General features: G+C 39.4%; 1 protein-coding gene across 1 annotated transcript; it reads left to right on the top strand.

The window, feature by feature from the left end:
• Positions 1 to 16,430: 16,430 nt before the first annotated feature.
• LOC135467550 (uncharacterized) lies at positions 16,431 to 69,909 on the top strand. The gene is made up of 22 exons (XM_064745322.1): positions 16,431 to 16,551; positions 18,456 to 18,705; positions 19,161 to 19,391; positions 19,896 to 20,066; positions 20,915 to 21,064; positions 21,459 to 21,606; positions 22,023 to 22,159; positions 22,851 to 22,949; positions 23,272 to 23,418; positions 23,916 to 24,008; positions 25,429 to 25,545; positions 25,998 to 26,171; positions 37,662 to 38,019; positions 49,926 to 50,008; positions 59,176 to 59,369; positions 63,282 to 63,468; positions 63,876 to 64,214; positions 64,636 to 64,800; positions 64,935 to 65,041; positions 65,234 to 65,318; positions 65,618 to 65,845; positions 66,783 to 69,909. Exons 1-22 carry the CDS (start codon positions 16,532 to 16,534, stop codon positions 66,846 to 66,848), a joined length of 3,549 nt encoding a protein of 1,182 aa, XP_064601392.1. The 5' UTR covers positions 16,431 to 16,531; the 3' UTR covers positions 66,849 to 69,909.
• Positions 69,910 to 72,089: the final 2,180 nt, after the last annotated feature.

Here is a 72,089-nt window from a genome sequence, read left to right as displayed (position 1 = left end):
GTTTACGTGCATATAGTGTTGGCCACAGCATTTAAAGGTCGACAGAAGGTTTACGTGTATATTTTGTTGGCAACGGCGCTTAAGGTTGACAGAACCTTTACATGTATGTGGTGTTGACCACGGCACGTAAAAATTGACAGAAGGTTTACGTGTATATGATGTTGGCCACGGCGCAAACAGGTTGACAGAGCGTTTACGCCTATATGGCGTTTAAAGTAGATCCCTAGCGCTGGACCTTCCAAACTGCATATAGTTTCATGTTCTCTGAATCCATTGCAATCGTTTAAAGCGTCGAAAACGGAAGAAAAAGGGTAGAATTTGGGGATCACACATTAGAAAATCTACTCCACTACGATCGAACCACCGTTGACGTCACGGCGGTACATTTCCTGCAGGCATGTGGGGCTTCTCTAACAACACAGACCACAGGAGACAATCGCTGTTCTTTTACACCTAATTTCGAGATTATTCCATGCCCAAGTGTGGCTGTGCGTCTGCAGTAACACAACACAGGTGTTTTAAAGTTGCATACGTGGCCACTGATTGAGAAAATATGGACCAGATCTCATTAAAAGACCCTTTGATTACGGAGGACTTGCTAATTCAGCCATGCCTACTAAAATAAAAAGCCGATGGACGAAGCATATATCCCCCCTCCCCCCACAAAAAAGCCACTCCCGGAATGCAGAAGATGTAGTTACTGTTTAGTTACTTGCTTGTTTGAAACTGCAGGCTGTGACGCGAATTCTAGGGAGCCGCTCGCCTTTGCCTTACAACGGACACGAGGCTCAATTCACACCTCGCCTTCAGGCTGTTGTGCGCGCGTGATACATCCCGGCATGCCGTACCTTGGAGCCAGTGGTTGGGGGCTAAGACAAAACTTTAATTGGCATTTCTATGTGTTACCAGTCGCTGTTTCCATTCAGTATAATTCAAGAATTATTTATTTTTGGCGGTGATGCTTTTTTAAAACATAAAAGATTAGCTCGATTGTTACTTTCACCTGTGTTGAGCGACTGTTAATCTCGTCACTGCAACTCACGATTAGCTGGCCAAATTGCAGGGATCATCGTGTCGCAAACCGGTTGGCCTATCGCTCGGCAATAAAAAAAATTATAATCTGTGGACCGCGAAATAGCCCGAAATTCTTCATGTCTATTACCATAATTCCATCGATATCCAATTCGTGCCAGAAAACCAGACTAAACGCGTTTGCGTCATCTACGGTGGCCGGTATGTGAGCAAAAATCGGTCATCGTATCGCCTAAGCGCTATGCTGTACACGTTTTTCCAGGATCTAGTACAGCTCCGGTATCTTTCAAAATATTTGTTGTGAAACTGTTTTACTTATATGGCTTCCAGGATGCTAATTAAGTGGTGTACAAGCACGGGTATTTACAGATTTAGTCGTACGATGGCTTCAGGAAAAGCACACAGTGGTCAGGTCTAATGCATGGATTTGTCAATGCTTTGCAGGGCTTTTCAATGTATACTTCGACATATTCTCCTGTTTACACCTTCTTTTCAGCAGCTTATTCAATTACTTATTCTGTAAACAGGGCTTATATAACGTGAAATCTTAAAGAGTGAAAATATAATGTAGCTCTTCATTAACCAAACTAGAACGTTCATTGGCAGATTATATGGTTTGTCCCCACAAAGCCGCGGTAAATATCGACGTTTTCTTCTGTCGATGGGGTTTTCCCGTGAGCATCGTCTATGTGTAAAAGTCAAGTGCTAAATCGATTTACACGTATGGCTCTCAGCCTTCAGATAAAGAAACGTCAAGTTAGAAACACAGCATCGTTATGAACTCTGATTGATGACTTTTTTTACAGAGTAATTCACAAATATGAAGACCTGTATGGATTTGCAAGGACTATTGACATAAATTGACTTTTGCGCGGAGTCATTTGAATTGGAATTGCAGATCCTGCTGAACAAGCTGTTGTAGAGAAAATTTTGTGTTACAAACCATCAGCTTTGTACGTTTCCTTATTGATATCGACTTTTAGACAGATTCCCTGATTAAATGATTGACTGCTTGAATGACTGAAAGTAATCGTGAAAAGACTGAAACTTGATTGAACCTGTGCTTGTGAAATGTGACTGAGACGAAGTAAGTAGTAACCATTTAATGTAATGCCACGGTAATAAAGAACACAAGATTCTTCAAGTGAAGATGGTCCCCTAATGCGAGTGCACCATTGATCAGATTAACCCCTTGATGTGATGGATGTCCCTCAATGTACAACATCCCATCTATAAATTGTAATTGGGAGAGATGCTACCATTATAACAACACAGCTACATTCGATGCCGGCCGTCTAACGTGCACATGGCCACTTAGCAGCCAATAAGTGATGATAAAGTGCATGAGGGTGCGCATAACAGAAACATGCCACCTCATTTGGGCATTAACGTCTCACCCTGAAGAAGACCGGCTGTGTAACTACGCTCCGAGGAAAGCAAGCTATTCTGGCAAAACCCTATGAGAGAAAAAAAATCCATTAAAACTTTAATTAATATACTTTTTCCCATAACTTTGTTAGGTTTAATACCAATATTCCATTAGAATTCACTTACGTCCTAGTTTTAAAGGCCTGTTGTGTTGTTGATAAATTTTGGTTCTGGTACCACAGTCCACTGAAGATCAGGTAACGTTAGACAAACTAACGACACTTCAACTTTGAAATAAGTCTTTTTTCCCTGTAATAAGCCATATCCACAAACACATCATGTGTATGATTTACCTGGTGGCGTCCGGAGGTCTTCAGATGACCTGCAAAAGTACTGATGTAACACGCTAGAATACAAAAGCTACACCAGATATGACTCCTCACAAGAAAGTCAGACGGAATACACCAGATCTGACTCATTACCAGAAAGTCAGACGGAATACACCAGACCTGTCACATCACCAGGAAGTCAGATTCAATACACCAGATCTGACTCATCACCAGATCTGACTCATTACCAGAAATCAGACTCAATACGCCAGATCTGACCCATCACCAGATCTGACTCATTACCAGAAAGTCAGACTCAATACACCAGATCTGACTCATCACCAGATCTGACTCATTACCAGAAAGTCAGACTCAATACACCAGGCCTGGCGCATCACCAGAAAGTCAGATTCAATACATCTGGCCTGGCACATCACCAGACAGTCAGACCCAATACACTTCGCCTGGTGCATCACCAGAAAGTCAGGCTCAGTACACCAGTCCTGGCGCATCACTAGAAGAAGCCAGGCCATGTGTACTATACCATTATACGACGCGTAATACCCAGATTGCCAGTTTATATCTTAAGCATGGCTCCAATATAAGAAATGAACATGGTGTAAAGCTTTTGAGGACAAAGTTCAGCCATCAGAGAGATCCTGTAATAGTCTTCCAAACCACCAAAGAGTAAAATATGACATGTCTGTTCCTGAATATTTCTTTTTCACCTTCATTTACCAGCATCGTTCTAAAAGTGCACTCTCAGTGCAACATTCAACAATATTTTGGTTACACTCCCTCTGTTTTTGGATGAAAAACAGGATTATTGCATTTTTATTTGATGGTCACGTGGACACGTCACGATTTATTTCCCGCCACGTGTGTTATACAAGTATAGAAAAGGTTTCAACTCCTTACCCTTCTATAACTCAATTCTTGTTACTATCCTTCTGAAAAACTGGACAACACAGAATTGTTGGATCAGCGAGATATATTTCTTTATAGCAGTCAGTTTTAATATGACGTACTGTTTCGACTTCGGGTTTATATCTACTGTCCAACAATGCATTGCAGTCCAGGTGGTCTAGGTTAAGCTGGTTGACAACTACAGGTAGTTCCTCTCGTGTAACCAGAACCGGTCCTACTAGATGCGAGTGCCAGGTGTACTCCGTAGGTGGTTCACACATCAATAGGCCTGTCTGCAGCTGCCAGCCAACCAAGCTGTTACCCTTGCGCAATAATTAAGCGTCATACTGAGCAATTTAAACAATAGTGTCAGATGCCATAACTTGATTGAATATATCAACTCTACAAATGGACAAAGATATAGATAAAAGAGACAAGAAGGTTATTTAATATAATTCATAATACTAAGTTAAGCTATATGTACACGATATTATAAAAACAAAACAAAACAGTTACTTTATCCATCTGTGCTGTTTATACTTTATAGAAGGATCACTACCATCCTTAATACAAGTAACATCGGGCTACCGCAAAAGAATTTAATATTTAACTCCATACTTGTATCTCGTATGTAGGAACGTATTCAGCGATGCAAGACATACAATATTGTTGGTGTGTTTATTATTATTATTATTATTATTATTATTATTATTGTGATTATTATTATTATTATTATTATTATTATTATTATTATTATTTAAAGCTATCTACTTAACTTAAAGTAGGTCTGTCTGCGAACACAGTCCATCATGAGCACTTTCCAAAAGTTTCAACTTTAAAATTCTTTAAAGGATTTGATACAAGAACTCCTGCCCTTGGCTGGACTCTCAATGTCGCTTTCAAATTTGGTTGACCGCAAGGAATCGGTCAGCTCTTGACTGTTCTGTAAAGGTTATGAGTATATATCTCATTTCCACAATAATTTCTACAATAAATCCTTCAGTTATAATTTCTCCCCCTTGAAGACCTCGAGATTTAGCAGCCAACGGCTAGTAAAATAGGCTTCTGATGCCTTCTTGAAATCAGAAATAATAAAGTTTTCGGTTTGTTCCCTGGGGCGATTAATCCCTATCCAATGAAATATTCACGACCTCTGACATCCGCTGTAGCTCAAATCCACTTTGACTTTGTGACACCGGCCAATGTTTTCGTACTTATTCTTCCAAACGAGCTGTCTCCACACAACTTCAGCAGTGTTTCTTTTGTAATTCTTCACCAATATACTTCGCCCCCTGGCATCAGCCCACAATTTGTTTCAGATCCATTGTTCAAGAGCGTAGGGCTTTCTCGGACTTTCGTTCCATCGTTTTGATTTGCTCTGACAAAAGATAGCATTAGAAAGGATTGGACAAGCAGCGATTAGAATCAAAACGCTATTCAGCGCTCTGCGCTGACAGATAAAAACTACGTGAAGAAAGATTTATGAATTTATTCTACACCCACACGACACTGGACAAAGTTTTTTCTGATATGCCGTATGAAGTCCTCTTAATAATGGTGAATTTATTGGGAAAACTTCTTATTTCTGGCATGCAAGAGCAAAACACTTTAGTTTGTAAAGCGTAGGCTTAAATACCATATTCTGTACAACCTTCAGTTTTTATCCAAAGTTTTGTTTTAGTTAGCCAGAATGAGCGTAGACATTAAACAGTCTTTGCACTTGACTGCTTACTGGAATGGGCTAATGCCATTGGAGATTTTCCAGTAGCGCCTTATGTCTATGAGAACTCACAGACATGCTCCCCAGGCCCCGTAGATTTGCATTTTGACTATTACCACGTCATTAGGCAGACGATAAAGGGACCATGGTACATTAATAATTCTTAGAGACCGACATGAAAGTGAATTTAAGATAGTTATAGATTCGATGCTTTCCCTGCGGCTACAAAGTTCCATGAATTCTACATTAGAATTTCTTCATACTGAGTCCTGATGTGGCCTGTATACCTGGGCGTTGGAGGACTCCTTAGTGGCTTTCATCGAATTTATCAGTTAGCATTCTCTACCCCACACTCAAAGGCGACGGGTTACACTAGCTGATTTAGGCAACGTAGTGAGAAATATCCTGATCTGCGATATGATTTCGAGCTGTCACTGCCGAGTTAATGAATTTATTTTGCTAATGTGTTTTTGGTTTCATGTCGCACTAAACTGAGCTGTCCGGCGCGGTTTACCCTGTTCTTCGTTGCGTGATTCTTTAGACTGATCCACCTTACTGTCGCAGGAAGGTAACTTGGCTGCAACCATGACGTAATATAAATAGACGTAATATCGTAGTATTCGCTGATAAATGAGACCTACCGCCTAAGGCATTCATCGAAGACTACACGATTTGAATACGGATTCCACTCATTCCTTGTGTCTTTCCAACATTATTGAAAACTGCTGTTCGCTTCATTTTGCATCACTCCGTCTTAATTTCGTACCTTATGTATGTGGTTTGTGTTAGATGTTGGCACTGCGATTATTGACATAAAACGTCTATTTTGGTTGGTGGCTGGTAAACGGGTGTTTGCATAGATTGTTGATGTTTAGACGGTAGCCTCCTTGGCAGAGTGGTTGCCGTGCTAGTGCAGTGCAAAGAATCATACAGGAGCCTCTCACCAATAGGGTCGGTGTGAGCTCATGCTGGCTTCCTCTCCTGTCTCACGTGAGAAGCTCTGTCAGTAACCTGGGGATGGCCATGAGTTTCCTCCGGACTTGCGCTTTCCTGCCCGCTTTCCTCCTGGGTGCCGTCGCATAAGTAAAATATTCTTGAGTACGGGATAAAACACCAATAAAACAAGTAAATATTGTTCAGACCAGACAATATCAAGAATATACTAAAATTTCAACTGCTGTCATCAAAAACGATAATATCGAAGAGATTCTCAGTGTTTTACTGAGTGTTTAGAGTTAAAAGTTATAGTTAGTTCTTAGTTAAAATTGTCGACAAACTTCGTTTAAGATTGTTCAATAAGCGAACGATTTGAATTGGTCCTTGAATATGTGATGTAGAATCTAATAAGTCTTGGGGTAGAATGAACTTGTCTTATTAATACTTGACTGGTCAGGGTTCTGAAGATACCACATTGCCTGGAAAACTGTCCCAGATAAGTTAATTACACAAGAAGGCTAATCTAATAAGACATGGAAGCCCCGACTCCTCCGGGATATTAGTGTTAAGATAACGGTATTCCAAGCAGAGCCAGCCTACCGGAGAGATGACAAAAAACATTGATGCATCACAATAACAATCTACATATGACTATCAAGAGTGATCTGTGGTATTTACGAGAAGTCAGAGAAAGTTAAAATTTGCTTTGTGTCCTTCTCCAACGTATGGACAAGACATTCTCAGTAAAAGAGTCTTCATCTTACAACTGACCCTAATAGCACCCAGCTAAACCCAATTTCATATTATTCCGTGTTTAACAAATGGTCCTTTGCAGGTAATTATGACTTCCTTCAGACACATTCCAGAAAGTTCCATTACATTAGCTGACGCTTTCCGCTTCATTCCAAGTCGTCTGGGGATAAGTGTCCAAATTGGTCCCTGGTTTGAAGGCACCAGACACGCACCCTCAACACTAACTTTGCTCTCTTCTGTTCTGCATGTAATCGCTCGACCATGTAGGCATCCCATACGCTTAGCCATCTCCAAATGTTTGTGAATGTACTTATTCCCCAATGACCTTTCTCGTGCATACCTTGATATACTCTGATGGTTAGGGTCAACAAAACTAGGTTCTTTTTTACGAAACGTATAACAGATATTACGTTAGAATTAAGTTTTTAAACACTGGTCTGGAAAATATTTTCCTTCCCAAAATGGATGACCAATCGATGAGCGTAACTGGTAGTTTTGTCTTGGTCAACGTGGAATGTTAGTCCACATGCACGCAAGGCATGCATGTGGAAAACCAAATCACTTAGCGTGATAACATTTCAGAATGTGATGGGTCAAATATGAATCATGTCTATAAAATGTTATATTCGTTACACGATATAGAAACATGTCCTTCTGTTCTTTTTAGCAGACAAACTGTACCATTACCTGGATATGGGAAGACTACATCAGCCTTGACAACTGGATGACTTTTACTGATTCCATGCAGTGTGGCAAAACACCCTTGAGATTTGGTTATGTCTCAAAATGCCTCTGGTCAAAGACTCCATTAGACATGCACTCACACCTCCATGCTGAGTTTGCATTTATATTCACCAACTACTGGACATGATATTGGGATAGTCAGCGAACCCATGTATTTGCGGGTACCAATTGCCTTTACTGAGAGCTTGACACTTCGGCGTACGTAAAAGCCGTAACACACAAGGGCAATGTTGTCGCCTTTGTGTGAGTTCCATGACGGTTTTATCGTCCAGCGACAAAATCTTGACCTACACCCGTAATCCTAACTCCCGTTATATCAGTGACGTATTCTACAGTACCAGATAACACCTCAGTCAAAAGATAATTAAAGGTGTAACCAAGTGAGTTGTTAAAGTTAAGTTTTTGGGAAATGTGTGATGTGAACTTTCCTTTCCAAGAACCACCTTGGTATAGTCATGTATTATGTGACATTACAAAGGACGTTATCCAACATATCTAATCGTTGTGATAGAATTCATATTTACGTATTTTATTTATTTATTTATTCATCTACATATTTATATAACTGGTGTTTAACGCCGTTTTTTTTTAACTTTTCACCTATGTGGCCAAATTGACCGTACTGCATTATATGACAATAGTACTTATACGTCACCTACCAGAAATGGCTGTACTAATCGTTTATGGACACAACAGAAGGAACGCGTCTATATATATAGAGTAACCAGTGCGACTCTGTATACAGTAACCAGTGCGTCTGTATATTCAGTAACCATTGCGTCTCTATATATAGTAATCAGTGCGTCTGTGTATACAGTAACCAGTGCGTCTGTATATACAGTAACCAGTGCGTCTTTATATTCAGTAACCAGTGCGTCTGTGTATACAGTATTCTGTGGGTCTGCATATACAGTGAACAGTGCGTCTGTGTATACAGTAACCAGTGCGTCTGTATATACAGTAACCAGTGCGTCCGTGTATACAGTGACCAGTGCGCCTGTGTATACAGTAATCAGTGCGTCTGCATATACAGTAACCAGAGCATCTATGTATACAGTAAATAGTGTGTCTGTATATACAATAACCAGCGCGTCTGTGTATACAGTAACCAGTGCGTCAGTATATACAGTATACAGAGCCTCAGTGCATATAGTAATCAGTGCATCTGTGTATACAGTAACCAGTTCGTCTGTGTATACGGTAATCAGTGCGTCTGTGTATACGGTAATCAGTGCCTAAATAAATAACTAATCAACAGGAACCCTTCATTGCAGTGTCGTTACTACCTGTCTCCACTGATTGACGCAGTCTACATATACATCAAATATTAGCAGGCTCTGGTGACACTGTAACTGTGAAGTTACTTTCTGCTACATTTATTAATTGTTTCACGGTCTCGACGTCTTGGGAGTCATGCATAGCAAACATAGCGGTTTATCTCAACTGTTTATCAACGATAAAAGTGATCAAATTATTTCGTTTCATTAAAACAAGCACAATGGATTTCGCGAGATGTCCGTGTAACGCGACGTAGTTGTTGTGGAATATAATCCTGATTTCTACATGAAATATTGACGTGTAACCAGAAGTCAATAGGCTCAAACAGGGAATATCTCGGCCAAACACTATAAATCTGTCACGCTTGACCACAAGGAAAATATTCTGAAAGCCCAGAGTATCACTGTGCCCTAAATATATATTGTATAGCCTTATTCCACAGTGCACGTAAATGTTTCTTTGGTCGGTAAGCTTATACGCAGACTTAAGCAAAGTTATTGTATTGTTACTCTCTTTTCCACTATCTCTTAATCATTTGAAACATTAAAAAGGTGATGCCAGCTTACATGCCGAAACAACGCCTATAGTACATGAATGATGAGGGGATTATAGTACACGGTACGAATTGTCTATCCTCTTGAAAAATGTAAGAGTGATCAAGCAAACTGAATCTGAGATGAGAAGGTCCTAAAATAATGCGTCCTATGACGTTGTATGGACAAAGCATAAGCCAAACAAATAAAGCTATGGAAAATATTTTAATCATTTCTTGACAGTGAAGGATTGTCGGTTAGGATGCACTAATACCATCTGTACAGACGGTAGAGAATCACTGGACTAAGACGCATCACTGTGGAGTAAAATCACTAGACACGTAGGCGGTGATGGTGTTGACCACATGGCCTTAAGGTTGGTCCGCGCACAATGTTTGACCCTCCCCACAGACCGGCCTACAGGCTGGGGTCAGAGTTCATATGCAGCTGTAAACAATGGCACATATTACAATTACACTAAAAAATGTATAACATGGCCGGACTAATATATAAGCTCATATAAATAACACATAAGCAAAACCTATAGACATTTCAGCTAGCAAATCTGCCAGCAGCCTGCGGATGGTTGTGGGTTTCCCCTGGGCTATTTTCGGTTTCCTCCCGTCGTCGTATAAGTGAAATATTCTTGGGTACGGCGTAAAGCAAAAATCAAATAAATAAATAAATTTTAGCTAGCAAATCACCCTAAGGAAGACTGGTCAGAAAACAAATTGATAAAATAAAGTTTTCTCAGCTTCGTCAGATGACATATGCATGGACTAGAGTTTTGGTGACATCAAGCATTGTTTTATTTATATGCCTACAGGGAGAGAAGTATTGTCATATTTTTGATAAGATGATGGTTTATGAAGGTGTCCATCTTCAGAGGTTTTATTATAGATTAAATTCAACTCAGATATAATACGACAGGAAAAACGGTTGCTCTGGTAAATGCCTCTCAGCACTAAAACTGAAATTCATTACATTTTTGTAAGAATGTGTCCTTTACAGTTTGTTAGCAGCATGAATCAATATTTCCCTGTTGTTTCCTTTCTTGTATTCTTAATTTCTATTATTTAAACAAATAGGAAATCGTGACAAAAAATCCAATAAGCCTGAACAACCAGATAAAAAAACGTCGGTAAACATTTGCCTTTGCCTTAGAGTATTAAACCCAAAGCTTCAAGATTCCGGGGAAAACGCGTTAACAGATTACTTTGAATGTGGATTGAAACACATAAAGTTCTGTGAACAATGTCGGAGCTTGTCACGAGAGAGTTACACAATCGCCTTCTTATATTTGGCCTTTGGGAATTTAGAGTATTATTACACGGTGAACATGTTAATGGATGAAAAGCCTATTGTGTGGAACCAACATTGTGAGCCAGCGCCTAGAGTTAGATCTAATCCTGGAATATTGCAACTGTTTTACATGGTCTGATGACACTCAAACTGCATAAATTTAGACCAAGTGTTGGGGCTTTAATCACAATGAACTAAAGCTCTGCACAACATTCAGATGGAGTTCATTTGTCTACTTGTTTACTTGCTTCCTGTCATTATTTCAGTCATATCGACGATTTCTCCTGAAGTGCTGATAAATGTGCTGTCTCACTCAAACTTCTTCCTAAAGACACCCGACATCAGACTTATACAGCATCTCCAGCATGCGATACATACTTTTTTAGTTCTTTGATGGTTTATGTGATACATCGGCTTGGGAATTGGCCTTGCGATTATTGACCTGGAACGTCCTTATTGGATGACGGGTGGTACATGAATGTCTGTTTCGACGCATGCATGTATATTCACCTTCTATGAGATCATTGACACTTCCTCCAGCATTTTATATGTTACGTCACATGTCAACCAGGGGCCTCCGTGGCTCAGTTGGTTAGCGCGCTAGCACAGCGTAATGACCCAGAAGCCTCTCACCAATGCGGTCGTTGTGAGTTCTAGCCCAACTCATGCCGGCTTCCTGTCCGGTCGTCTGCCAGAAACCTGCTGATGGTCGTGGGTTTCCGATTCTTGAGTACGGCGTGAAACACCAAATAAATAAATAAATCTCAAGCCAACCTCATTTAATTCAAAACGCAAATCCCCTCTCCACCAAGTTTTCCTGTTGGTTCCTTCAAAGACCAGCTTTATACAAACTTACCCACTTATATGTGTAAAAATCTTGATCTCTTCAAAACTCAATCATACATAGGCACACATCTTCGAAAAAAGACTGGTTACTTCGTAAAGAGATTCACAGGCTGGAGTCAGTACGATGGTGCGATGTACAAAAATAGAGTCATCCAGCTCTCTATAAGGTGCATATAATCTTGAACATAAAAAAGACTATTAAGTTTTGTGTTTTCATTTTTTACCGTAAGTTATGGAACAGGCGGCTCACACGACGAGCACATCGAATTAATCAGACTAAAACTATGACTTTTTGTTGTTTTAAGGTTGAATGTTGTTTGTGTTCATCAACATATGTCGCCATCAACTTATGTCTTACTCAAGCGTAAATGTCAAACGGGAAAAATCTATTAAAGCGATTGAATTTCTTGAAAGTTTATCACCACGTGAAACGAAAAAAATCAAAGCTTTTGTTTTGTTAGATGTAAGAAAAGCCACTGGAAAACCTGCTTGAATTTTGCTTTGGGAAAAAAAGAGCTGTACCCTTCTAGAAACGGCTTTTGGAAGTTTGTAAAATTTATGAGGTAGTTGTAGAAATTTAACTTGCTTTTTCGTTTATTCGTTTATAGCAAGACCCCCATGAGATAAAACAAATCACGGCATTATTTAAATAAGCACGTGTAATAATAATAATAAAAAACAAAGAACAAAAAAAATAAAGACAACAGGTTTGCGAGGATCTGCATACCGCCTCTACAGCAGGTTCTCTCCACATGTTTATGGAGATGGATACTGACCATTTGTCAATAATGCAGAAGTTGGTGATAAAAGGTCATTTACTTCCGACGCCAATACATCGATTTATACGTAGCTTCTGGATGTTTATTTATTTATTTTTTTTTTGGCTCGTATCATTTGTGTGTCAGCGTTCTGCTTTCCGTACAGTTTGCCCTTTGTTAATCACGCTGAGGCTGGTTTTTCGCATTTGTTGCATGATATGCCCTATAGGTGCATGCATTGATAAAAACTTTCACACTAGAATGGACTCAAATTTGCGGATTATGCAAACGGGTGGAAGCGGCCGGGAGCTCGTCAATTTATAGGTAATTGTCTCACAATTTGTCAAGCTATTCCTGTATAGTGTAAATCAAATTGATCGTTAAGCGTTCTGCTATATAGTCACCCTGAGAATAACTGCAATCGATTACAATCCGGTGCCCATGTCATTAATCAACGGAAGAAAATGGATAGTGTTTGCTCTTGAAGGCCACAAATCACTAGAGATGACGAACGAAATGATGATAGCACATTTGTCTGTTCACCCAACATCCTGGGTCAGTTTGAATTGTGCCTTCATATGCCAGCACGAAAATGCTTAAATCACCTTATGTGTTATATTGCATTGTCATCGCTACTTAGTGTAAGTAATAATAACATATAAGTTTCATCTATCCTTAGATGCATGTAAGCCGTACACAAATAGGTCATTTCACCGAAAACTGTCCACAAAATAAATCCGTTATTGATTTTTCTTTGATACAATCCAGTGGTCAGATGAAATTTATTTAAAAATTATAATTTAGGATGTATATCAAACATATGTATATATGTATGTATTTATTTATTTTTTTCATGGCGTTTTACGCCGTACTCAAGAATATTTCACTTATACGACGGCGGCCAGCTATGTGGTAGGAAGAAACCGGGCAAAGTCCGGGAGAAAACCACGACCATCCGCAGGTTGTCGGAAGACCTTCTCACGTACGACCGGAGAAAAGCCAGCATCTATATATGTGTATGTTTGGGATTTAAAGTCGTACTCAACAACTGGATATAGGTCTCATACCGGCATAATTACGTTAAGTTGTATAGGCCTACCTATACTTCATCTAGCTTAGTTATGGCTGGTCCCAGATTATGGTGATCACCGTTACTTACAAGTAGAAAAGTCCGATTTAAAGCTGCATACAAAATTTTATATAAATTTATTTCACAATCACACAAAGTCACTAAAAGGTTAAAATCTCACCTGTATTGCACACGTGTATCTCAGAATCAATAGTTCCGGTGCCCAGGGGTTCGACAGCCCTTTGCTAAATTGGAAACCGAAAGAATGAGGTAGACATAACATCAAACAGGTTTTGGACAACTTTCCAAAGTAGACCACATATACAGACTTTGTTATTGTAATTAAATACAGACCAATAGATGGCAGGGGGATTAAATCAGTGGGTGGTTACTTATGATAGAGGTCTGTAATTCCGGTACATTTTGATCTTACCTAACAACAGAAACAGTACAGAATAGTCCACCTGCCATAAATGCCGTAGAGTAAAACTTAACAAAGAAAGTGACTACCAGTACAAAAAAAGAACAAAACAGAATCCCCATGTGGTTCGCTTAAGCCGTATGTACACATTTAGTTTGGGGAGTCGTCCTCAGCCACGTAGGCCTAGAATTTCAGGATTCGGAAGACAAGACTCGATCAACGAGCTCGGACTCAAAGATTTTGAACAGCCTGTCAAAATTCAAAACGTATTCATATAAAACAGTTCTGTCTGGATGCAAATCTGATGCACCCATAAAGTGACCATTCACGTTTGTGACAAATTTGATAAATTTAGCGTTATATAGTTGAAGAATAATACCACACCTCAGTTATAATTAAAGGAGAAGAAAACTTAAATATCAAACCGATACCATTAAAAAGAGTATGCATTTTCTCGCAGGTGCATTCCTTAAAAATAATTCTAAAATGTACCTCAAGTTGATAAATTATAAATAAAGACAGCGACAAAATCGGCTGTGGGCGACTCCATTTTGCTTAAGGACTAGTCCTGAAGTCTTTTGTGTTAGGTGGAAAATTGCAGTCGGAAACCGCCGAAGTGCAATTTGTACATTTCCGGTAGAACTATTCTTTCCCAGAAGCTAGCGAACAGTACAGTTTATTTTCCGCTTGACGATCGGGAAGCCGGAATGTTGGTCTTAGGTTCCGAGTTTACATGAACAAGTCGGCAGTTTTAACCACTCTCACTGACTGAGAGGCAACACACCCCAGTATAAATTACCTAGTGTTAAAGATAGAAGACGCGATGGACTGGGCGATTTATGCCAGCTTTGTCGTTTTCAGGCTTTACGTGTATGGCGAGGAAAAATCACAAAATTATGCAGCAGGCACCACCGGACAGAAAAAAAATGTGCTCTTTTCAGCCATAGTATCATAATTTTAAGTTTTCTTCTCTTTAACTCTGTAACACACCACGTGATCCCGAGCACTCAACTACATCATCTTGACCAGTAATTGAACTATATGTATATATCAACATAGCCTGTTCTAGCGAATTTATGTCGAGATCAGTGCTGCATCACTTTAACATTGCCCAGTCGAACACCAGACATCACACCTCATCCAGTCACACTACACGGACACCGAATGAATACCATACATGGCACCTCTTCCAGTCACAGTACATAGACACCGACTGGACACCAGATACCGCACCCCATCCAGTCACAGTACACGGACATCCATTTAACACCATACATGGCACCCATTCCTGTAACAGTACACGGACACCGACTTTACACCAGATATTGCACCCCATCTAGTCACAGTACATGGACACCAAATTGGACATCAGACAGGACACCCCGTCCAGTCACAGTACACGGACACCGATTTGACGCCACACAGGGCACCCCATCCAGTCATAGTACACGGACACCGCTTGAACAACAGACATGGCAACTCATCTAGTCACAATACACGGACACCCATTGAAAAACTGTTTGGCATATCCGCTTATAAATGCTCACCCACTAGCCAGGAAGTACAAAGATAGTATAAATTCTATAGGCCTGCACCAATTCTTCAATATAACACGGGTTTAACAGTTTATGCTGATTCGTGCCTTAGTGATGGATCCGTACTGATATGTTACGCACATACCTATTCGGACACGCGTATGTGTAAGAGTATTCGTGTAGACCAGTTACAATGACGAGAGGATAGGAAACCGACGCTAGGCTATATATGAGCAGGATAATTGTGGGAGGAAACTAATCGACCCATGACTGTTTGTCTCTACAAATATCATCCAGACGGTCTACAAACCAGACCAAACTATCGGAAGACAAACTGATGTGGCCATCAATCCAGATAATACCCGGACAAACACGATTACAGAAAACATATCAAACATGATCTAAAGCTTAGTCTCTGGAGATACAGTGGTTAATTTGTAAACGCTTTTGAGATTACAAAGAATTTATCAGCCCACCGTCCAAATTTCTCGAAGAGATTTTATCTGGGTTTAACATCTGAGGACCTGAGATGATTAGATTAGTTTATTTATTTATTTTATATTTTTGATATTTTGTTTGTTGATTTATCAGTTCATTTGTTTTTGGCCTTATTTTTATTTTATATATTGACTAGCGTAAAACTTCTAAGCCTGTGGAAAGTTGATAACCTTGAAGACATTTTTAACTACATAATTCATGGTCAGTTTCTGTGCTTTCCCAGGCACACACATTTCAGCTTGCTTACGAGTTGGGCGGAGTGATGCTCTAGGGGAGATAACCTTGTAATTTTAAACCCGTGAGGTTGATGCTATATGCTTACCTCCCCAGCTACAGGAAATAGAGGGCGTAAAAGGACACTTTTAAATCAGCCAATCAATGATGAGCAGACTTGGCTCATTTTTCAAATGTGGTTAGAACGTCTGAGATGAGGTGAAATCGATTGTAAAGTTTTTGTTGTTTTCTTTACATTTTTCTTCAACAAAGGATACCAGAACTGAAATATGGCATCATCAACACCAAAGTAAGTAGGGCTAAATCTTTCTGGTATGTTAAACTCTTTTGAAATCCTTAAGTAATCTCATTTTGAGGTTATGTCAGTCGTTTTAACAGTGATCCTTATTTTTTTTCGATGTCCCCAGCTGGCCAACTGAATGTGTAAGTTCAACACTACGGATACAGTAGAAGTAATTAGCACGTATTTTGTGAAGACAATCACAGTGAACGGTTTATATGGTGTGCAACGAAGCTGGATTTGGCGAAAGACGTTTTCCCTACATTACGAGAAATGAGGAACTGCAACAACAGCACCCCATAGAATCATCAATATGACTAGTCCAACTGATTTACATGTATCTTATCACAATCCAATGGATTCTGAATATAAATTAGGTCTAGGTAACAGTTTCACACATACCAGGCACGTCTGTCTGTTTCATGTGACTTTAAATGATATAATAAATTTGAATAAGAATGGCCACTCTGCACCCTGATGACGTTGCATTGAGTAGCCTAGATGGGCCTAGTCTCCTACATAGTCTTTCAAACTGAAAGAAGCCTGCAGTCACGTCATGTAACTGAAGGTCAGCCTGTTTCAAATTTAAGATGTATATTGAATCCGAGAGTGCTCTGAGGTCTGGTTTGGCAAAATTTTGTTCGTTCAAGGAAGGCGCAATTCGTATAAAAACCTGATTTAGCACCAGTTTATTACAGTGTCTGAGATAAAAATTACCCATGAAATACGTCTCTACAGCTTGGCGTTTGCAGACACTTATCTTTTTGCTTGTCAATTAATTTATTTTGTTGATCACTGTTGCCTAGACCGTGTGGGCCAGGAGATCAGTTGGTGATGCTCAAAGTAACATGCTGCCCTGACAGCCTTGACCCGTTTGACGAGGGCAGATGACTGTATCAGATGTTTAAATGGAATGCTCTCTGATGTTGGGTTTGGGGCCAACCTTAGGTGAACAAATTTTTGGCCAAACCTAGTGTCAGAACTATATCAGACTGCTGTATATAGTTGTAGAACCGGTTTCAAGGAGATACATGTATAATGCGTGCACATGTAGTCGAAAGAGTGGATACGTATATGTAGTCGCTTGCTGTTTTACAAGCACCTACAAACTTTACTTGCGCAGGCATGGTGGTAAATATATAGTTCGTATGAAACTGTGCGGTGACATAACACAAAACCTTCACTTTGTTGATGTTTATGTTTGGTGTGAAGAATGTTCTGTTGTTTAACATATTATAATAGGCACAATCGTCCCCACATCGTCTGCCAGCTAATGCCCCAAGCGAGTGAAACACCTTGAAGTGCGCGATCTCAAATAGTCTATGCCACAGCATGAACAGTATCAGGTCAACCCCAGCAATGTGTCATTCCAGATTAGTGCCATATTGCCACAGCAAAGTATAATAACAAACAAGACAACCATTATGGGTTTTGCCAGGTGATGCCTCGGTGTCTAGTAGAACAAAATTGACATGGAGAGATAGAAAAAAAACTGGAAGAAATTTGGAAATGAGAAACTTGGTTTTGAATTCTGGCTAAATCTGTGAGAACAATTGCCATTAGATGTATTTTATCTGTATTCTTCAGTGATGCAAAGTTATTAACATTATATCATGCCTTCCTAACCCCTTCAGTGCAGATACCTTGTTGTCAGGATCATTATTGTGTTACGTGTAGTGGTTCTGTGTATCAATCATACTCCTGGTTTTTCTATGATTGGATCTTGCTTGTACATGTAGCTCAAGAATTGGAAACACTGGATATGTAAATCCAAGTTAAGATAATGTAGGTCATACACTTGTATTTGGGCAACTGAGAACTCTACAGAGCTGATATATTTGGGGTATGTCTTCACACGAGTATTGTGCTTTAAGACATGATGGCTGTAATTTGTTTTCCTTGTGTGTTGACAGTAGCGCAGAAGAGCTGTATGACGGTATCAGACGGTACATCAGCAAACTGGAGAAGCTGTGGACAGAGATCGGTATAGATGAGCAGCAGCAGAGTGACCGTCGCTCGACAGTGTATTACCACCTGCAGAACCTCATGATGAACATGTTAGAGGAGGAGGAGTGCATGAAGGCCAAACTGCAGGAGAATATAGAGAGCTTTGGAGAGGAGCTCATCAAGCTCTACAAGGAGCTTGGTCTGCCTCTATACCAGGTAAGCCAGTTTTGTTGAATGTTATCGCTTCATACAAATACCATGATGAGGTAGATGTAGGTAAGATAATGAGGACTTGTAATATGCAATAATATTTTCTTTGTGATTTTCAGTATAGCTAAGTATGTCTTTTGGCAGTATTCTTTTCTGGCTTATCTGCAGGATTGGATAAACTATGTACCCTGATATTGTGAAAAATTTACAAAACTTCGTTCATTGTAGTTGTACACATAGTGAGCTTGGCATTCAACCAGTGCTGTTAAATAATGTTTTATTGTTGTGACAGATGTGATAAAGTATTTGAACTAAGCTGCTATGAGTTTGTGTCCTTTGACAGGTGTGGAGAACCATATTTATAATTAGAATGCCCTCAGCTTTTAGTGCTCCTGATCCTGCTCTGTCAGAGGTGCACTGCTGGCACCTTGTACTGTATTTGTACACTTACATGTCCACAGCCTGAGAAGATGAGCATGATACAGCTAGAGAAAGTGCTAAGGACAAAACTGACCTCAGTAAAGAAGGAGAAGCTGGAGAGAATGAAGTTGCTGAAGGAGTTACGCTCAGAGGACCAGACCCTGTGTGATAAGCTGTGCTCCACCCCGTACTACATCCCTACAGGGGTCGTCCCCACCCAGGAGCAGATCCAGGCCTTGCAGGACCACATTGCCGCTCTCACAGCAGAGGAGGTGAGGGGATAAATTGATCAAAAGTGGGAGAAGACTAGGGGGAGGGCGGGCAATACAGAGTTAAAATTGTTTGTCCATATACAATTTCTGACAGATCTGTTCTGACAGTTAACAGATCTGCTTTTCGCACCATGATCTAAAGATGACTTAAAATTTGGCCCATTACTAATGAGTTACACATTTTGCCTGGTTAAGGGAGTATAGAACTATTGATTTTAGAAAGGTGTTTTGCAGTTTGTTTGGCAGGTTGGATGATATCCTACTGGAGAAAGTTTCAGCACCTGATGTAATATTTTATAACATTATTTGGCTCTAGACATGCGCCATTACTGCATGCATGATGACTTGGACATTGCCAGAAGAATAACCCAATAGCTGTCGTATCTAATTAAGCAGGATATTTTCATTCTTGACATTCCCTGGAGAGCCAAAAAATTGATGTTCTGAAACTTTTGTAGCTTATTTATAGATTTCACAAAACAAATGTGTCCTGTCCATTTCTAGGCCAAGCGATTTAAGGAATTCACAACAATGAAAAGTACTATTGTCAGCATATTGAAAGACTTGGAAAAAGACCCTGACACATCATTTGAACGAGAAGTTGTTTGTGAACGGGACGAGTCCTTCATCCTGTCCCCAGAAAACATCATTGCCGTCCAGGAACTCCAGACTGAGGTAACATAAGTTTGTTCTCTGACGGTGCAGTATGTACAAGAAGTCACATACTAGTGAGTTGGACAAGAAATTTACAGTACTTGTAGCCAAAAGTAAAATTGCAAATCAGTATGTGCACATGTTCTGGCTCATTTTGAAAGGTTATGTCAGGAAATGTATCAACATTCTGAGAGAAGATATGGACATTTTCCTCCAAGCAGACTTCTGTGTTGAAAATTTGAAAAAAACAAAAAGTAGCTGATTTCTTCAAAACAGGTGATTGTTATTGTAATTTTGAGGTACGCTAAGGTATTTTCATCCTTTGTTTAGAATCTTTTATGCCCATTAATTCCCATGCTTGTGAGAGTCAGTAAAGAATTGCAACTAAGAAGCCACTTCAAGACTGTTCCTGATTAGAGGTGGTTTTCAGTTGTTATTACAAGGTTCTAGTTCAGGATATGTGTTACTTAGTTCGGGTGGTTTTCAGCTGTTATTACAAGGTTCTAGTTCAGGGTGTGTGATGCTTAGTTTGGGTGGTTTTCAGCTGTTATTACAAGGTTCTAGTTCAGGGTATGTGTTACTTAGTTCGGGTGGTTTTCAGCTGTTATTACAAAGTTCTAGTTCAGGGTGTGATACTTAGTTCGGGTGGTTTTCAGCTGTTATTACAAGGTTCTAGTTCAAGGTATGTGTTACTTAGTTCGGGTGGTTTTCAGCTGTTATTACAAAGTTCTAGTTCAGGGTGTGATTCTTAGTTTGGGTGGTTTTCAGCTGTTATTACAAGGTTCTAGTTCAGGGTGTGTGTTACTTAGTTCAGGTATCCTAAATTGGGAAGCCGACATTTTTTAATTTTTGTTTTTGTTTTTGAACAGCTTCAAACTGAACAGAGGGAGATTATGTCGAGGGTGGAAGGTTTGAAGAACCAAGTTGAGACGTTATGGGAGAGACTGGCACTACCTCAGGAGGAAAGAGATGCCTTCCTGGTGGCTAACACTGGCTACAAACACACCGTGGTGAAAAATGTAAGTAACGGTTGTGTTTGGAGATTCATTCAAACTACAGGCTTGCCTGTAGAATGTTGATTTTGATGATCAGTATATCGGCACTTGTGATGTTCACCTGTGTATCACAGCTGTAACAGAAGATGTTTCAATGGGATTATAAAAGAGTGTATGGCCTATACATGAAATATTTTCAGTAACATGCTGAACACATGTATCCATTCAAGATGTAAATGCATGTAAAAGTATAGATAAACATGTTATAAATCGAGTGTCTTTGTACATTAAAGTATTGTAGGGAAGGTTATCTGTTTCCATATAGAGGGCAGTGTTTTTATCATGAAATTCTATTTATCTGTCTGATTTTAGCCTGCATGATAATTTGTCATCAATTAATGCTTGAATTTTTGTGCAGATGAGACTGGAAATTGCCAGATGTGAGGCTTTGAAGTTGGAAAATATGCAAAAGTTCATAGACAGAGTGCGGAAAGAACTGGTAGTATGGTGGGACAAATGTTACTTGAGCCAAGAAGAGAGAAATGAATTTACATCATTCAAAGACGGTAAGCACAAATCAGAGGGCTCAAGTTTTTTTTATAAACTGCCAAAATAGAATTAAAACACAGCACAGACTTCCATATGTATCAATATTAAGATACTTTTGTGGCTAAACAAAAAAGCATAACGCCTTTTAAAACTTGAATTATTTTTTCAACAGTTCCGTTTTTTACAGATGCAAGTGGTTTCAAATGATCATAATACAAAGACATTGAAAGCTCAAATTTATTTAAGTGATGTGGAGTCAACTCTAGGATATCTCAGAAAAGTACACTAAAGTGGTTTCAAACCTATCTTTAAAAACACTGCCTGACATTCTATCAATCTCAAAGTAAGGTTTTTTTGTGGCACAATATTTATCTGTATACATTGAAATTATTTACAAAATTTGTTTATCTTTTTCCATGTTTTATTTTGACAGACAATTACACAGAAGAATTGTTAGAAAGGCATGACAAAGAAGTGACCAAAATGAAGGCCAGATATGAATGTCAAAAAAACATTCTTGAAAAGTTAGCGAAGCGAGAAAAATTGTTCCAGGAAATGATTGAATTTGAGGTAAGAATACACGCAGGATTGAACCTCTGAGAGCTGGAGTTACATGGCATCTCCTGTGCTGAAAACTAATTTCATTGCTAAGCTCTTATTGATTTGAATTTAACTGGCATACCAAAAGCTCACTTTTATGCATAGTCTTGTTTGACAGCGTAGTAAAGGGGGCCAAGGAGGTAAGTACGCCAATTCGGCATAATGACCCAGGAGCCTCTCAGCAATACGGTCACTGTAAGTTCAAGTTTAGCTCATGCTGGCTTCCAGTCCGACCATGCATGGGAAGGCCTGCAGCAACCTGCAGATGGCCTTGGGTTTCACCCTGAGCTTTGCCTGGTTTCTGCCCACCATAACAATGACCACCATCTTATACATGAAATATTCTTGAGTTCAGCGTCAAACACCAATCAGATAAATAAATATTTGTCCTGTTCATTTCCTGTGATTATTTATAAATGCCACAGGGAACAAAATCCCAGCTGTATTCTATCATCAGTCAGTTTTCAGTAGAAACCATTTACGTGACCGAGAGAAATGTACTTATTTTACATTAAGAATATCAGCTGTGTTTATCGATAAGTGTTAAATGTACAATGTAAATGTGTTGAACCATCGCTATTGTAAATGATGATTTATCAAAAACAAAACTTTGAGTGTGTTTTAACACAGACCTGTTATACTGATGTTTATGATGTTGCAGAAAAAAGCTAGTGATCCTAACAGATTGTTCAAAGACAGAGGGGGGTCTATGCTACGGGAAGAGAAAGCAAGAAAGAAATTGCTAAAGGAACTTCCAAAGGTAGGTTTTCACTCTGTACTTCTGAGGGCAGCACAAAAAAAGTTAATTTGGATGCAACATTGAGCAGAAGGTTGCATTCATGTTCAAATGTTAGTCTTTATAAAGGTAATGAAGAAAAATAATGCATTATGAAGAATCTTAGATTGTGTAACATTTAAGCAGGTGTTAAAGTCTTTGTGCCACATTCAGTTTTCTGCCATTTTATCTATCTCTCCTGTGTTAATTTTCCTCGGCCAAACTGGCAGGAGTTTATTAAAAGGTGAGTCAGATTTATTGTCAGTGATAATGCAATGTTCATGTGTCAGCATATGTTTATATTCAGGTCGAGCAGGATGCTAGAGAAGCAATATTAGCGTGGGAGCAGAGCAATGACCAAGACTTCCTGGTCAGGGGAGTGAAGTTTGACGAGTATGTGGACAAACAATGGGAGAGTTACAAAGAAGAAATCGTCAAACAAAAGGAAGAAAGGGTAAGCATGTAATTATAGTATTTATTGACCACTGAAATTATTATTATCATTCCTGTAACTTGTTTTGTAGTAAACATAAAACTTGTCTGCATTTGCAGCCTGACACAAGGCACCTAGCACAAACCTTTGGCATAATTCAAGATAGTTCATAATCTAGACTCCAGAAGTTCTAGAATATTTTATCTTTAAAATAAATGGTTGAATGACCCATTCAGTGTACCTGTCCATGTACCACTGGATTACAGGATTATCATCCTTGTTTCCACGTGGTCACTTACCTGACCTGAGATCTGGAAAACAGTTGGAAACCTTGGATATTGCTTTTGAAATGCTGATCATGGAGAACCTTCACTAAATGTACATGTCTTTATGATCATGGCTTTCACCAGAACTAACACAAATGTATACAGGTATCAGTATTAAAATCCTCCCCAAATGTTATACGGTAAATATTTTCTTTGTGACGTCAGTAAGTGAAAAATTGTTGTATGTTACAGCAGAAGCAGAGAGCAAATGGTGACTCTTCCACCACACCGATCAAACGCCGCTTTATGGGCACCCCAACAAAAACACCCAACAAACACAGACGGGTAGGTGCTACCAAATTTCATCTGGCTTCAGTAGTGGTATATACCTTGTCCTCATGCTGTTTGCATTTTGGTATTATATCTTACATATTCCTGTCCTGTGTAGATCATGGTCAAATTTAGGCACAGAAGTCTGTGAAAGATTGAAGTTTTCCTTATTTTGACTTTTCCAGAAAATATTATTTTACAAAAGCCTGTTGAAATAGTCTATTATTTTCATTTGTAAGAGCTGCAGGACAAGGACAGTGCCCTCCACCAACTGGTATTTTGATAGGGTCCAACTGTTTGGTTCAGGACAAAACTGCCTTGTGAATAACATTGAAACTGCTTTTGTGTCAATGGGTGGCAGATTACATCCATTATGTCCTGCACTAACTTAAACATTAGTTTGAGGCTGTTGATAAAAAATACATATATGTTCTTCTAAACCAGTGTTTCAAACTTTACTTGGTCTTTTGAACCAAAGGATTATCAGTTAACAGTGTAATTTTAATGGGTACATTGGTAATTACAAACAGCTGCTGGCACCCATACAAGAGACACCCTTACATGTGAGTATTAAGTACATGTAGCTGGTCGTAGCTATGTAATATAGCCTAATATTTGCCACAAGCCTGCTTCACTTGAGAGTTCAGAATCTATATCCTGCATTTGCATCTTTTCCATAGAAATTAGGTGGTGTCTGCCATGCGTGTGATGCCTTGCTGTAACTCACATGTGATGCCTTGCTGTAACTCCATATAATTTCACAGTAAAAGCTATGCACTGTTGCAAACTGAAGAGGGCTGTACTGAATTTGCTGACAACGCTAGCATGTTGCTTTTTCCTGATATTAAAGCTTGATGCTGATTCTCCATTACACATGTATGTACCTGTACAGGGATACCAGTAATCAGTTAACCTGGGAAACAGTATGAAATATTATCAATTTAGGGACAATGTTGTAAAATGGGTACTCAGGTGGATATTTACCCCACGTAACCCACATGTAGCCAGTCACGGTATAACATATAGTCAGACCGGGGTGGGCTTTGCGTCAAGAAGCAACATGCACTGTAAGTGGATAACATAGGGGTCAATCAGATGACCTGTAACATGAAGGTTTATCTTACAAAAGTTCACTCACCTATAATGGGCAGTAATGAATACACTGACAATTGATAAGGTTAACGTCTGATGTATTGAAGTCTCCAGTGATGTACAATGTTAGAATGTGTAACATGAATGAAGAGGGAAACTCCATTGTTTCAAAATCAAATTTTTAAAAAATGGAAGCATCATTGGTGATGTTGCCACACTCAGTCATTATTGATCTCTTCAGGTTGATGTAGTGATACAAATTATGGTGAATAATCCTCTGCAGAGGCAACAATGTAGATGTAAGATGAGATGTTGACTAAAGATGCGTTATTACGTTTTTCAGCTGAATGAGACAGGTCAACGCACGCCCTGTTCCTCCATCCGTCAGGCACGTTCACACCTCACCAGCACGCTCCTATCGTCAGCCTGCCGACCCCCAAGACCCTCCCCCTCGGGCAAGGTGAGACCCTGACATGCTGTCCTGTGGGCTGGAACCTTCATGTTATGTGTTGACTACACATACAGATCAGCCTTAGTTCATGGTTCTCCAAGGGAGATAACCTGTTAGATTTATGCCCCAAACCTGCTAAGGGTACACATGTCTTTATACCATATGTAAAATTGTGGTCTGTGGGAAGGTTTTGTTGTCGTCTTGTTATTGTTCACCTGTGGTGTTACCCCCTGTCGGTATGGCTCTGGTTCTATATGCATACATGTGCGTCGGAATACTTGACAATTATAACTTTTCAGCTTCAACAGAAGTGCAGATGTCCATGATTGACAGCTGTTTGACATGAAAACATAAACGTGGAATAGTTAATGGAATACAGAGTACAGTTGGGTAGTTTTATTGATTGATTCAACATCAACTAGGATTCTGAAATTTTGAAACAACTGTTTGGTTCTATGCAGACTCCGAGAGCATTGCAGCGGCGCTCCCAGAGGCTTGCTCGTAGGGCCCTAGGGGAGATAAACGAGAAGAACAAAGGGGCAAGTGTGCTGTTCAGTCACACGACGGTAAGCGGCACGGACACAACAGACGCTCCCACCGATATTACCACCACAGGATCATATCAAGAATTTGCTGTGTGTATCTTTGAGTAGTCTTGTTTGTTAACCTGCCGCGTTCAGCCCCCTGTTTTTACTCCTGGTGTGGTCACTGTGGATCTTGGCTGCTTAATTACACACAATTACACATGTTCATCAACTCATTATACCTCTTACTACCTGTTCTCATTTGACCTGACCTATGCATCGTACACAGTTAACACTGGTGTAGCCAGTAACATTCTGATCTCTCTCATGGCACAAAGTGCACTGAGAAGCCTTGAATTAAGAGAACACACCTTCATCAAATGGAAACCCCTGTACTCAGTGTCCATTGTGCTGTTTTATATTTCAGGCATGTCAGTGGTAAGGCTGTATGTTTAAAAAAGCATTTTCATATAGTAATTACCAATCATGGAATTTCATGCATGTGTATGTTCATCAAGTAGGCCTTAACTAAGGCTACATGGATAGGAAATCAAGTGTGCAGAAAGTGTAGAAAAAGATAATTTTAGAACAATTACGAAATCGTGTATGCGTGTGGAAATCACAAAATCAAAGTGTAATGATGTTCTTTCCGCATTTCAGTTAGCACTCGCTGAATCAACAGCTGGCCAATCTCTCATTCAAAAAAAAGCAGCATGGCGATGATCTGATCTAAATAGACTGTTTGGAGCTGTAAGTGGGCTATGTACTTTCACCCAAACCAGCAGCTGAGCCTCCCATGTGCTGCTGCTAGAAGTGGCTGTGCCAGATCTGCAGTAGATTTGTAGTTCTCCTACGTAGCCACTGTTTTGCTTGCTTACTTTAGTTTATTCCCTTGAATCCAGTGTAAGTGGATGGCAAATTGTCAACTGTCTGTTGATTTTTATTGTCTCCCATAAGCTCAACTGAGCTCCTAATCATGTGCATAACTTTTGGATTGGTGTATCTTACATTGGATTCAAGGTGCCTACATTGAATGTACTGCTTTTGCTTTGTCTCTCTGTATTTGTTTCTACCTGTTTTGCTCAGAGTGCATGTTAATGGTTTTAGAACTTAATGTCCTGTGAAGATCAGGCTAATTCAACCTGGTTCGTTTGAAATTACAGGTTAAATGACTTGAAGAGTTCTCCCCCTTGCACTACTTTTTGATTAGTGTACCATACAGTTGAAAAACCCATGCATGCATGATAATGTACATAATGTTAATTCATTAATTTCTTATCTTTACTGTTTTGAATTCATGGCAAAGTATTCTATTTCTTCAGTTACAAGGTGTGTTTATTAATTCATGCATTTGTGAACCATATTTGTCATTGGAGGATTACCATTCCCTATGTTCCACAGCCAAGATCCATTGTCCATCAGCCTAACTTACTCTGATTTCAACCCCCATTTTTACGTGGCAAATTTTTGGTGTGTTGTGAACTATATGTAAATGGCTCTCTAACTCTAACTGTTACCCTAATTCCTCAGACATTTTCACATATTGGGCATAGTTAATGCAAATTCAGAAACAAAAAAAGCTCTTCATTGAATGCATGATAAAAAGCATGTATAAGCCAACACATGAATACAAGTGACAGTGTGTAAAATGACTGAGTCATCAGGGTTACATGGAAACAGACTTTTCTTTGTTGTTCCAATATCTTGGTTTTGGGCCAAGTTGTACACTAAACATATTGTACTAACTGAAAATGAAGGTGTATGATGTAAATTTTTACCAGATAAATTATATGCATTAAAGTGACCATCTTGAATGAAACTTTGATGCTTGAAATTAAAGATAAAAAAAGTAACAATAAGCATGGTATGAATGTAGTGGCGCTAAAAAGAATCAAAACAAGAAGTTCAGATATCATTGTAAATTTTTACTTATTGTGTTGACTAATGAGTTGGTTGTGAAAACAAATTTGTTGATGATGTGAATGTTTTGTTTGCTTTCAGATGGGACTGAACAACACTTCACGGCAAAATTGCAGGAGTAGTGTTTTACCTGGGCAGCCACGACTCTGAACGCACTTACTCACACTCTTCTATGTGATCAACACATGCTTCAGTTCTTGCTGTTTCTTGTTAATAGTTACATTTTACACATGTTCACATACCATTCATACATGTTCGTCACAACAACTACACAATGTCTTTGTCGTAAAACCTTACGTCCTTGCAATTCTTCATGAGGAAAATAAGGTTAGAAAGGCTTCCTGTGCAGCAATAATGTTAGCCCTAGAACACTTTTACTTCAGTTGTATTTAAGCTTATGCTCAGATTAGCGTAAGGGTCTGAATTGATTCAAAGATTAATACTTAAACTAGATGGATTTTTGGACATGACGATGCCATGTACATCATGACTATTCACTATCCCCTCTGTATATATGCCCCAGACATACAAAAGTGTGTGTTGTTGTAGGTTGGAGAAGCGAGTGCTACTTTAGTTACTTTTCTGTACATGTTTTTACCCGTTTTCTATTTTAACACCGTACATCAGATGTATGCCGTCCCGTCTGACCTCGGCTAAGCACATGAAATGTCAGGTGACTGGAAGCCAAGTGTAGATAACTTTTTTTTTGGTGTTATTACTTCCATGTATATATGCACATGATCAGAAATAATCAAGCTTTTTTAAATCAACCTGATTTTCTAAGTTGACATTACAGCTAAAAGATGTGACAAGAACATATGTATATACCCTCTGCTCTTTCTAATTCTGCCTTTATGTATACCAATATATACCATCACACACCTGTAGACTTAGCATACATATTCCTTCATCCAAAAATGAAATATTCTTGAGTACAGCTTAAAGCAAGTCCAATAAATCATATGTAATGCCTACATGTAGTTTGTCATACTAGAGACTACTTTACTAACAACTGTCAAAGTCCATCCAGTGTTTTATGGGTTATAATATGTCTGGACTATATCAGAAGTAAATCACTTGTATTTTACATGCCTATCAACTAATAAAATAAATTAGAGGTTATTGGCAGTTTATACGATGTTCATAATCAATCTGACTGGGACATACCATGGTTACTTGAAACTAGACAAAACTGGCTGTGTGATGCCCTTCAGAACAGGTTATTTTGACATTTTTTGTCAACCAGTTGCCAGGTCATATCTTGTATGTAATAAGAAGCCCATTTAGATGTAATTTATGCATGAAGTAGCATTGGCTTGTTTTACCCAAATAAGGGCTTCATTAAAATCAGTTTGTTAGCGATGTTGAACAATACAGAAACATGCATGGAGTAAATAATTGCAAGTGGTGGAATAGCTGTCTAAATTTGTGCAAAGCGAACAGTGTGTTACTGAATAGCCAACAAATTATGTCAACTTTCTGTAATGTTATTACCAAAATATACTACCTAAAAGTTCTGTCTGATGTGATCTTAAGTACTGTGCACCATATGAAGACCAGTTCACCCTGGTCAGTCTTTTATTGTCAACATTTTATCTGTGGAAAATCATTCCAAATGTATTCAGTATGGAATTTGTCTGTTTTTGTGTACCGTTGAAGCTTTTTATGTCACTCATAAAATGGCATATGTTTTTAGATCTGAATCAGAATGTATGTTTTGTTTTTATGTGTTGTAAATATTTACATTACCAGCTATACCCTTGTTCAGAGAATTTCACCAGGTTTCAGCCACATGGTGTCATGCCATGTGGTATCAATCAGTTTTTATTTAGAGCATATAATTTGTGATTATACAGTTCCATGTCTTTTTTTTTTTTTTTAATCCTGTCAGCTTTCAAATGGAAACCTTTTCAATTCAGTCTTAAAGGGACAGCTGATGAGCTAATATACTTGATGTATAGCTAATAAAATAAAAATATGAATATAGCCGGTGAGTTTTGTTCTTCATGTGCACTTATTCAACAGCCACACAAAGTGTGCCAAAGCTGGCCAGGTTTTCCTCACCACAAAAATTTTCATTGAAAATTGAACCCAGCTCTGACTGGTTGGCTATGGTTTATAGTCCGAACTCTGTAGTGTTCGGTTTTCTCGCCCAAACAGTACTGTCCATATTTGCAACATCCACGAGCAGAGTGTAAATTGCCAGCCATTTTTGTAAAAAATAAAAACGTAAGCGCCGAAAATGGTTAATTCTCTAGGTAAATCAAATGGCCTTTCCCACGTTATGCCTTGGACCCTGCATTTACACCTGACGATTTGGGGACTTCAAGAAATCATACGAAATGGCATTGCATAGAGGTATTTACCAGGTAAATTCATGAAGTCACATGTAAACACAGCTGTATTAAAACAGGAGACGGCAGACTTTAGCCAACATCTGGTAAATTGAAAACTTGGCATTAAGACTTGCTAAAAATAGGACATTAACCAAGATATGCTTGTACTTACATACAAAATCATCCACCAACTGATTGCAGTTATACTGAATATTACTGGTTGCATATAAGATTGTTTTCAGGCAAAAGATATTCTTCAGCAGTGTTCTTGAAAAAAGTACTGCATAGAGCTTGGAAGACTGTCCTACTGAAGCCATGCAACTTTTATAATTATATATATATATATATATATGTACATAGTATGGTAGAAATCAGTATCTCATTTCACAGTGGAGGTAAGCATCAACAGGATTTCTTAAGTGAAACTCAATGAAATCTGGCTTGCACTGGATTCAAACTCAGAACTTTTGACAAGCTGTAAGCATCATGACCAGTTCAAATTATGAAGTGTCCTTTGACCCGCTTTCACAAAGAACTGTATGGTTGAATGTCCAAATGCAAATTTGTGATATTCCTATCGGTTTAGTTCTTCTCAGAAACCGGTGGAACAATCATTATCAATTCAGCTGTTGGAAGTTTGAGCCAGTTATCGGACTGGTCAATATTTCATTTTTAATAAGTCGAAAATGAACACAAAGAACAGAGTATTTGTGGTTTCAAAGATTTATTTGAATGCACTCAAACCCACAGGTCAGATATAGGGTATAACACAAAACAGGTACATGTCACACTTTAGCACCACGAGTCTGCAAAACCACAAATCCGGCTTCCACACATGCATGATGTCATCAATCCTGAACGCATTATTTAAAGGTGAGCTGTAACACTGAACTTATCAACAGGCTTCTCCTGTTATTGCATACGTTTGTGGAAGTTTCCTTCCTGAAAATTCATTATTGTAACTTTTTTTTTGATATATGTGTAATTATCCACTGGAATACATGAAAAGTCTCCATCGCTTAGCTCTTAGCTTTTTCTTTAACATAGCAATATTAATGGTGGTGCTTCTCATCCAGGTTTACAAAAATGTAAGTTTTTGTGACTTAGTGGACGTCTGATGAATGAACCAGTGCTGGACTGACTGCTAAATTTCTCTTTCAGACCAAAACCCTTTGAAGTTCCCTCTTTAAGCAAATGCATTCACAATTATATTATCAGCTAGAATAAAGAGATTACTACCAAATTTAATTAAATTCTGCTAGCATTGGAGGTGTACTATAGCCGGAAAGGTCTGCTACAATCTGCTAGCATTGGAGGTGTACTATAGCCGGAAAGGTCTGCTACAATCTGCTAGCATTGGAGGTGTACTATAGCCGGAAAGGTCTGCTACAAAAATTTCAATCACATATAGACCTAGACAAATGAACAAACTACTCTAAATGTTAATTCTGTAGCCCAGGTTATAAAGCTTGAATTAAAATTTGTTGAGCCCAAATATTTCGGAGACATCATTCGCAAGGGGTTATTGTGGACACGGGACAACACAGCAAGAACAAATGCTCACCACCAAACTACACGGAGTACAGTTGTTTCTTGCCAATGACCTCCACAGCTTTTTCAGATTATTTTTCCACTGAACATGCAATGATTCCATCAAATATGGTACCCGCAACAAGAAAATGAAACCATCAGATTTGTTGGTGTCAATTTTTGTGAAACCAAGTTTGAGGCAATCAGAACTGTTGTATTGTGCTTTCCCTTCTCTAAATACTAGTGACGGTCACACTTTATAAAAAAAAAAAACAGGGCTTTCTACCTGGAGGGGACTGCAAGCTAGCAGCACACCGGCTTTCTTTCAGACAAACCCACAAATATATTCGCAAACCATACTTACCAACTATTCCAAATTACCACTTACCTGGTCATTACCTAGTCACCCATTTTGATGCGTGTCTTGAATGTTTCTCTCCACTGAATAGCACTTCATCTCCATGGTTCCTGCTGCTCTTACCTGGGCATAAGCTACAAACGGACCCTTACTCAGTCCAAACAGATGCCCCACCCTCAAGAAAACTCACACAACCCACCCTATTTCCAGTCTGTAGAATGGTGCGTAAACTGGCAAGTTGTAGTCCTTTCTGGTTATCTTCCTAAGAACCGATTGCTACAAACAAATTACTTCCAGTTTTGACATGGGCTTTATGCCATTTCATAATTTTGCTAAGAGATTATAAACAAAAATAGAAACTGCATTCTCAGAATTAAAGTTTTATTTTGAGATCAAAATTATGTGGTTCATAACTTACATTTAGCAGTAAGCAGCACTAAATGAGTCTAGTATCAACATACAAAATACAATTCATTCACGTTTGAAATAAAATGCATTGTGCAGGCAATTATTTTAACAACCCCACACTTTCATAACCCGCACAGTCGCTCAGTCTTACAAGTGCTTGATTGAAAGTACCCTTTCGGGAAGATTTGCGGGTCCTAAAAAGGACCCTAAAAAAAAAAAAGTAAAAAAAGAGAAAAAAAAAGTTACAGAGACATCCATGAGGAGGAGGGCATGTATCACTAAGAGATAACAAAGGTTCACAGTTGTAAATGTTTATAGTCCTGGTTTCCTCAACGGCATTGTAGGGTATGCAGTACTAACATTTTATTTTTGAAAACACTGTTTGTCGAACAATATACCACTCTGTGCCAGTCTCATTCCATGTTCCTGTTCTCCGAGTACGTTCACCAGTTCAGGTCACACTTTAAAGGATTCCACTTCATATCAGAAATAAGACTAATCTTGGAACTTGATGTGATGAATTCCTTCCTGGCAACAGCACTATCTTTATATCCTTGTTCTTGAACTTGAACTCTGTCCCCTGAGTAGCGGAATTTATCTCACAAAGAGTTCCAACCCTATTTCCAGAAAGTACTTGGCATGTACTCTGTCTTTGAGTCACACAAGTTTGTCTTTCTGACAGGTGCTCTTTTACTGGAACTCTGTTCCCCAAGTAACTCGCAACAGTTCCATCTTTCTGGCAAGTGTTCTTCGACTTAAATAAGTCTCCTTAGTAATTGAATCGTCTTAGTTCTGACATGGTTTGTCTGGCAATCTGTTCTTTCTTTCGACAGCCCCAAGATTATGTTTACAAAAGTTGTAACAGTTAAAGAGATCTCGTAAATATAACATGTCTTCAGTAGAAATTATCTATGGAAGATGCACTTGATCGATCTACATGGTCAAGATAAAAATTCAATAACATCACATATAAACACACAGAACACATTGCAGATAGCAAACTCTGCTAGCAAAAAAAAAGGAAAAAAATCTAACAAAAGACAAAATGATAATTACATTCTTATCAACTGTCAATGGTGCAAACCATTCGAGATCTGAGGAAAAGGTACACTCAGTTTTGTCGTAGATAAAATGTGTCTTTCTGAAAAAATTATATTAAGTTCAAACAATTTTAATTATCACATTTTTCGAAGGCCACAAAAACCCTAGAAATGCTCATATGTCTACTTAAAATTCCATGTCTGGCTAGAAGCACAGTGATAATAACTAAAAGCCTCTAACTTGATATTTGTACTTGCGTCAACATGAAGTTTCAATTTTATGTAATTAACACTTTCACTACATATAACATAAGACACAAGTACAAAAACAGAGGAAGTGTTTTATAGTCAACAGATTCACAAGATAAATTACAAAGGAAAAAAAAATAGCACAACTATGTACAGGACTTGATCACACCATATTTACTCCCCTTGCAACCCCAATAAAATCAGGATTTTCCATCGGATCCTAAGATAATGGTAACCCTTCCCACCCCTGCAAACCCCAATGAAAAATAACTGTTCTCTTTAACTTTTGACTAGACTACCTGTCGGAACAAGTATCTTAAAACTCACATAAGAACAGATGTAAACATAAATCATGGGATCTTGTCAAAATTGTAACAAACAGTGTTGTCCTTTTCTAAAAATATGTAAAATTATTTACACAATACAAAATAATTTTGTTTTTCCAAAATAATCTATTGCACTAAATTTTTTCTCATTTTGCCTACAATACCGATCATGCTCGAGCATATGGAAAACCTGTTCATAAAAATATTATGTACAATACATTTACATCTGTGTTGCCCTTTCTAAGTAGAAATTTTAAGTCCATCATGAAGAATAAAAAATACCCCCCACCCTATGCCCAATAGTTTTGAAAACAAAAACTGACTGAGAGGTCAAAAAAAAAAAATAGATAGAACAGAGCCCTCCTCCTCATATAACCCACCCAATTGTCATGACTAATTAAGTTACTCCATAATAGTACTATCTGTAGCACTGTACATTTGTAACTCAAAAACTTGTGACATGACAAAAAAAAGTAAATACTTTGATATGTTGTAAATCTTGAAATGATGACGATGGATGAATGATGAAGATGTCAACATGACAAACAGCTCAAAAGTGAAATGTGCTGCAACAGCTGACTACATGTAGCCATTGTAGAAAAATATGGCAAGTAGTCGTGGAATGCTTTCATAGTTCTGGGTACAAGTAGCGAGAGCTATGCCTGGACGTGAACTTTCAGCATCATTTTCAAATGACTGGTCATATCTGCACAGTTACTGTTGTTGGGACTCAAGATACCACCAGACATCCAGTGGGAAGGTGGCTTTGGAAGCACCTTAGGTGATGGTGGGTCGCTGAATTTGGCACCGGCATAAGCAAATGGCTGAAGGTCCTCAATTGACATCAGCTGCAGTTGTGAAGGGGATGGTCCCTGTCGAGATGATGACCTGACTTCACGCTTACTATTTGATGTACCCTGAACACTATTCCTTTTCCCAGGACTGGGAACATGACCAGTCTTTGTGGAATTCACTGGAGATAAACGGTCTTGTGCAAAAGGAGAGGTTGGACTTCTCCTTGAATTGTCAACATTTTTAGGCCTCTGCTGCCGATTAATGGTTCCAGAGGCCTTCGCCTTATTTCTAGGCCGTCCGTTTTCTTTGGTTGGGTTTTTCATGTTTCTCTTGCTGGGCGAAGTCATTTGCCAAGGTTACTTTGGCCTGCTTCTCCACGAATACTGACGTCACAGGAAATAAGTAGGTCAACTGAAGTCTGATGACTTTGTTTACAAATACGCTCTCAACACAGTTTACATCCAATCTTGTCAGTTACTAACACAAAAACAGCAGCACCATGTGTATGATCGACTAGAAATGATCAATGAAATACAAACGTGTGCTGTGCTGTGCAGTTCCCAAATTTTCTCACCTAACAAAGCCCCGAAAATCTTCAAAATGGCGAAAGATCCGGTTGCCTGTCAAATTTGACGGCCTTTGCTCTCCTCTTCGACTGGACAGGCAGGTCGCGTAAATATCAAGCTATATAATTCTTTGAACAGTTTTTTAAATTTTTCTTTCAAAATTTACCACCTCATCCCGAGCCAAACTCGGCCTCTTCTCCGACAACTGTCGTGCTCTCCGCCTCTCGATCACTTTGCGTCTCACTGAAGTCTAACAAGAAAGCAGGGCAATGTATAGTTACATCCAACCAATGAAATTGCAAGGTCCTGACACCTGCCGCAAATAGACCAACCATTACCTTTGATTTATTTATAGACAGGCTGACGTCAGTAGCCACAAATGAAGTGAAAAGTTCACCAATAATTTGCGTGCAAGAAAACCCAAATTATTGCTACATTCGAGACAAAAATTGTAAAATGAGAGATAATTTATAGCTTAGACGTTTTCGTTTTGTAGAAAATATTTCGGCAAATTTCGTTCTGGAGGTATTTCCTACGGCCGTGACGTCATCAATGTAGGCGGGGAATCCTTTATTCGATTTCTCGCTGAGAGGAACGATTTACTAGGCGTTTCATGACTCTTTCTGCTAAACTTTTGGGCATTTTGCTGGAACTGTGACATCCATGAACACACATATTTGGCGTGAGTATAATTTATACATTTAAGTTTTGTTTGGATGAATGATAAAACGAGTAGGGATGCCGTTAAGGTCTTGAAATGTGCGTTTTGCTCTCGGTTCGCGTGCCACGATGAACGTGAATTTGCATGGCCATGGCTGGCCTGCCTTTCTGCGTGACTGAAGGCTAAGCGCATAGCTTTCAGCACAGGGGGTTGACGAGCTTGAGTCAGGCCGGTGTGGGTGTGTTCGCCTCTGTGGGTGTATGTCCGGCTTTCGAATTTATTCATGTTATCATGTGTTGAGGTGAACGGATGTGTTTTCTGAAGCTAACTAAGTTTAAGTAATAGTACCAGTGGTTGAAATGAGACACATTTAGTATTACATTTACAGTAGACTTTCTTTTATGTTGAAAAATTTGGACATCATTCTGCTGTGAAAGGTTTGTACCGTATAGTACAGTGTTCATATATTCAGTTTGTCATTTACCTTCTTGTTGGAAAAATTTGTAATAGTTTCAGTTTCACTGCTAACTTAAGGTTACTGGTATAGGGAGTAAGTTTTAAAACTTTTTAGGGCCTATACTAGTAACTCTGCATCCTATCTAAGGAAAAGTTTTAATTGTCAGATGTTCAGTTGAGGAATTTATTATGTAAATGTTGAACTTCATGGATCTGATGAAAAACAGGTACATGCTTAACTGTGAATTAAATACACACCTTTATGGTGGTACATGTATATGTTTCGCTGACTTTTAATTTAATTGAGTTGTGAGTTGTCAGTTTTGATAAAGGGTTTAGGCTTATACTTATGAATGATTGTACATATTATACGTATAAACTTTATCTAACACAACTTGTTGTTTTGCTACAGATGTTAAAATTTTTTGACAGTCATGAAACCCTCCCTCCCTTATTATATCCAACTTAATATCCAGAGTCAGATGTCAAACATAAAGCACACAAAGTTCAAATGTGTTAATGAGAGGGTCATGTAATTGTCGTCATTATGATATGCATACCTGTGATTGTTTTTGATGTTGTTTCTTACCCTATAAATATGTAAAATGTTTAAAAATCTTTTCTAACTTTGAAGAGTAATGCTGAAGTTATACTAGAGAGATCAATATTATAAAGTCATTGAGTCTTACTTTGTGCCATAGACTTTGTCTTACTTTACGATATGAGAAAGACTCTTGATCTCTGTTTATGATTACATGTTACCCAATTAATATTAAAATGTATACCTTTTTGTCCGAGTCAGAATGTAAAGTGTTATAAATTTTTTGTATTAAAATCAATAAAAAAACTTCTATGTTTTAGTTAACACTGATGTATATTTTGACTTACTTTATTTGACAGCTGACTGTACTACCTAGCCACATCAGGGGAATTGTTCTGTCAGGTGTGAGTCTTGAATCATGCCTATTGCTGCCTCTCAGAAAGACAATCAAGTTCGATATCGCCACATTTTGCCCAAGCCACCAGGCTACCCTGGTCATCTCTTACATCATCATCACAACAGTCAAGTATCGCCTACCTCTGGTAATGTGGGAGCGCGTTACAGTCATGACTCAGCTGCCATACTTCCAGAATTGGGACACTTGTCAGCAATGTCAGCTGCCGCAAACTCTAGTGGTGAAAGCTTTGAACACTTCTTCAGCACACACAGTCCTCCAATTCTAAACCTCAGTCCCAATCTAAGTCCAACTGAACCTCAGCGAACATCTCCATTTTATGATTTACGAGAAACAACAAGACGAAGAAGTTTGCAAGGTAAGCTTATCTTTACATGCGCATGTATACAAGACTGAGTTAAATCACCCATTTTAAAGTGAGTGTGAAGATGTGCAGCGTTTTTAGATCATGTGTGTTAATATGTTATATTTAAATGAATAGTTATCCTGGTGTTTTGTTCATCACCTACTTGACCAGTAAATCATTTTTTTATATTATTAGGAAAAGACTCTTATTTAATAAAATTAATATGTCACTTAGGCAGACACGATAATTAAATGTAAAATGTGCTTTTTCTGCGTCATTTTAAAATGAAAGTCACATGATGATGGGTTCCCTGTCATAATTTCCACTTTAAATATGTTTAAGTAGTTCACTTTCTTGACATGTATAATAAATTTATATTAAAGTGACAAATAGGGAAGTAAGTATGGGGATAGATCACATATCTTCAAACTTTGCCATGCTAAACTTTTCCTTTTCCTGCTGAGGTATTGTTTGAGTTACCAGCAGGTGTCTCCAGCTAATACTCAGCTCGGTTCAGCGTTTGTGGAAGTGCAGTGTTAAAGGGGTCACTTCACATTTTCGCTTAAGTTTAATATAGAAATGTTATGTTTGAGTGATTTAAATTCATATTAATTTGACAAGTTTTATGTATTTGATGCTAAGATGGAATATTGAAATTTTTAGACAAGGTTCTGCATGGATGCATACATACATGTATATGTCCTAAGTACTTGTCATTGTGCAACTGTGAATACCTGTACATTGCACCAGGTTCAGATCTGATCAAGCTTTTCTACCATCCTAGTCTGACTTTAGTCGTTATCAGTTCGTGCACTAACAGCAGTTTTCATTGGACTACTGGTCCGCAACCCTATGGATTTCTGCTTTGTGTAGTCAAATGCTCGAGGCTCAAACAGAGGGTTCCCACTTACTGGAAAATGTTAATATACTCTCCATACATTGTATTTGTCATTAACTTTTGAATTCATATACACACAATCAACCATTGGTATGCATATGCATAAGATTTTCATGTCCATTTGAAGTAAATATCTTTCTCCCTCCCTCCCTCCCTCCCTCAGCATGGCTTAACTGGAGTGTAGCATAGGAGAGCAGCTGACATGGAGTGTTTAAGTATAAATATACATTTTTATGTTAATGTATATTTGAATCTGTCCTGTTCAGAGCCCCTGTTCATTAAACTATACCAGGAGTGCCCCATCAGGAAAAGGACTTTTTATGGCTTGTGTGTACATAAATATAGAGCTGTATCTGCATGTTTGCCGACCTCCTACACGAGTGCTTATCCCAGTATCCTAGTACATTTACTCATGCACAGTTCCATTTGACTTGACCCGCTTCTAGTCACTTGATGCATTTGTGATGTTGATGCAGTGAATTAGAGGTAGTTCCGTGTCAGAATCTGTCATGTATTCTATAGGCGACAGGTGAACAGGTGCACACCACTCGTAGCCTCAGTCATACATCCTACCGGCAAACACATGATGGTTAAAACATGTGACGTTGATGTACTTGTACCTGGGATTTAGTTTGATGTGAGCTACCAGACATCAATTTGTATGTCTGCGGTAACATGATTATGGGCATCTAGAATATAATCTCACATTCAACCAGCACTTGCAGGTTTGAACTTAAATATTGCTGTATGAAGTAGTCAAATGTTCAATTTTATATACAATAAAGTAGGGAAACATTCAGTACAAGGGATGGCTGTATACATATAATTGACAATGGCCCATGTAATAGACATACTTGTAACTTGGGGGATGTGTAGCTGTTGAAATTTTCTTCTCAGAGGCCAGGTATGGTTCTGTAAATGTATTATAAATCAAAACCAAATATGCATAAGCTATTGTTTTGTCTGCTTGAAGCTTCTTTTAAATAGTTACAGCCTGGAACCCTTGTGATCTAAATTTATAATCAAATTTTCGTAGCTTTATTCTGAAAAACTTTTTGATTAGAAAAGTATTGCAGCTTGTTTAATGTTGGTATAGGTAGAAGCTCATGCATTTTATTTCAGTGGCAGGAGCACTACTCAGATCCTGCTAGCTCTGCAATTCTCAGTCATGCTGACAGTTCTGATCCTTTGTATAGTCTTAGTTGTATAAGGTAAGAAGATATTACCCAGGCAGCAATATCATTTGAATGGATCTCTAGGGTAAGCATGTGGCATGGGAGGGGGCCAGAGTGGTAATAACAAGCCCAAGGGTATACAGCACCTCCCCCTAGCCAAAGGGCCCCTGTACCCCTTGCAAGGACTGAAAGAATCCTTCCAAAGTGATTGGTTACACATGTTGTTGTAGCAGTTGGTTTTAATCTGAATCTGGCTTGAAAAGACAAGAGCCTGTCTCTGCAAGTTCCACCAGGACATTAACTGGTTTTAGCATGATTGTCAGGAGGCCCTTTGGCAGGGTGTTGGTTTGTAACAGGTGATCTGTCTTCTTTATCCCCTAATACCTGTGCTGCTGTGATGTTTGTGACCCCCACAGCCTGCCTGTGACCATCACCTGTCACTGACACCTCCCCTAGACTAGTCTGATTCCCCCTGACCCTCTCTCAAACTGCTGTTGTTCAAGACAGACATTGTGATTGGAATTAGATCCAGCACCCAGCTTGCATCCTGCTTAATCCACAGTTTCATAGTTTGGCAAAGGTATGTTACTTACCTGTCCACCAGTATCCCTTGATCACCTGCCATTAAATATTTAAGAGTACTGAACTTGTTTGACCTGTTTGATTAATATTGCTCCCTTCTGACATCTAATATTTCACCATACTGAAAGCTGTTACTAATCACTAACAGATGACAGTAAATTTCCTTACTGCATTGTGCCAAATATTGATGATAGCTATTGATGAAATGTAACATATCTCAGTTTGAGTAAAATGTGAGATATACCAGCAGTAATCTCAGTCATCTCCCACCATGAGAGATCACTTCATCATCTTCATTGAAAAGGCAAAAAGAATGTTATTCAAGTGGCTATTAACTGAAATAACCCTGAATACACAAATCACGCTTTTATCTCTGTGGACTTTAAGTGGTAAAATTTATTTACATGTAGTTTAGAAATGCAAATGTTAGGAAAGAAAAACTGTGTTAAATTTTTAATTTATGTACCAATACAGTGCCTATTGTAAAGACCAGAAACTGAACACATTCATCTAAACATCTTGCCATTGTCCAGGGGAATGCTGTTAGGGGAGGTTTAATAACAGTTAAGCTTCCATATGTCTGTAAACAATGGTAATTGTTCAGGTACACAGTAGATCATGAATTGGAGTTTTACTGAGTTAAGTGTTTAGAAATGCTTGGGTATTGAATGGCAGAATATGCATTGAAGATTTTTTGAGGGGTACAAAGTGTTTCTGTGGAATTCCGAGCAGGTAGGCCTAAGCTGTGTGTATGACATTAGTATTTGTCTTGTACAGAAGCTCATACAACATGATTTACTACATAGTCATAGAAATCTGCTTCATCAAAAGCCAGTGATATCCAGAACATTGGCTGTACCGGTATTCCATTAGCATGACACAATGTAGAAAGCATGTTTGAAAGACAGTTCTGATGCCATCTTAGTCACCTTTACAACACCCGATTTTCAAACAATTCTAGGATAATGTACATTAGGTAGATGTTTGATCCCAAAGTGTATACTTTGACTTGCATGTATCGTGATAATAATCAGTGAACTGTTGTGTTGGTTGAAGTGTACATATATGTTTACATGTAGAATCGCTTCCTGTACTCGGTTTCCTCTCACCATATTGCCCTCATACAAGTGATATATTCTTGAGTATGGCGTAAAACACCAATCAAATAAATAAATAAGTAAATAAATCAGTTTATGTAACTTAATACATGTGAGGTTAAGATGGACTTATACATGTAGAAGTGGAAACAGTGACGGAAAATGAAGGATATTAACAATTTCTCTTTGCTTTGTTCTGAACTACAGTTGTATATGTGGTGTACTCGTGACATAACCCTGCGGTATTTTTGTATGGGCGTGTGAATTTATCAGGCTATTATTCTATTATACTGTGTGTAACCCATTGAAGTTTAGGGAGGGTTGAGAATTTGGGAGGTTATACAAGTATATACATCATGCATGTATGTAATGTAGGTAAAATGGATATAGCTGAGTGTGTTTCACAGTATACAGCTGGACAGCTGGAGACTAATTAATAATTGACTGTATGTAGCAGCGTTGGCCAGTCTGAGTGACCAGTGCTGGGTGCCGTGATCAGATGCCAGGCAGGCTGTAGTGTGCATGTAGGCAGCAATTACTGGCCATTGTTCTAGAGCGCTAGCGTTACGCCGGGCTCAGATCTGCACTCTGCTCTCCACGCCATGAACATGATTTATTGAGCTGCAGGGCTTGTTCATACATTTACTCATGGACAAAGGTTTGCTGCCTGCCCAACCAGGTTGGACTGCTTTCTTGTCACTTTCGTTCCAGGCACAGAATTTGCATGTTGTTCATGTTGTACATGTGTGCATGCTCTTGTGTACAAGGTCAATTATTTGTCCTCACTGTGTTAGATTTATCTGATGTTTGCATGTGCTTTAGACTCAGCATAAGCAACAATTGTGCCTACATGATTGTTCATGTAAATATAGTGCATATGTACATGAATAATCTAGATTTCCTCATACATGGAAAGCAAGCATGAAATTTTGTATATGTGTCTACTTAACACTATGAAGGTAACATCAGTCCTGGAAATAATTTTGAACTTATTACATGACCTGAAACTGCAAATCTTTCAGCTGCCCACATTGTAAAAACATTAGAATGATATTTACGTAGCAGTTTTGTCATGTACCAAACAGTTGATCCTTGTCGAAATAGTAATTGGTGCATGGCATTGTCCTTGTCCTGCAGCTTATTTTCAGGTTTGCGATATGTATACGTTTATTTCTTACTTGACTGACGTTTCATGCTGTACATGAAGAATATTTCACTTATTCGTCGACAGTCAGCATTATGGTTGGAGGAAACCAAGCAGGGCCCAGAGGAAACTCACGACCATCTGCAGGTTTATGTACCCTAATTCCTCAACCTTTTCACATATGAAAGAGCAACTTTCAGTGCAGTTTATGCACATTTTCAACTTGTTGGAGACAAAACCACATTGGGTGAATTGACCAGTGCCAGTGCTTCAGCAAAAGTATAATTTTATCAGTGAACATAGAATAATGCCTTCAGAATATGCTTGAATAAACACCTTGCAAACCTGCGAAAAGGTTGAAGAATTACAGTGTTTTGTTATTATGTTGAGTAACACTATTGTATGGCTAGTCACTAATGAAAACCTCATCATGATCAACAAATCTACAGGTACAGAAATTCATCACAGCATTCTCACATGTAATTTGCTCTAAATGTAAAATTTGGCTGGTCAAGAGAGTACAAATTTGTCCAGATACATGCACTTAGACTAATGTGCTGGAACATGTTCATTTACATGCATATTTGCTGGACACTACGTGTACAGTGGTGTATATTTGAGCCTACATGTGTAACCCTGTTGCGTTAGCCCTGTCTTACATGTACAATGTAGCCGTACTGTAGATTTGGAGGCACCCTTTCTGCTGGTACTCAAGCCTAAACCAGCTTGCTGTTCTACAGGATGAATGCAGAAATTACGTCCACTTTGTTTGCGATCAATCAGCCTGATTGGATTTTCATAATAAGGCTTGGGAAGATGCTGGCATAATTACAGGCTATTTTAACAAGCAAATCCGGCAAAGTGCTGGCTGCCCACAGAATTTTCTCAAAAAATTTGAGCAGAATCCCTCATTGGGAATTTGAAATCTCCTGCATATGGACAGCCTGTTTTCTCCGTGGAGGGCCTTTTTCCCGGTAAATGTGTTCCATGGTGTAGTTGTTCGCATGATGTGTGCATTTGTTGCTATACAGTAATTTTATTTCTGTCTGCTTTCGTCTGGGTTTGGTTCATTCTGTACAATTCATACAATTGACTTCAGTACTTGTACATTTATGTATTTAATAAGTTTATGTTCTCTTAATTACTCAATCATATGTACATGTTTTAGAACTTTTGGACATGAGTTTGTGTAAATGTAGTCTTTTCACACTGTCACATTTATAATTAGATGTGGAATGAACTATAAACAAATGACATTATTTCTAAATATTTCTAAATATTTGAAGATACGTGTAGCTCACATAGATGCTAAACCTGGCCAAGAAGAAGTGCTTTTGTGATGTTAATTTGTTGTTTGGGATGTTAATCAGGTGTATGGTCAACTGCATTACACATCTTTACATGTAAGTTATTATCTCTGAGCCATCATTTTGTTTGTATTCAAATTGCTGCTGCTTTAAATAAAACATATGCATGAATAACTATTTACAAAGGATATCTTAAACTATATATATACATAAATGTAAATCATGATATAGTTGTTAGTCAACCCATTTGACACTGATCATATTTTCATGGATGTCTTTTTCCATGTACATGTTTGTAAGTTAAAGTTTGAAGTGATGTGAGATATTTCTGAAAATGGAAAATTGGCGTCCAAATTCACGTGTAATAACATGTATTATTTGAAAATCATCCTTGGGGCCTGCAATTGACTGTTTGACGTAGAACAGCACATAAATTACACTGGCAGTTACAAATATTGCGTAGTCAGTTTTAAGATGGGGGGGAGCCCCCCCTCCCCCCGCCCCCAAAAAAAAAACACACTCTCACAAGGGCTGGTTGATCATTCTTGTTGATGTTTGATTTGTAGTTTCTATTTATGTAAATGATTGCTAAGGTTACGGTGAAAAATCATGGAGACCTGATCCAAGTCACATGTAATGTAATGTGTGGCGCTGGCTAGGAGTTTGATGACGCCAATCTTACAAGTCAGGGCCTAGTCAATATACAGCACTAAGCTGTCATGTGATGTACTAGAGGTTTAAGACCATTTGATCTCTTGGGAAGACAGCGAAGTCTTCGTTCAGTGATGTGATTATCTGTCCCGTCTGTACTAATAACGAACACGGAGCTACATCTAGCGTCATCAGGAGATTAACTAGTACAAGCCACTCCATTTCATGTTCTGCTCCTTACCTGGCTGCAGACAGGCAGCTTTCTACAGCTGTTATTAAAGAGAAGTTGAGGAAAAAATGAGTGTAGTACTTATGTCCGCAGCAGGTAGGAACATGTGTAATAAAGCCATCTTTCATGGTCCCTAGTATAAATGGAGATTATGTGTTTGTACACTACTATGCTGTTCCTCAGTCAAGTTTTTTTCCCACCTCACTTCCTTTGGCTGTTGTAAGCTGTACATGTATATATGTTTGCTTCACTCTGCGACTTTGAACCCTCTCATCTATAGACTGCGCAAAGCCTATTTGAAATTTGTGGAGATTTTCTTCCTGTGCTGTGGCCATGTAAGCCAGATTTTGTGTTTTTCTGGTAGATAAAGATGCGTTGTAGTTCCTTGATCTGCAGGCTTGTTTACCTGATGAATACAGCATTAGGTTCTTAGTGTGACGACTTAGTGTACTGTATGCTGGTTAGCAACTCTTAAGCTGGTCAAGCAAGAGTTTCATCTCAAAAATCAACTAATAAGGATCCATACTGTAAGTGGTGTTTGAAGTTTCCTTTTCATGTGGTAACAGGAAATGGGGTACCCGGGTGTTTTTTATAGATGTAGAGAGTTGTGTTAGTCACAACTAATGGAGACAAGAACACATGTCCTTATGGCTGTCAGTAGTGAACGTGCAACATTCCTTACTCAGTTCATTACAACAGTGCTTTCATAAAATAAGCAATATGTTACGTCAGAAATGAACACTTATAGCACAATGGTTATCAGACTGACCTCAGCCAAAATAATTAAAAGCTTGATTTGATTTCTGCTGGGACTGTTGGGTAAGATTTTAAAAATTGTATTTTGTGTTGTACATGTTAGATCAGAAAGGGCTTTTATTTCCCCTTTGTCTAGTGCTCTGTTTTCCTTATATAGCACATTCATGTACATGTACTAATCAGCCTCTACTGGCGATAAGTGTAAAGCATTGTGATCGAGGCCCAAACCAAGGGGAGATAACCCTTTGCTAATAGGCTTACCAAACATGACTGTGGCTGAGTATACATGTGTGCCAGATTTAATTTATGTACATATACATGTACATGTAACTTTGAAAAAAGTCTGTATAGATGACATGCTTGATTTGTCCCAGTTTAGCTGCGAGGGAGCAGCATTTTGTGTGTATTTCAGACACAGTCTGCAATGTGTTTTCCCTCAACCAGTGCTCAAGTATAGATGTACAGATTGAATTCATATTTATTGTCAATATTTCAGCATGTTCAGTTTATACTCTTGACTGTGTATCCATAGCAGTAATGTCACTATTGTAGGTGTCACAGTAGGGTGTAAATATCCAGTGTTGTATTTTTATGACAAGGGAGTCACTTTAGATTTAAAAATAGATGTGCATTGTATAATCCTGTACAGGTGTAGGCTTTACGAATGGACATTGTTACCTTAACTTACATGGGACTGTTTTGCCCTGATTTTTGTTGTTGTGTAGGAGATGAACTGAATACTCGGGTGCTTACAGAAAAAATAAATCGTTCAGATATTTTAGGAGTTTACTGGATGACCAATGATGTTGTGCCCATTTGTCATATAAAGCTGTGTTGATGTTTTTTTTCCCCATCTCCATTTAGTTCCTCAAACATGGCCGATGTCTTGACGTGTTTTGTGGAGAGTTTTGTGGATACAGGTCACTAGAACAAATGTGTGTGGTGGTCCCAGTTTAGCTCGGCTTCCCTGAACTCTACCTCAACCTTTTTTCCCCCAAAGTCTTGTGGTTAAGAGCCTACATCAGCCCCTGATCATCTCTGTCACATAAAGGGAATGTACATGTATGAATATGCAGATTATGAATCGGCCGGGATCAGATCTGATGATAATAATAGCTGGAAGGATAATCAGCCTCATCAAACTGATTTATGACATACTCGTCCTCATGAGCACCTGCATGTATGTACGTGTATATATAGGTATACAGTTTTGGATGCTTAAAGTTGAAAAGAAAACATCACCAATGATGTGACCTAAATTATTTGTGTGTGGAGGACATTTGCTAGGCACCTGAGGGATGACCCAGATAGCCATGGGCACACTCACTCATTCCTGTATACCTCTTAGTTATACCTGTACAGCTGAACACTGCTGAGGGACGCTGTCAAAAATCACGCTGATAACCTGAGAAGTTTGAGGCTGCCTCAGATGTCCGTGTATGTGTACCATCACAGCATAGTAGAGCTCTTGTTAGCAGATTCTACAGTACCATGGTGTACTTTTCTGAGTACAGTAGTTGATAGGCTAGGCATTTAACCTCACAGTACAGTCAGCACGCTCGACTTGCTACAAATTTCCACCAGCATTTTACTCTAATTCTTCAACCTTTTCTCCTATTAGCAAGTTGTTTATTCAAGCATATTCTTTAGGCTTTATTCTGTATGGACTAAGAAGATATACTTTTTTGTGATGTCCTGAAATTGGCCAATCCAACCAATGTAGTTTTGTCTCCAAAAGGTAATTATAAATGTGCTTAAACTGCACCGAAAGTTGCTCTGTCAGGTGAAAAAAGGTTGAGGAATTAGAGTAATTGTTTGGATTGAGTCCGTAACTGTGTTGTACATGTACCCACCTAAATGCCCCCTATGCATGTTATAACCTGTAACATGTAGGCACAAGTGCCCTTTCCAGTAATTGTGCTCATGTAAGCTACTGTATTAATTTGAAGGTACGCCTACATGTAAGCCTGAACATGTAAATGTATATTGCTTGATGAGGTATCTTTGTGTGAAGCAGTTATTTACATGCAGGTGTATGAAAATACACACACATTCGAAACATGTGACCCATCTTGATCTGCGAGTAGGCAAGTTGTGTCATTTAGTGCTGAAAACTGCTTCAAGTGGACAAATAATGTTTTCATCTGCTTCCCTACATGCCTGGGACTGGATGGCTCAAGCTCATGTTTAAAGTAACCCAAGCTGTGGCAGTTTTTCCAATTGAATTATAAAAGTAAATGCAGGGTGGTGTTGGGGAATTGGGTGTCTGCCTGAGTGGATATCAGCAGGGCGGAGAGTTGCACTCACACACACACTCCTCACACTGTACACCACTTCAGCTAATATACTAGCTGGTATCAGGTGTGCCGACTGCCTGGCTGGCCTGTATTCACCATGAACTACATTGCAAGTCAGCCAGTGTGCCTAGAGGACTTGTGAGTGGCTGATAGCTCAGCTCAGCCAGCACTAAGCCTGCTTGTTAGGTGTGCCCCTACTGCTGGGCCCACCAGTGGTTCCCCTCTCACAACAGTACAGCCACTGTAAAGTCACCCACCAGTCCTCAACACTTGTGCCAGTTTGGACATGGTTAGTGATGGCTGTGTTCACCCCTCCTTTGGATATCTTGTGTACTGACTTACATTCAAACTGTGGTGGCCCGGCTTTGGCAAGCTACTCTCCCCAGCCCGTCAACTCTGACCCTGGCAGAGCTGAGTCTTATCCCCGAGGTTTGGGTAAGTTTACCTTGCAGGGATAAAATCTGATATTCTACTGTACTGTATCCAGATCATGCTGAAGAAGTAGTCATTTTTGCTGTTTGTTAAACCCACATACCCGACAATGAGTGGGATTAGGGGCCAGTTCTATGTATACATGTATGTACATTACACCGGCCTCCTACACTTCATATATACATGTACCTTTGCATGGGCTCTAAACCTATGCTGTTTGTGAATGTATAGTTTATTGATATACCAACACTATCCGCCTTAGGTCTGAAATCAGGCTTGTAAGGGTTGGCCAGACTTCCTAGTAGTCTGCTTGGTAGGGTGCCTATTGCACACTATTTTGTTCTTAGTCTTGGTTAGGACTGTATGCTGGTCAGTGAGATCAAACCAGCCTTCTGCTCATGTACATGTATATATTTACATGTACATGTATAATGTGATGACTGTTTAGTTATGTCAAAGGCTATAGTAACTTCAAGTCGGTCACCACAGCTGGAGCCTGCTTTCAAAAAAACGTTGCAAGAGCCTCTCTATTTTCTCTTGATTGATTCTTCAGTTGAAAACTGTTTCCAACATGTTGTCTATGAGTAGATTTGAATATCAATGCGGTTTGTCCCGTGGAGAGGATTATCAGTGGCAGACATGGCATTGGTTCAGCAGACATTTCTAGATTTGTCCAGTTTTAAATTTCTGTTCAGTTGTAAATTGGTTTGGTTTTTAAAATGTATTAGAAGAGTTGAAGAGTTCAGATATGTGTAAATATATCAGATGTTTTAATATGCACACATCTGTATGGGAGTTGGTCAACAACAACTGCGTAGTGTAGTAAACAAACCTGTTCATGTTGTACATATTAGCTCCATGGACAGTTGATAAACAGTGTTAATTATAGTGCTGATGGGGAGCTAGCCTAAGGTTAGCTGCACATCCACTGTGAGAAAGGTTCAGTTAGCTCGGGCATGCTCGCAATCAGGTGATGTATTTGGGGTCACTCAATATCCTGGTCTGACCAAAATGGACTGGACATGTACCATGTAGGCAATATGGTGTGCACAGTGGGAGACAAACACACTCTTGTTGGCTAAAAATAAAGCTGACAGTACTTTGGTTTTAGGTAGAAGCTGATGTACAAGAACACTCGTTTATTATTAGAGGAGAATATTTCTGTGTTAGCCACACCACACGCTGGTTTTCACAGCTTTTTGCTCAAGCTAAAATTAAGTCATAGTGGGTATAAATCATTCAATGTGCACTCAGCACGCTGGCCTCGTGAAAGAGTCATGATTTCATCTTTTTTGTTCATTTCTTGTAAAGTATAATCAATGACAGCCTGTTTTCTTCCCATCTTTTCAGATCTACATAATAGTTACAATCAACAAATGCAACATTCTCCTCAGCTGTACTCAGGAATACTAGCTGATGAATCTGGCAGGAAAGTAAGTCAAACTTTGCTTCATATTTGCTTCATATCTGATCTGAATGTAAGTCAAACTTTGCTTCATATTTGTTCATATCTGATCTGAAAGTAAGTCAAACTTTGCTTCATATTTGTTCATATCTGATCTGAAAGTAAGTCAAACCTTGCTTCATATCTGATCTGAAAGTAAGTAAAACTTTGCTTCATATCTGATCTGAATGTAAGTCAAACTTTGCTTCATATCTGATCTGAAAGTAAGTAAAACTTTGCTTCATATTTGTTTTACATGGTTTTCTGTTCATTGGCATAAATTATTCATGCCCTCTCTTGTGACAAATCTGTGCTAGTGTTTAAAAAAGTAATGCTGGCTTCTTCAGATGTTTATCAAATCCAGCACATGTAGATGCACGCACCTGTGTTAAGTATGTTTATCTCCATAGTCTGATAACTATCCCCTATCCATTTTTTCCCACCTGCCGGCAAGGAGACTGAAGCATCTGCATTGGCTCACATGCATTTCATTTTTAATGGCTTGGATTTATTTGATTATTACCTATGGTCATACTCGTAATGCCGTTTAGGTTGCATTGGGAAAGAGTTTGTAACAGTGACAACACTTGGCAATCATGGCATCTTTAAGAGAGGTGTTTTCACTCTGATTATTTATCTAAAGTAAGTGTAATATATACTATAATATACTGTAAGTCCACAACTTTTTTGACATCGAAAGCACTTTTTTCAGTGGAATTTATGCATACAATTATTTTGAAATGAGACACCAAATGATTTGTTTGTGTCACTAAAGATGCAATCCTCCTAAAACTGCAGATTATCTACATCCCATGGTTCTCTCAGAATGTTTCAAAATATTAGTTGCAGTAGAGGTTGAAAAGGTTGAAGAATTAGGGTGTGTTTGAGCCCATTCTGCTTAAAATAAATGGAGAAGAAAAACTGGAGAACCATTTTCTTGGATAAGGACCTGCTTCTCTGCAGTCACGTAAATCTTTTATAAAATTTTCTGTAAGAAAAGCAACAAAAATTAAATAATGAAGTGACATTAAGGTAACATTTTGGTCTAGTAATTCCCTGATTATGACAGTTTTCGTATATTTCACTGAAACCAAAGAAAGCATGTTACACTCAGATTGTGTATAGATAGTTCTCTAGATCCTCCGTTCTACATGTAAAACTGATAACAAAATTAGAGTACAGGTGTTGTCAAATGAAATTGACTTTACAAGTGCTGTTTCAGCATAAAGCTGTTCCAATTTTCTGTCAATGCAGTTTAAAGTGTGTGTTTACAATCTTCATGTGCATGAACCATAGCTGAAACCATGTACGTTGTATGGTATTGTTGCAGTTATACAATCTTGGCAGCATAATGACCGGATAACTTCCCAGGGAGTTACAGATGTGTACACACATTATAAACGTGTTAGCTAGTATGTGGCCATGTTTCAGATGTCTGTTAGTTTTGCTCCAAACCTCTCCTGCTGTCTCAGGAAAAGTTCCTCTATGTGGATTGACATGGCTAACATGTGGGTGTTGTGCTGGCTTTCCTGATTCTCTAATGTCAATGCAGCCAGGCTGTTTCCCGGCCAGTTGATTGCTTTTGTCCAGCACAACCACTGCCATGTGTACTGGAGAAACCAGGCAAAACTGCGTAGTCAGATTCAGAGCTGCTGCTCCTCTGCAAATTAACTTTCATGTATAGGTTGTTTTGTGTTGGACAGTTCCAATGGAGGAAAATGATGTTTTTCCAAGGGTATTTTTTATAGCTGTGTTTTGCGGTGTAAACTGTGGCAAAGATTAAAAACAGTTTCACCTAATGCCTTAATTCCTGATAGCTTCAAGTTAATGCTGTCCACACACTCAAACACGTGCTTGGTAAGTTTCTATACAGGCCTTTCGGGATCTGTCCTTGATGGATATCACCAAGTACATTTATGATAGCTGCATAGGTACAGTACTATCTAGTGTTGCCGATTATTAGGAGCACTACGTTTTCATGTGTAAGTTGGCCTTGTGCCTGACACTGACTATGCAAATGCAGGCAGCGCTGATGTTCTGGGGGCATGTGTGCGCATGCCTATATCTGCAGACCCACATGTTACAGTATGCTGGTGCGGGAGGGGAGGAGGCTGTCATTAGCGGGGCAGCGGGCAGGGAGATAATACGGGCCTGTCAGGGGGGAAGTGGACTCAGGCCTAGCAACGACTCCCAGTTCCACTTGACTAGAGCTGACACAAAGGGCTGTCCATAGAGACTGAATCAATAGTCAGCATGTGTTATCCGGGCTGGTGGCTCCCCCTCCCTCTCTCCCTACCCATGTCAGCTCTCTCTCTTTCTCTCTCACTTTCCTCACTCACACACACACCCCTCCCCTACTGGCCACCACTCTCTGGAGCTAGTCTATCTCTCCCTCTCTCTCCCTCCCTTAGCAGCTTTCAGTTAAGCTCATATTTGATGGCAGTCGCCTAGGAAACCCCTGGACTTGCAAGCAGAGCTCTCAGGCTGTGTTCAATTTGGCTGTCCCCTTGAATTGAATAATGAGCCTGGCTTGGCTGTGTGAAGTCTGTCCTAGTCTGATGACACTGAACTGAAGGTGGAGAAAAAAAGACCCAGACACCCTGGCACCACACACTACAGGCACAGTTTGAACTGAAATACCTCACTAACAGGATTTCTTTAGAACTGTAAACCTTCCCAGATATTCGAGAAGATGTTGCAAAGGGAAGGCTCAGTGGGTCGCCTTGTGCAAGCAGGAAGGGTGCATTCAGCTTAGCTCCCCTTATCTGAGCTTCATCACCCTAGCTAAATGAGTTTTTATGTAGGAAACCATAGAACATGAGAGGGTTTTTTCTTAAAATGAAGTACATGTTGTTGACAACAAAAATTAATGGTTCTAAAATAAACCCAAGATATGACCATTATAACTAAACAGTTTTACCTCTCCCTTTCTTGTAAAACTTTATCTTGTGTCTTTGATTTATTAATGGGCGTGTACATGTATCTACAGTACATGTGTAATGAACACGAAAACGCATGGATGAGATTTAGTTTCTGGTAACCATGTCACTTATCATGCATGATTGAATGTTACAAAATCTGTGGGCAGCATATTTGTCTTTTTTACTGTCTATTTATAGAAATATGTAGTCAAGAACAAAAGTTTATTTGTGTTTAAAACATTAGAAGTAGTACTGTAAACTTTTTGTATGGCCTTGGAACTTCAGTTCTGTTTCCTCTTTTCATTATCAGTCTGGTAGTTACTAAGGACAACTTGTGTGATAGGCAACACAGAGTTATGTTGGCCTGATAAAGTTGGCGAATGTTGCCAAGATGTTGCTGTACTGTATGTGCGCGCAGGACGCACACCATGTGCTATGTAGCTTAGCCTGCCGGAACCTGTCTACGTTCTGACCCACATGACTGCAGTCTGGCCACGTATTAAATTTGGAGTCAAATCCTGATATACATGTAGGTGTAGGTGTGTGTATGTTACAGTACATGTCCAGAGTGAACACTGTGGAGCCTGGATATCACCACAACTAGATCTACAGCGTGGCTTCTATACATGTATACACATACATGTATACCACCATCTTGAAAAAATCGTGCACAGCAAGTTTATATGTAGTTTTTATTGCATGTAGGGTTTAGGGATCCACTTGATTTTCTTTCCAGAGTGTTTAATAGATATCAGTTACAACAATGTGTAAGTTACACCCATGAACTTGATGATTCCTCTGCCAGATGATATCAGGTACATGGTACCACACTGGTAAATAGATTAATGAAATAACAGCAGTCAGAATCCAGTTCTGATCATATATTGTTGTAACTGGAGGGCTTTGTAGAGTCCAAGAACCAGTTCTCATGAAATACAGGCCTGGTCCATTTTGTTATCTGTGAAGATTCATGGGTATCCTGAGGAAGACAAAATGTGTAAGTGTAGCTTATAGTGCTGTTCGGCAGCTGTCTCTGAGTTGGGTCTAGGTGTGATTCAAGGTTGGTCCATGTCTTAATGGTTGAGAAAAATGCCTGGAGACTTCAAAACTTTGTATGGGAAACAGAAAGCCTGAGGTGTGTGTGCTTGTGTGTGGACAATTGCCCAGGTTTGTGAAGGGTTTGTATTATGATAGCTAGCGGAGGCAGGCTGATACATGTATGTGGTGCTGGTTGCCCTTCAGTTTACCCCAGGCCTCTGCTGATATGTGGCCCTTCAAGCTTTCCAAGGCTGACATTGTGAAAAACTGAGGCGCCTGCTCACAACTGGCTGCCTGTCTGACCCAGTTTACAGCTCAAAACTCCCTTTGTCCCTTTTTAGGCCAGTCAGATTAATACTTGTATTTATCCAGCACAATTTTCCTGCTCAGCTGAAGGGTATAACCCCCTGCAGTAATTTTATCTTAAAGATCAAAATGGAATTGAATAGGTGTGTGGCAGGCTTTGTTATACTGCAGGATAAGTATAAAAGTTTCTTTCATGTTTCCAACATGGCCGTGCACCTAACTGGGACTGGACCAGAAATGTCATTGAGTTTGTTTCTATGAAAAAGTAAACTGCATTCTGGGTGAACTCCCTTCAGTAATTAATGCAAAACAGTGATCCCAGTATGCTTGAGTAATGTAATACATGCCACATGTATGTAATGGTATGGAGATGTTTGCACTCCTGTGTACATGTAACTGTACAGTACGTGTATGTAAGTGTACAGTACATGTAAGTGTACAGTAGTGTGTGTAACTGTATTACTGTACAGATATGTATGTAACTGCACAGTACATGTATGTAACTGTATGTGTTACTGTACGGACATGTATGTAACTGTGCAGTACTTGTATGTAAATGTACAAACATGTATGTAGCTGTGCAGTACATGTATGTAACTGTATGTATCTGTGTGTATGAGTATGTGGTTGATAGACTGCTTCTCTTCCTTGGCTAGTTACATGTAGATGTGGCTGTCTACAGGGATGTTAACACTGTGGCCTAACATTTCCTAACCTACATGTATCTATAGACAACTGTGAACAGAAAAGAGGAGGCATTGACTCAGGGCTCTAAAGTTTGTCTCTTTTATTGTGGTGTTTTTTCGAGAAAGAGCACCTGCTCATGCAATCGTGTATGTCATGTTAACTGCACAAGTGAAGTGTAAGAGCAATGCACCCAGTAATAACAGCTATAATTTGAGTCCTTGGGAAATGATGGGTTTGACATTTCCTGATGTAAATTCCCCTGTCAGCTGTGATTTGTGTAGAACTTTATTGTAATGCCCGTTTAACGTTAGACATTTAACTGCTTCTCAAAACCTGATAATTACTGATTACATAATAGCAGTCATTACTCCACATACTGAATCACAAATAAAAACTGATGTCCAATGGCCTCGCTCTGTGGTTTGGGTATAACACTGGTACAAATGTTGTCAAAGCCCCAACCATTTTACATGTGCAGTTAAGTGATCACTTTAAGGAAACTTCTATGTAATACTGTAAATGTCTTTTTATTTGCGGGTAAAAACTTTTGTGGATTAGGTAAGAAAAACACATTCGTGGGAATCAACTTTCGCAGATCTTAGCAGAATTTTTGGATAACAGATAAATGAAAATCAAACTTCAACGCAGAAACATCAAGTAATAAAACAACTCAAGCATTCAAGTAACAGTGTTATCATTTAAACTTGTCTACCTGTGAGATGTGACACAAATTCTATACAATACAGAAACTTGATCAGACAAAGGAAGTTAATCCTCCTAAGCTTTTAATCTTTTGAAAACTGTTAATCTTTATAAGACAAAACCCTTACCTGCTGTGCCACTAACTCCGGGAGACAACGAAGGATTAAATGTGATGTAAATAAATCCCACTGACTGAAACTTTGAGTGAACTTTGACAGATTTGAGTAAATTTCTCAGAAATCATCATTATGAAAATGAAGTTTGAAGTGCGGAAACCCTGCGGGATGTATCGGGTGCGTCCCTCATCGTATGTATATCATATCACGTACACACGCCCAGTACAAATATCGATTTGTATGTCTCTGACTGTGGCAATAAACAACAACAACGTCGCAGTGTGGCGATACTTAGACGGAGCCTAAGCCTCCTTAAAACAAAGCAAGATTCTGACGGTCAACTAAGCTGAATTTGTGAAGGCCGGAATACGTTCTAATCAGGTATTTGTAATTAATGTGTTTGAAAAAGTATTAGAACTGTAGTGCTTGGTAATGAATTTATAACTGTAACGCATGCTACTTTAATAAAGTACTTACATGGGTTTTATATTCGCAGCAGTGTGTTTGAAGCGAAGTCTGCGAATGTTAGGACCACGCAAATGAAAAGGCATTTACAATATGTGAAGTAGAAATTATGTGTAAATCCTAGTTCAGACAATTGCCCTGAAATGTGGAGAACATTATGGCTTCAGTGAGACGTATGTATACTGTATCTCTCTGCTGTCTACTGCCGTCCCCGTAGCAAGCTGCAGACAGCTGTGTACTGCTGTCCCCGTAGCAGGCTGCAGATGGCAGTCTACTGCCGTCCCCGTAGCAAGCTGCAGACAGCTGTCTACTGCTGTCCCCGTAGCAAGCTGCAGAGCTGTCTACTGCTGTCCCCGTAGCAGGCTGCAGATGGCTGTCTACTGCCGTCCCCGTAGCAAGCTGCAGATGGCTGTCTACTGCCGTCCCTGTAGCAAGCTGCAGACAGCTGTCTACTGCTGTCCCCCGTAGCAGGCTGCAGACAGCTGTCTACTGCTGTCCCCGTAGCAGGCTGCAGACAGCTGTCTACTGCTGTCCCCGTAGCAGGCGGCAGACGGCAGTCTACTGTCGTCCCTGTAGCAAGCTGCAGACAGCTGTCTACTGCCGTCCCCCGTTAGCAGGCTGTAGACAGCTGTCTACTGCGTCCCTGTAGCAGGCTGTAGACAGCTGTCTACTGCCGTCCCTGTAGCAGGCTGCATATGGCTGTCTGCTGCTGTCCCCGTAGCAGGCGGCAGATGGCAGTCTACTGTCGTCCCTGTAGCAGGCAGCAGACAGCTGTCCTATTGCTGTCCCCGTAGCAGCCGCAGACGGCTGTCTACTGCTGTCCCCGTAGCAGACCGCAGACGGCTGTCTACTGCTGTCTCTGTAGCAGACGGCTGTACTGCCGTCCCTGTAGCAGGCTGCAGATAGCTGTCTACTGCCGTGCCCTTAGCCGCCTACTTTGAATATTCTTACTATTTAAATCAGTAGTTATTGGGACTTAATTACTTAATTACTTCAGCTGCTAGTTTTGAGCTCTGACCTCCTTCTCCAATTTTTAAGTGAAAACTCAGATAGGTATATGTACACTCTAGCTGTATACACATGCACCTGTATAATTTGTACATGTATGGACCTTTAAAAGTTATGTCTCCTGTACATGTACATCAAATGTGGCTATGCACAGAGCCCCACATACACATAGCTGGGAGATCATTAAGGGATGGGTTAGAATGCACATGAAGGGGACAGAAAGAAAACCATTGCCCGTAGCAATCTCTTTTGTTCTGGCTTCCTGAGAAACTTGGCAGAACGAAGCCAGTCAGGTACACCAGTCATACAGCAGAAAAACCTGGGGAGAAAAAGCAAACACCTCTAGCTGTAAGGTATTGATTGCGAGAGAGTGTATTGGGAAAGGTGTAAATACGGCCACAGCTCGCCCTGCCTACAGCAATGCCTATACATGTACATGTAGCTGTTATGGTATAGGGACGCTGTCATCACACAGGCAGACACTCTCACATTTATATAGGTCCAACACAGGCTCATTTACCTGTCAACTAGTCTATATACTGCCCAGGGATGAGACTTGATAAAACTCCACAGCCTTGATAAATTCAGTAACCATGCCTCAGGGAGACATGAACAGGGATCTCCCAGTATAATGTACATAGTTTTTTATGTGGTTTCATGGGCTTGGCAAGATATAGCTATCAGCTCTGAACATACTTGAATATGTATAAATATTGATAGGTACAGAAGAAAAAAATAGTAGAGTGGACAGTAAATAAGTGACCATTAGTGAGAGAGCTGATAAAAACTTGTGTGATCTGATCAGTGAAGATCAGAGGAGAAAATACACCTATTGTGTCATGTTCAGTCCCCATGATATTACAAGTTTATGCAGCGTCAAAAACTAGCAAGGACCTTCCTCTTATTAGCAGAGATTTACCGTACAACTATCAGATGATCTTCACATTATGATCAGATGATGTTTTTTGTAAGCTACTTACCAGCCGATCTGCTCTACATGTGTTATGCTATATGACCTGATACATACAAGAACATCTGTAACGTATGGACTGGCATAAAGAGTGTTGTGCTAACAGGCATGTTAACTCAGTTAGATGGATCTTGGCTGGAATACAACACCCCAAACTTTAAGTTAAAGGTAGAGAAAAAAGAATTTTAGTTCATTGTCAAGCTACATAAACAAGCCCATTTACATCGGTTATTTATAAATAAAAGCACTAATCTGAATAAATAATACTGTGGATCCTGGATATTTCTCTGTGTGCATATATACATTAAAACTCAAGTTCTGCGCATATTTCGATTTGTTCAAATGTATCAAAACAAGCCAAAGAGTTCAAGGCTACCTTTACACCATTGCTGGCTGTGCATATTAAGAGAATGTATCGTCATGGTTATTGCCAAGTACACTTCGTGAAATACTCCTCTGGGGCTCATGATACATTCATTAGCCAGGAGTATAGCCACAGTTATGTATGCCTTATATACACTCATTATTACATATCGCCATAGCAACCTTGATTTTAAATTGAAAGAACAAACAAGAATGGCCTGTAGATGTGAATTGTTGACGTGGTTCAGTAAAGATAACGCTATAAATATGTATATACAGACATATGTATGTATGTGTGTGTTTCTTTAATCTTTGATCTCGAGAGGATATGTTAGTTGTTGTAGACTTATGATGCTTCTAGAATTCTGTGTAATCCGCACAAGTTCAGTGATCTTGTACAGTGGCGATTAGGCCAAACTGAATGCAATGGTAACAGTTTTAATGCAGGGGCTAGAAGTCTTTCAACAGTTGACTTATTCAACTTAGCGCTATATTATGTGCTAAATTTACCCCATACCAGTATTTCTGTAAAGCTCATTTTTCATCTAGGATGCTCAATCTTCTTTCCTTGCTTTTGTAGAGTGAAAGTCCGAGCCGAAAACGTAGGAAAACGTCAAACAATGTGATAGACTTAACTGCAAACTCTCCCAGCCCGCCTCCAAGTAGACCGTGGGAATCATCAGGGGACGGTGCCAGGCCTAGTCGCCGTCGTCTGTCCTCGGGACGCAGGGTCTCGGCAGAACAGCGCTGCCACACCCCCAGAGCTCGCAGAAGGTAAGGCAAAGTAAACTGTCACCTTCTCACCTGTCGGCATTCTGTACATGCAACGCGGCAGTTTTGGAAAAGCCTTGTACAAGATAATATATGGCCTATAGTGTTGGTCAGTTTTTCATGTACATGTGTTTTCATGTCCATGAGACCACAAGGACTCATTGGTTAGTTGACAGATGGTATTTGGTGCCTGTAAAAGGGCCTGATATGTTCTTCTAAATGCCATGCATGTGAGATAAGCATTCTGTTTTTGTTTTGTTTTTTGTGATTTTATTATTTTTTTGGTTTTGTTTATATCTTTATTTATTTGTTTTGCATATACACAGTGTCCTTGAGGTCAGAATGAAATTTGATTTTCCTCCTTATTTTACTGGTCCAAAGGGTTTGTTCAGTTTGTAAATTTCCAGTAAATTTGATTCAGCTGTTATTGATTGTTCTTGTAAGCGTGACATTTGCTGGCTTGGTTAAGGATAAAATAGACGGTTGCAGTTCTAAGATGGACACAGCTGAAGGTCTTAACAGAATTACTGCAGGGAAAATTTCCCTAAAACTGGTAGGTACAGATATGGTGGCTGACAAGTTCGACCTGAACAAATGCTAAAGCAGGGCCGAATCTGGCTTGTCCATATCAGTATGGACTTTAGTGTCTATACCATTTATCTGTACATATGGAGTCCAAGCCTTGTGTGTGGTGGTGGTTGTTGCCTCCAGAATTCCAATCAGTTCTCCGTGTGTGTACCAGCTGGTCAACCCAGAGTTTGGCTTTTGACAGTTTATGTAGCTCTGAAGGGAACCTTACAAGTATCTTAATTGTGTGTATTTAGCCGGGATCTGTTGATCATCAGGGGAAGGAACTCCTTCCATGAATAATTGAGAATAGGGAGGGGGAAAACTGAAGCATACCTGTGAGCGCGCAGAAGGCGGGAGATCGGAGCTGGCCACGCGATCCCTCCTGCAGATAGCCTATTGATTTTGACTCAAGTTCGGCGAGCGAGCCCGAGCAGTGGTGCGCCGCTGTGTGCATGTGCTACAGCCACTGGTGCTGTGGGGTTAGATTGGCACAGCCTGCTGGGAATGGTCGCAATGGAAAAGGTCAGCTCTGGTGCGCAATTTACCTGATGATATTACACAGCAGCAGTTGGAATATTGCCTGCCTCTGGACTAAGGTACACTTACATGTAATCTCAGGCCTACTTCATCTACATGTATGTGTAAACATATATGGGTAGGGTGTGAAGGCTGTCCCCACTCTTGTTCAGTGTCAGTGTGGAAGGAGGGCAGGGGGAGGGGGCACAGGGATTTTGTTGAGTATAGGCTGTGCTGGCTCGGGTAACCAGAATATTTTCTGCAGCAGCTGTGTCTATATCATACTCATGGGCAGCAGTATAAGAAATCCGCATCTGAGGTTAGAGATGAATTTACATGAGATACACGTACAAGGGCATGGCAGCTCTGGGGAATTGTTAGTTTGTACGTGAAAAATAACTTATAATAAATATAATGTAATTTACTTGTGCATCTTACATGAAGTATACCAATGACCTGTAATCATGCGGGAGGCACATGTACACTGAACTGTGTGGAGGCTTATCTCATGCAGGATGTTGTCAGTGGAAATGGTGTTTCCATAGTTGTTCTGTGTGTAGCACATGTACAGAGAGGAAGTCAGGATTCTCGTGACGACCATGTGAGTGCCATAATAAGTGGACAGGAAGGCTATAGTGTAAGTTGGCATAGGGTTTGTAATGAGCAAGGTTCATGTCCATACATACGGTGTGTACATGTATATACAGTTCCTCTTTATATGGCCTCGGGTACAGTGATTGAGCTATACATGTATGTTATCATGTATGGCATAAGTTAAGGTAAATGGACCACTTTCACAAAAGTCATATTTCTTGAAAAATATTTTTTTACAAAAAAATTGATTTACTCAGTTTAATGAAAGTGGCCCAATTGTTTGATCTTGCTTGTTTCCATAACAATAAATTTGTTAAATTAGAGATTTATACACCTTGTTCATGTGATACACACGTGAGGTAAAAGCAGATTCACATTCGCACGAGCAAAAAAGACAGATTTTGCAAGCATTAGCAGGTAAATGATCTAATCTTTTACTCTTTGCGAGTAAATATCATAAAATTACTTTTTTATTGCTGAAAGTGATATTTTCCCCTGTGGTATATCTTTCTGCCTTATCAACAAACCTTAAAACATCTTTCTTCCATTAGTAGAACTGTGAGAAGCCACCGGAATGTGAAACTTAGTCTTGGAGAAAAATTTAGGTCTTTACCATATTCAAATCTAAGGAGCAGTGGAATGATGTGTATTTTGAAATACAGGAATGTATATTTCATGGATATTTTACACTCACATTACAATAAAGTATGTGTACAGTACAGTGTTCCCACCAGGCACAACTTTACTGTGCCCTCTGAATGTGTAGTATATGCATATATATATATATATATATATATATATATATATATATATATATATATATATATATACACACACACATGTGCCCCGGGGTGAATGTTGAAACATGCCGTAGTTTTATGTACATGTAGTCCTGTAGGAGGGTTCCATACAGGAAGTACCCAGCTGGCACCATGACCTGCTATAGTTTAAGTTTGCCAGTCTGAACTGGGAAACACAGCCTAATGTGTTTGTCTCTTGGCAAATTTCATCCTGATGAACCTCTCCTCCATTGCCCAGTTTTCCAGCATTCCCCCCACCTTGTAATTATCTGGCCTCATTTCATCTGACTTGAGCGAGAACTGCCGAGTTCATTCTTAGTCCCAGGGGAGCTCTAGTCCAATCAATAGCCAGCGTTTGCCTGCTGTCGACCCGGCCTGGCCTGCTGAAGCATGAGGGACGACCTACTGCTAGTTTAGGCCTGGCTCCGGATCGAATCCTCTAGCTTTCTGCATGTGTATTCACTGGCTGCCCTGTGGTCTTTATGTAGCATAAAGGACAGCCTGCTATCAGCTCAGGCCTGGTATAGGATCGAATCCTCCAGCTATCGGTATTAGCCTGCCTTTGTATTCAGTGGTAACCCTATGATTTGCATGTAGCACAAGGCCTGCTGCTACCAGATCAGACAGTTTGGCTTGGTACAGGATCGAATCCTGACTGCATTATCATGAGCCAGCTCCATTATAGATGTTGCTGCCCTGGCCTCATCCTGTCCCCAGCTTTCTATGCACTGCCGTTCTACCTGTACAGCAACCCTGGCTTTATGCCTGCTTTTATACTGGGGGCCATTGTACAGCTGCTCTTCATCTCAGAGTAGAACCCTGACAGTTATGGCTGGTGGAAGGTTATCTGTTATTAAAGCACAGCCTGAAAATACATGACATTGTAAAATTGTGAAAAAGAAATTTTCCAAATATGTACATGCCCTTTGTAAGTTAAGCACATACCAGTGGATGTTAAAAAGGCAATTATCATGCCGTGTTAGAAAATTGTTTGCCTTTAACATAATGAAACATTTGATCTGTGAATTGTACGTATTGCTTATGAGTTCCATCCGCATCAGTAGTTGCAGGGATGTGTTACATACAATTCAGACAAAATATCACTTTCTATTTGAATGATGTTGGTTTGGGGTTGATTTATGTGTTTTAATGATGAACAAAGGAAGATGCCGAGCTGCAAATAAATTTTTATATTGCAGGAAAATCAAATTTGAATCAGTGTGCACAAAAAGGAATCAAGCTATAATCCTGTCTTTTCAGATTATGTAAAAGATTTATGTAAAATATATTTAGTGCAGAAATGCAGCCGGTATAAATACATCTTAGCTGCATAGAGGTCATGGTAGATGTACATTGGTCAGCTGTTGATACGTTCATGTAGTTGAATACGATGAGATACTTGGGCTTATTCTGAGTTTTTTGTGCGATCTTTCAGCCCAGTGACGAGGCGAAGAACCCGAGACAGGAACAGCATGATACGTCCAAGCGACTCTCCCGAGAGACGCGCCTTCCAGCCCCCTGTCCTACCCAATCGTCTTCAACCCAATCCCTCAGTATTACAAAGTCTCCCAGGACATAGACCACACCCCTCCCAGCAGGGGGTCTTTCTAGACATGGACAGGGTAAGTGAAACTGTTTGTGAAATCAAGGGATATCCCAGATCAGCCTAATCCTTGGGTATCGTTAACATTTGAACAGTCATAAACTTTGCACTTTTCTGCACACTTCAGCCTCTGGATTCATTTGTTCAAGCCCCTCCTAAAAGTAACAGATTACACCATTGTGAATTTAAGGGAATATGTAGATAAGATAATTTTAGATTTTTAATAACTCCCAATATTTTTGTGTTTAGCAGAATAGCTATCATTGGATGGTATTAACAGTGGCCCCATCTAAAGTTCACAAGATTGTATGATTACACAACTGTGAATTAAAATGAATCCATGAATAAGATAAACTTTAAATTTTTGGTAACTCACATTATTTTGGTTTTAACAGAATGAATAGTGGTCTTTTGTTTACGTTGCAGGTTCCAGTGTCGGCTGCTGTCACGGTGCCCCCATACGCTATTCCAGTTTGCAACGGAACGCATCACATCCCGGCGTGCACCTCTGCTCATATCCCAGTGTGCACCAGCCAGCCCACATGGTCAATTCCCTCATGTAGCGTCCAGCTACCGACATCTTGTATACAGCACATTCCCACATGTAGCCTCCAGCAACTGCCCATACCTCATGCCCTGCCCCCAATGCTGCCCCATACACACCAACATACTCATCATGCCTCGCCCCTCCCCTCTCACCAGCACCATCCCGCTCATCATCACCTTCCCCCACCCCCACAGTTCCCTGCCAGCCATCATTCACAGGTATGTCAATAATAACTTCTTTTATGAATTATATCCTGCTGCATGCATCATTGAGACTTACAACTGGACACTGTGACTTGTGGTATGACATAGTGGCTTATGTCAATGTGACTTATAATGTGACATGGCGACATACATTTATACATTTATAATGTGACATATGATATGACTTTTGAAAGACAATCTTATGTTGATCACAGGTTCGTTGAGACTATCATTCTGTGTGGCTGTGTGGAAGAATTAATCTTCTATTTTATTTCTAATGTTATAAAGCCAGATCATCAGCTGTAACGTAGATTTGTCTGAGAGAGGTTTACCCAGTGCTCATTCAAAGAAAACACATGATATAACCTGAATTCACATGAATTAACCTGAATTCACATGAATTCATGAAGTAAGCATGTCATTATTGCCATTTCAGCCACGAAGGCTCCATGAAGAAGAAATTCAGATAATTGCAGAGCACCGACCACCATACCCTCCTCATCTGCCCCCAGGCCTCCACCACCAAGGGGCGCCACTCAACCCCTCTCCACCAGTGTTGCTACAGGAGCCGTCGGTTCATCCCAGCCCGCATGACATCTATGTAAGACATCCTGTATTTCACAGAAAGTGTAGACATATTTGAGGGTATAAACCTTGCATGGTTTTATTGATGCCTTTACGCTGTTTAACTAACAGTTGAGATCATTTGTTTACACATGTTTGTGATTATTGCAGGGTCCATACGGAAGGATTTCAGGGCGTCGCAGTGTGGGACGGAGTCGGCTGAGATCAGGTGTACCTGGGCCGCCTGCACCTTACCCAGGGTTCCTTCTACAGTTCCTGTAAGTCATGTGAACAAATGCGTGTGGCTTCCTTTTTGTTTACTAATCTTCAGTCAAGTACGTGTATTGCAATTTGCACAATAAAGCTTTCACATGTTTTAAAATGATACTTTTAATAGAAGAACTGTGCAAGAAAACAGTTACCCCTGACACTTGCATTGTCAGTTAATACCATTACATGTTTATTCACAGAGCAATGCTGGGAAATCCCCAACTACCGCCTTACGGGATATCGATGGATATCAATGATGAAGCCACAGAAGTTGAAAACTATGAGGTACATGTATGTTGAACTTTTATTGGACAGTAACTTCTACAAGAGGAAAGGATGTGAAGAATAAAATAAGCTTTGCTAAAAGAAGACTAAATGTTGTAGGAAAGCAGGAAATGTTCATATGTGTATATACAGTAGATTAAACAGAAAGTACAGACTGCTTTCCTGTGGAAAAGCAAAAGTTAATTTTCCTGACTGTTGAAAATGGAGGCAAGAATGTGACACTGAAGTTTTGTTGAATTATGTCTGCTACAAACTGTTATGTTTGATCTTGTGCTAATGATGACAATTTCTTGTTTCAGGCGCTGTTGAATTTGGCGGAGCGTCTGGGTGAGGCTAAGCCTCGCGGGCTGACAAAGCCTGAGATAGAACAGCTGCCACACTACAGGTTTAACACAGAGAGTCACCGCTCGGACACGGACCAGACGTCCTGCGTGGTCTGTATGTGTGACTTTGAGAGCCGCCAGATGTTGAGAGTTTTACCCTGCTCACACGAGTTCCACACCAAGTGTGTGGACAAGTGGTTGAAGGTGAGTGAGCTTATTGATATAGACGGAGATTCACGATCTGTGTAGACAGATAAACTTGTGTTTCTGAAGTGGGGCCAATGACTAAGGAGCCTCCCGCCTGTCCAGCTCATGCTGCTTTACTCTTCGGTCGCTTATGGGAAGGTCTGCCAGCAACCTGCAGATGGTTACAGGTTTCCCCTATTCTATGATTTCCTTCCACCATAATACTGGCTAAGTGAAATATTCTTTAGCACAATGTAAAACTGGAGTCAAAAAAATAAGTCAAATGAATAAATGTTTCTGAAGTAAACCCTTGAGCTATCGGACCCTATCCTCGTGATTTTATGTTAAGTATAAGAAAGTAAAGATGCATAAAAGTATATTCAAAAGAAATCAAAGAATCTGCCAACAAGTATATAGATGTAGTACACAAGTAGTGAAACTCTGAAAACTGTAAATGAAAACCTTCATTTTGACTCAGTATTTCAACATTTCATTATGCCATAATTCACTTCTGATGATGGCATAATAAAATGCTGAAATATTGAGTCAAAATGGAGGTTTCGTTTATCGGCGTTACACTACTTGTGTATTATGTGAAACTTGTAAGTAGATCTACTGGATATAGGTGTGTGAAAGTGTTCTGAAGACACTCATTCACAGTTATCCAGAGGCATTCACGGATATCCCCAGCTTTGGAGAACCAATCAGAACAGCTGTGGCCTCAGGCACACAGGATTCTTCCATCAGTTAAGAAATCATTAAATGAGAACAATTATGGGGAGAAATGGTGATTGGCCAGTCTGTGCTTAAAATACCAGTATCGTTCCACTTACTGTGCTTGCTACGGTAAAAGTGTTCAGTACTTGTAGAACACGTGTACTTGTGCTGCTGTGTCAGCTTTTTTGCCGCCTTGTTTGTTGCAGTGTAATGAACTGATATTGTTTTTGTTCCCCAGACCAACAGGACCTGCCCCATCTGTCGAGCTGATGCATCCGAGACAGCAAGCTGTCAATCAGATTGAAGTCTGCGATGAACCAAAAACGAAACAGTGTCTTTTCAAGGCAATAATTAAGTGCTGACCTCTATTAGCCATTCTTCCCCAAGTGTTACAGGAGATGTGGTGAAGTGAAGAGTGTTATGGCTAAATAACATTTAGGCTGCAAGTCTGACACACAGACAGACAGATGAACGGACGCAAAGATGGAGGGAAATCATGGCTGCTCAGAAACAGTCTCCCAGTGGTACACCAGTCTGAGTTGGAGAATCAGTCTGCAGTACAGGTGCACACTGATAGTCTGCAGTACAGGTGTATACTGGTAGTCTGCAGTACAGGTGTTTACTGATAGTCTGCAGTACAGGTGTTTGCACAGACTAGTGTTGCTCATCGGACAATTGTACCTGAGTTTGATGTGACCAGTCATCAGACCCACACGGAAACACAACATAATGTTACATCTTGGTGCAGCTGTGTAAGCCAGAAAGAGACTTTGCCAAAAGAAGAGAGAAAAAACAAACAATGCAAATCCGTTATGTGACATTTTTGAAACTGTATTGCAGTAGTAGCCCAGGTCTATTATACAATATTAAGATGCTACTGGTCGATGGATTGAGCTTGTTCTCCCCCCTAGGGAACACTGTCCCTTCCTTTTTGGTAGGCCGGCCTCGGGTCAGTTCATTGGTCATTAAGCTCACAAAGTGCTCGTGCCTTCTTATACTAGGACTTAGGAATGATGAATACAGGAATATGGTATACTATGAGGAAACTATCACACATACTGGTAGCTTTCTTGTGAAGCATTTTTTCTAAATGTTGATGTTTTGGGTCAGTTTATTGTGGGAATATTTTTGTAAAGTTTTCTTGCTATAATGGCGATCTTATGTTGTTGTTTTTTTCGTCATGGAAATGCAAGAAATGGGTATAGATTTTGCTTGGTGGTTAAAATTGTAAGTCCTTGTTGTCTACATGTCCATGTCTGAATATGTTATTTTTTTTTAACATGTTTGGTTTTGTGTTTTTCTGTCCGTTTGTATTATGTGGACATTGTTTGTTAAGTACTGTCCTAAGTTGTTGCCATCTGTGGTAAACATGTAAATAAACACAAAATGTTTATTGATGAACACATGAAATCGGAGACCATTGTTATGTGAGCAATGTTTATACCTCGTATCAATCTGTCGTATTTGCCTCTGCAAATGTTGTAATCACAAATAAAAGTTATATATTTTGAAATGGGCACTGTCCATTGAACCTAAATCTACCTCTGGCTTCGGCATTTACAACAAATGAAGTTAAAGTTACTTAGGAGAGAGGAGTACGGAGCAGGATTGACATACGTAACCTGACCATCTGTGTATGTATGTACAGGATGTCATCGGTATTTTGAAATAAAGTAGTTTGATTAAAGCAATGCTTTCTCACAGAAATATTACTGGTTGGCAGTATTGATCACTTGATTTTTCCATGACCATGGGAAATGTTCCCAGGAATCCAACATTTGTAGATCACAACGCTTTTTCAAAAGCAATCCTCTAATGTTGATAAATTTTTCTAATACTTCTCCAGAGAAGAAATACCAACTTAATTTGTGTAATCTAAAACATATATATTCACTATATGGATTCACTCTGTATGACCAAAGTTTCATTCCAGTAAAAAAATTAGTAGGCATTTCTCTAGATAGGCCAACTTCTGAAATTCCTTTTCTCAGAAGCAGAGTAGTTGAAATCTTCTCACAAATACTAAATGTGTTGTATTGTCTTCTCCTTACGTCATCAGACTTCTAATTGGTAGCAAGAACCCATTTTACTGGAAGTCACGGGCAGTTCTCAGCTTAACAAAGCTTTGAATTTGAAATAATTTAACAATGCTTGTATCTGTTCATAGTAGCTAGGCTAAGAAAAACAAAGGAACAGAATCTATACATTGTAGAGTAAACAAACAGTTCCTTAGAATTTGTCATGTAAGCAACAAATTGTGGTTTGGGGAAAAACGGCATGCATTAAGTTGCCAAATTCATGACCGCAAGGTTTCTTGGGAGCTACCATATACATGCGTTCTAATTATTTTAAAAAACTTGAATTGTTTCAGGTGGAATTTTTTTTATTTACTTTTCATTTGATGTTGTAAATCTTTATTTTTCATAGTGGCATGATGTATTTACTTCTTAGCACGTAGTTTTGCATAAATGTAAATACATGTAACAGAATTACTTTCACTATAATTTCCCATTAATTACATCAGCTATACATCAAGTACAACTTCAGTTGAAGATTCTGTTTTCTCTACAGAATTGTAAACGCTGTCATTGGTTTCTCCCTACGTTTCCTGTATTGGGTTAAGTATATAAATCCTAAATGACCAAAGAGGTTTCTGTTTATGGAACAATATTTCTTATCTTAATAAAAAAAAATACAGTTTCTGTAAATACCAAGAGCTACCAAACAGCCACAAGATCTGAGATCTTTGGTGATGCATGAAGGCCATCTATTTTCCTATTACAACCACAAAACGTTCCATGTGTTTTGGCACTGGTAATTAAGAAGTACATATTTTGTCTCACAAGCTTGGCCTTTTAATTAATTTGTAAGCTTTATATTTTTTTTCTCCTTAGAATATTAATAATAGGTACATGTATTAAAGATGCTGTACTCAACATAAATACATCCCCATCTATAAATCAGTGATATTGGATTGTGTGTACGAACCCTTTACTCTGCTCTACAACAGTGCAGTTAATCCAGCTGCTTTTGTTGACTAGGTTTCTAGTATACCGGTATGTTTTGATTTATCCTCAGTTAAGTGTACAGTTAAATGTAACTCTTTACAAGTTGGTTAACTTTTGAGTTAAGTATCTGTTGAGGTTGTTTCACTGGTTGTGTATCTTGTCTGTGGCCACTCTGTGCTCAGTATCACTATTATTTGTATATAAATATGTATATATGAAGTTCTCAATTGGTGGTAATATGCACGCGTCTGCTCCGTTCAGAAAATATCGATTCTGTACAACCAAGTGCTACAGGTTCTTACAGTATCAATGGCATAATCTTTTTCAGTGTTCCTTGAATAAAAACAAAGAAAACTTAGCCTTGTATGAATGGTTTACACGAATTTTTTGGTTTGAATCTCAAAAATTGGACTGAGGTCTCGTATGCAGATTAGATCATTTACCTTCTTATCATCTTCTGCTTTAATCACAGAAATACTTAAATACTTAAAAATTACAGATCTGTGTCTGTCTTAGGTGCTATGTATCTGGAAAGACGAGATATGTGGAACTGTATAAAAGATGAATACTGCAGTGAATGTAGCATACATTCTAAACACATCTAAATTCTGTACGGGTATCCTGTGGTTTCCTGTGAGAAGTCTCATTAGTATCATGCTGAAATGCTGATTTCATACTAATTATTTACGAAAGTTAGCCAACATGTGGATTTGATAATTCACCGACCCAAAGACCGGATACCTCCTACTTTAATATTAAGTACAAAGCCCTATGTCGGCTTGAAGTTGGTAAAAAAGTGTTGTGTATGCCCAGTCCAGGAATCCAGTGCTGTGCTGTCTCTAGTACATTATGCAGAATGTGTCAGACTGGTGTTCAGATATTTCATACTGGAGGTGAGATGCTCAGGTGAATGTCTGATGGTCTCCATATACAGTGCTCGGGACATGAATGTTCATTGTTGGCTATTTATTAACAAAGCCTACAAAAATTTACATGTACTTTATGATCTTGACATTGCCATGGTAAAACATAGGTTGACAATTTGCCTGAATGTGGTCATCTCAGCAGCTTATGGAGTGGATATGCCTAGACACGGTCTCAATTTAAGTGGATGTGTCCATGTTTATTTCAGAACAAATGGTGTTCGGAATCCAGTGTGAAACTCATGCAAGTCGAAATCACACTTTACAATGAGAACTGCCTGGTACCAGATGTAGGGAACCTATTGGCGTATATGTTTTACATCATATTCAAGTTGATCAGCAGGATTTCATACTGCATGAACTGTATCCTTGGGCTCCATGCCTCCACTCTTTTTTTGTAGCTTGGTGCCAATAACTGCTTCCTGTGGGAATGGTCAAGATTTCATCACTCTGGGAAAAACAAATTGCCGTGACCGTGTCAAAGCATTGAAATCCTTGGCAGTTACATACAGTTAAGCAATATCTGTTCATTTTCATCATTTTCAATTTAGACAAATTACATGGGAGGAATTGGATCACGAGCTGTCGCCAAAATCTGTAATGTTGTACCATAGGCATTAATGATTATGTGCTTTAGTTTATGACACCTCAGATACCTGCATTACCGAGTTACTACTCAAAACAGCTGGCTTATATGCATTGTATAGCGGAAACAGTGTAACTTCAGTCATTCTACACGGGCCACTGGAGATCACTCGATATTACCAATATGGCATTCAGCTTGAGCTTGCTCAGATGGTGCAGATGTTTGCATCACTGATTGAAAAGTATGGTCATCTAGGTGGCCAAAGGCTGATGGTTCACTCCAGGTAATTCAGCTCTGGCCTTTAAACCAACTGCTGTATTGGTGAAGTACATGTATTCTAAGTGAGAGGTTAAACATCAATAAATACTTGTGGAACGACCAAAAGGGACATTTTACTGCACGATTTAAACTTAAGTTTGAACCCTGGCCCTATTTTGACTTTGCTATAGAATGGCAGTCAGGTGTATGAGGAGGAAGCTGGCGTGGTCATCATAAACCACTGACCTTAAGCAAGTTACTGACAAAAAGCTCCCAACTGTAATGTAGTTATGCACAGTGAGAGCAGGGGAATCTATCAATTCCCTGTCCAAGACTGGGTTTGAATCTGGACATCCTGTGCCCTAGCAACTGAAAGGCAAGATCCTCTACAGTGTTATCTGTACGTGGCGTGCTATGACTCATCACTTAACCTGCTGGTTAAATCCCTTAATGTTCTTGACACACATGGGAACAGATGCCCAGAAAAAAATCTGAAAATTTTAAAGAAAGTCTGAAAATACCTCACCTTACCTCCAAATTACATTAGGAACAAATACATATTTTTGCTGCAGAGCAGACAAGCACCTACAGCTTTAGACCTTCAAACTGTGTATCTTTCTGTGACATCACAGTCACAACTGCATTCAGCAAGAATGGAATGAGGTGATGGTGAAACATTTGTAGTGATAAAACTTTGCTCCTCCCTACTCTAATTCATCCAATTAGTAGGACAGGTATTAGCAGTTCTGATAGGAAAGAATTACATTTCT

Source organism: Liolophura sinensis, chromosome 6, assembly GCF_032854445.1.
Source record: "Liolophura sinensis isolate JHLJ2023 chromosome 6, CUHK_Ljap_v2, whole genome shotgun sequence".
In the NCBI taxonomy this organism is placed as follows: Eukaryota; Metazoa; Mollusca; class Polyplacophora; order Chitonida; family Chitonidae; genus Liolophura; species Liolophura sinensis.
This window is presented reverse-complemented; position numbering and strand designations above follow the sequence as displayed.

Excerpts from the sequence above, each read along its gene's own strand:
- LOC135467550 (XM_064745322.1), top strand. The coding sequence starts at position 16,532 with ATGGCATCATCAACACCAAA. Across the intron at positions 25,546-25,997 it reads GACCCTCCCCCTCGGGCAAG|ACTCCGAGAGCATTGCAGCG; the intron begins GTGAGACCCTGA and ends GGTTCTATGCAG. Across the intron at positions 65,042-65,233 it reads GGGTTCCTTCTACAGTTCCT|AGCAATGCTGGGAAATCCCC; the intron begins GTAAGTCATGTG and ends GTTTATTCACAG.